General features: G+C 42.1%; 2 protein-coding genes across 6 annotated transcripts; one reads left to right on the top strand and one right to left on the bottom strand.

Moving 5' to 3' along the window:
• Positions 1-31,915: 31,915 nt before the first annotated feature.
• Positions 31,916-33,258, bottom strand: LOC120434294. The gene is made up of 3 exons (XM_039602107.1): positions 33,185-33,258; positions 32,085-32,631; positions 31,916-31,959 (listed from the first exon to the last, which is right to left on the bottom strand). The coding sequence occupies exons 1-3, from the start codon at positions 33,256-33,258 to the stop codon at positions 31,936-31,938; spliced, it is 645 nt and encodes a 214-aa protein (XP_039458041.1). The 3' UTR covers positions 31,916-31,935.
• Positions 33,259-37,746: 4,488 nt separating this feature from the next.
• On the top strand, positions 37,747-45,452 carry LOC120437593 (V-set and immunoglobulin domain-containing protein 1-like). Of its 5 annotated transcripts, none has more exons than XR_005611269.1 (4): positions 40,581-40,863; positions 42,227-42,565; positions 43,362-43,473; positions 44,190-45,452. XR_005611269.1 is itself a non-coding variant. In XM_039608140.1 (4 exons), exons 1-3 carry the CDS (start codon positions 40,800-40,802, stop codon positions 44,393-44,395), a joined length of 609 nt encoding a protein of 202 aa, XP_039464074.1. In that variant the 5' UTR covers positions 40,581-40,799; the 3' UTR covers positions 44,396-44,442; positions 45,136-45,452. The 5 variants fall into 5 exon arrangements, 3 of the variants coding, with proteins under 3 accessions (XP_039464075.1, XP_039464074.1, XP_039464073.1); XR_005611270.1 differs by having other exon boundaries at positions 43,306-43,473; XM_039608140.1 differs by lacking the exon at positions 43,362-43,473 and having other exon boundaries at positions 44,190-44,442; positions 45,136-45,452.
• Positions 45,453-72,089: the final 26,637 nt, after the last annotated feature.

Raw genomic sequence — 72,089 nt, 5'->3', positions numbered from 1 at the left:
GTGTGTATTAGTTAATGAAATTAAAGCACATAAATGTATTAATGGTCAAAGAAACACTCAGTGATTGTTTAAATGTGACAGACTGGAAGAGGGATTGGGAGGGTGAAGTTATTTTGAGTCATTTAAGTAGAGCCTGTGGTGGAGTGGGGCTACTTTTTTCGAAAGACTTTCTACCAGAGTCTTATGATTTTCAGGAGGTGGTAAAGGGCAGGCTATTGGTGGTGAAGGCTAAGTATGAATGTTTCACGATTATGTATGCTCCAAATTTGGGGCCAGAGAGAGTTCTTTTTTTCCGCAAGCTTGAGGATGTCTTGTGCATGTGTGATCCAGAACAGTTTCTTTTTTTGGCTGGGGATTTTAACTGTACAGAAAATGATCGGTTAAACAGAAATCATTTAGAACCCCATGTGTCCTCACAGACAGTTCTAAAGCGTTTGATAGAAGCACAGTCTGTAGTTGATGTTTGGAGGGAAATGCACAGTTAAAAAAGGCAATTTACATGGGCTAGGTGTAGAGGAAACATTTTAACTGCAGCTAGATTGGACAGGATATACTGTTTTAGACATCATTTTGGAATTTTTAAAGAGTGTAACATACATCCTGTTTCTTTCTCTGGTCACGCTTTTGTTTCTTGTAATGCTTTTATTGCATATCTTAAGCATAACTCTGCTTACTGGCATTTTATCACTGCTTTGTTACTAGATGCAAATTTCAAGACAGCATCTAGCTTTTCCTGGAGATTGTTTAAATCCAGGAAAGATGATTTTCTTTGTTTAAGGCAGTGGTGGGACTGGGGCAAAACTGAAATCAAAGAATTTTGTCAAATCTATGAGAGAACTGGAGACTGAAATAGTGGAGCTGCAGGTGTCTGTAAATTCCACAGGAAACCGAGGTTGTTTTGAGAATCTCAATTCTAAAAAAGTTTGTTGGCTGACTTGCTCTAGAGCACAGGGGGCACTGGTTCGTTGCAGGTTTCAAAACCTTTCTTTGATGGACGCTTCTATGATGTTTTCCTTTTTGCTGGAAAAAAAAGAAAGGACAGAGCAAGTTCATACATGGTTTGAAATCATCTGCTGGGGATCTTTTGACAGCGGATGGTGACATCAGGTGGAGAGCAGCAGATTTTTACTCTGAGCTTTATTGTTCTGAGTATTTGGAGGATGAAGAGACTTTTAATGCCTTCTGCAGCAGGCTCCCCAGAATTTATGAGGATTTTGCCAAGGAGCTGGGGGAGCCTCTAACATTGACTGAGATTAATAGTACCTTACAAAGTATGGAAGGAGGGAAGGCTCCTGGCATAGATGGACTTCCAGCCGAATTTTAAAAAGCTTTTTGGTTTGACCTGGGTATTGATGTCGTGGAGGTTTTTGAAGAGAGCTTTGCTACAGGATCTTTACCTCAGAGCTGCAGAAGAGCGTTTCTAACATTCTAACACTGCTGCCTAAAAACGTTGATCTTCAAGATATTAAGAACTGGAGGCCTGTCGCGGTCTGTGTGGCAGACCGTGGGGATGTGAGGAATGAGGACCCAAAATGCAGGACTTGATGATGAAGGCAGTGCGTTTATTTACAGTGGTGAAAATCCAACCAACAATAACTCCCCCGTGCGATCCCAACTCCCGTTTCGTGTCTTCTCCCTTATCCCGTGCTCCGTGCTCTGTCTCCGTTCCCTGTGTACTGTCCGTGTGCTGCCTCCTGGTCGCCACAATTCCTCCTGGGGAAACACGCACACAAAAGGCAGCCGTGAGTACGAAACCTAACGGCAGACTAGCACTAATGTTGCACATAAACTTAAGACTGACGGGAAGTCACTCAACGATCCAGCGTCGGGGAGCTCTCAGCCACACTGTTTTGAAGCTCCTCTGACGAGGCTTGATCGGCACCAGGTGTGTGTGGATTCCTGGGTGTGACCGGTCAGTTGGCAGGGCCACACCCACCAGGCCTAAAAGTGCCTGCCACGACCGCACCCTCACACACATGCACACACCTAGAACCACCTGATAGTACACAAACACGGAACACAGGACAGCAGACACAACCATAATAACAATAACCACAATAATAATAATAATAATAATTACAATAGTAGTCCACACTGCTCACGGACCCCGAAACCCCTGGAGCTGGGTCCGTGACAAGGCCTGTCTCTTTATTATGCACTGATTATAAAATACTGTCGAAAGTGCTGGCAAACAGACTGAAAAAGGTGATGGATCAAGTTGTCCATCAAACACAAACCTACTGTGTGCAGGCAGGTCTATTGTCGATAATGTATCTCTAGTCAGAGATATTTTGAAGGTCTCTAGTTCATTGGGATGTGATATTGGTCTGATTTCTCTGGACCAAGAAAAGGCTTTTGACAGAGTTGAGCACCGTTACCTCTGGAGTGTGTTGGAGAGGTTTGGTCTTGGCACTGACTTAATTGCCAAGATAATGGTGTTGTGCAAAGACAGAGAAAGTGTACTGAAAATAAACAGCTGTTTGTGTAAACCTTTTAAAGTCACCAGCACTGGACTCCCGCAATTTCCAGGTGGTTTGAAGTATTTGGGTGTGTACTTGGGGGATGAGGATACGGTAAACAAGAACTGGGAAGGGGTGTTGGGGACAGTTGAGGGGAAATTAGGGAAGTGGAGATGGTTATTACCCCAGATGTCATATAGAGGGAGGGTTTAGATTATAAACAACTTAGTTGCTTCTGTATTGTGGCATCGATTAGCTTGTCTGGAGCCACCCCCTGGCTTATTATGTAAACGTCAATCTTTGTTGACCAATTTTTTGGGGGGATAACCGACACTGGATACCCCAGGCTGTGCTTTTTTGCCCAAAGAGGAAGGTGGACAAGGGCTGGTTCACCTGGAGAGCAGAACTGCTGCTTTCAGATTGCTGTTTACTCAGAAGTACTTGATGGGAAGGGAAGAAGATGTTTTCTGGAAACCAGTAACTAGTGTTATTTTAAGACGAATAGGAGAGTTGGGCTTGGATGCTTCAATGTTTTTATGAAATTGTAATTTGATATGTTCTTTTGACATGCCACTGTTTTATAAAGGACTTTTCAAAGCTTGGACCATTTTCACATGGAAAAGACTGGAACCTACTTCTTCATTGTTTTTGCTTCTAGAGGAACCGTTGTTGTTTGGCAAAAAAAATTCACTTATGTAAAAACCGGCCCTGACCTGACCTAATTTTTTTACTTCTAATAATAATGGATTGCATTTATATAGCACTTTTCGAGACCCTCAAAGCACTTTATAATTCCACTATTCATTCGATCTCACATTCACACACTGGTGGATGCAAGCTACAGTTTTAGCCACAGCTGTCCTGGGGCAGACTGATAGAAGTGAGGCTGCCATATTGTGTAGACAGAAAACATGATGGTGTCACTTCAACAGCCCCTCTTTGTACGCTAATGTGCCCATTATACAGGAAAATCTGTGCTTATTATATCAAATGACCTTTTCCCATTGGTCCACAGTCCAATATTCAATTTCCTTAACAAAGTAAAGCTTTCTTTTTTGATCAGCATCTCCAACAAATGGTTTTCACAGCTGTTTAGTCCCAATCATTGAGTTCTCTTTGCACTGTGCATGTGGAAAAGATTTCTCATTCAATATTAAAAATAACTCAGTCGTACTGTTAATTTTTTATGATCTGATTTTTTTCAGTGAGTCAGCATAACATTTCTTTTCCAGTTGTTGTATCTGCAGTAATTTAAATGTTTTATTCTGCAGAGATTGATCCAGTTGCAGTGAGAACTGAAGATACGTTGAGCAAGGAGGTCCAGGTACACCTGCTCTTTATCTTTATATTTGGACAAAGCCAAGCTAGCTGCTCATTCAGTTTCCAGCCATCACAAGATAAGCTGACCAAACCACATCATGACATGACCTCAGATCTTTGAATAATATTAGACTTTCCATCTCTCTGTCAGAAAAAAAGGTTTCATGGAAAGTTGACCGGTTTCTTTAAAAGAGAGATGGACAGGAGAATGTAAGGTTGGTTACACACTCACCTATCACTTCATTAGGTACACTGATTCAACTGCTCATTAACACAGATATCAAATGACCAAATCACTCATTTGATTAACTTATTTACTCTCCACGTCATAGGCCCAACAGCCTACCTGACTATTGTTGTTGACCAAGTCCATCCCTTTATGACCACAGTGGACCCGTCTTCTAATGGCTCCTGTGCACCACTGCTCACTGAAGCCAGAGCACAGTTTCTGTGTCTGCAGACTCACCACTGATCAGTACGACTACACGGAAATGTTTTGTCAGGCTTTTCTTTTAAATGTCATTAAGTTGATAGCAATGAGGTGATGTAAAACATGGGTGTACATGGTATTCACTTAAAAGTGAGAGGAGACTGAGCGTTCTCTATTGTGGCTCCTAAGCTTTGGAATAATCTTCCTCTTTACATTAGGCAATCGACATAAGTGATGGTTTTTAAATCCAGATTGAAAATGCATTTTTATTCACTGGCTTTTGACTCAGTGGTTGACTGACTTGTATTTACTTATACTTTATTGTTTTCTCGCTATGTTTATTATTTTATCGTATTTATTATTCTTATGGTATCTATTATGTTTCTATTCTTCAGCACTTTGGTCAGCCTTGTGTGTTTTTAAAGTGCTATATAAATAAACGATGATGATGGTGAAAAGTCATTTCTTTTTATAGTTGTTTTCGTCATGTGGTTGTGGGTTTCACTAAGAGTCAGATGGAAAAGATGATTTGTTTGAGTTTGACTGTGGCTAACGATACACACCTCTACTCCGCAACCACACACTAAAATCAGCAGGAACATCATTCAGTGGTGACAAACTACAAAGAAAAGCTGCAGTGCATAATTTATTTGTGTTTGAGACTGAAGAGATATTATTTATTTTTCTTAGTCCCTCAGAAACCCATCAATAATATCAATGCCATCATTCCAGCTTTTGATCAGCAGCATCATTTCTTTACATTGCATACTAAACATAACTTAAAATGTTGCTGCTGCTACTAACAAATTGTCTTTACATGTTTGCAATGTGCCACAAATGACGTAGGCAAAGGTAGGAAGTACAAGTAATATATTTCCTTGTAAGCTAGGCCTTTATTTTATTGTTTGATGAACTATAAATGAACATGTGACTTATCCCAGAAATCTTTCAGGAACACATCACTTAAACCAGCACAGAGTTCTTCCTGTTAAACCTCCCAGTGACACTAGAAATGCACACGAATCACACTTAAAGTCTGCTCCCATCTACTGGTATAACCCGGTGTTACAGCAGAGCAGCTTTAATAACGGCAACAATTTAACCTCTTTATGTCGACTAAGTCATCACTTACAGGCAGGGTTAGGGCTTCGTTCATTTTCTTGACATGTTAAATGTCCCATTTCAAATCAGCAATAAAAATTCAATTTCAACCTGATTTTTATGTTAAATAGACAAAATCCCACATCCAGGGTATATTTTGTATTTCATCTGATCTCATAATCGTCCAAGAAAGCATGAAATAGTTGCGAGGGAAAAGAACAAGATGAACTGCATTGGTCCCAGTACAGAACCCTCCGGAACTCCAAAACTACACATAAAGAAAATAAATGTGTTTTTCCCCAGTATAATTTTTGGTGAATGCACTTTCAGCTAAAACAAACTAAAATGTACACTGTGCTGTAAAATGAAATGTAGGAATCATTTCCATAACCTGCCTACTTCCAGATCCAAATGAGCTTTTGTGGTTTATGAACATGTGAAGATTCCTCTTTCTTTTGTTGCATTCTATTTTTCCACTTCCATACATTTCCACTTCCACTGCCGGCAGGGAGGAGACGGATCATCTGGCTGACTGGTGGGACACCAACAACCTGCATCTCAACACAGAGAAGCCGAAGGAGCGACAGGAGGAATGCTTACCCACATCCATCCATCTATGTCAAAGGTACGGCTGTGGATCGTGTGAGCAGCTTCAAGTTCCTGGGCGTCCACATCTCCAAGGATCTCACCTGGATGACCAACTGCTCCAAGCTGGTCAAGAAGGTCCACCAGCGCCTCTTCTTTTCTGAGGACTCTGTCTGTCCTCAGACATCCTCGTGAACTTCAAACACTGATCTATCGAGAGCATCCTGACTAGGGATGGGTATCCTTTAGGTTTTATCCGATACCGGTGCCAAACTGGTAGTTTTGAAACGGTGCCACTGCTTAAATGGTGCTCGAACCGGTGCTTAAAGAATGGAGAACAAAAACTTTGTCCAAAAACCTCTCATGTTTAGCTGTTTCCCACTTTTTCTTTGGTCATTTTAGCCTTTTTGGCCAGGGTGAAGGGAGTATCTGCCCTCAAACAAGAAGACAGCCACATGTAACTACGACGGTGTTTGCTAGTTCACCTTACACGCATTAGGTTAAAAATGTGGTAAGCTATTTATTGCCACATTTAATTCATTATTTAATGGTGTATTTAATTAATTCATTATGACAGTCCTGGCGTTCCATAGTTAGCCTACTCAACGAAAATTACACATGAACAACATTCAGCTATTCGCCCAGAGAAGAACGGCGGCTGCTGCCGTCATCATTTCTGCTACACTGGGAGGGCTAGGGGCCAGGACTCTCCTCTTCGGGTTCTTGGGGGAGCTCATTGAGGCGATTGTCAACAGCAGGCCAATTACCAGAATGCCTAATGACTCCAACGATTGAGACGCACTTACACTCAATCATCTTCTTCTTCTTAAAGAGAAGCCAGTAGTGCCATCTGGATTATTCCAAAGACAGGCCAGGTGGGTCCCCTGTGCAATACCTGGCAGGCATATTTGGAAGCGTTTGACTAAAGAGTATTTGCCCCTTCTACAAGAAAGACAGAAGTGGTTAGAGACTAAGAGAAATTCCAGTTGACGACAGTGCTCCAAGAAGTTCCAAGAAGAGAACAGGTGCTGATTCACATTGACCTTTCAGACGTGTGTTTGTCAAAACCAAAACTAGCGTTTTGGAGGGGCCTATCGACAAGTTATGTTTATTGCTTGAAATGGAGGCAACAGTTTGAATCTTAGCCTCATGTGTAACAGATTTATGTTCAAGACATATTATTTGTGTTTCATATAGTGTTTGGTGAAGCCAGTTAAATTCTGATTGTTGATATTAAAGCACACTTTATTGTGTTAATGTGTAATTGTCATGCCTCATCAGTATCAATTAGGGGCTGGAATGTTAGCGCCATTTATAGTTATTTAATGCTTTTGTTTTTGAAAAGATTCAAAAGGATATAGTGCTTTTATTGTGAAATGTTTTGTAAACAAAACAAAACAAAAAACAAGCAAATAGCGGAGCTAGTTTTACAGTTGTTGTTGTTGCACAAACCAACACGTAAAACGTCTCTTGTCCATCTAGAGCAGGGCGTAGATTTGGTTTTGGCATTGGTGGGGATGGATGATTCAACCACCGAATCCTGTCCTGTTTCTTTTTTTTAAAATTATTTTTGTCTTTGCTTCTTGATAAAAAAAAGGAGAAATATACTTGCCTAAATATGCTATTCTAGATGCTTTAAATATTACATTTAAAATTACAATTCATAGTTTTATATGTGAATTAAATAAAACGCAAAGGTGCTGCAACAAAGTATTAGTTTAAGGGTGTGCATATTTGTGCAAGCAGGTTATTTTAATATTTTTTGTTTTATTTTCCCCCTCTTTAAAGGTTTGTTTGTTATTCAGGTGGATTGTACATTAGAGGTCACATAAAGGTGAAAGATGTTTTGGAACTATTTGACTTGCTGTAATTTTTTTACATGACAAAAACCTGGCATTTGAACATGGGTGTGTAGATTTTTTTTATACCCACTATACATGTGTTTTATCCTCAGATTAAAATTATTACGTGCTTGATGTACCTCACCTTTGGCCCTGGCTCTTCCCCTCTGACTGCACTAGGACATATTGCTACCTGATAAAATAACACATTGATTCACATGGCAGAGCTGCCTCTGTCACCTGATAAATAACAGTCAGACATTCCAAATACATGCAGTCACACATGTGCTTCAAATACAGTCATGAACCATCAAGTCATCATCACATTTCACCTGTGATCTTGTGTCACCATTACTCTCTGAGCTTTGTGTTGGTTTTTGACTCAACCATAATGTTTGTAGGGTGAGTGCATTATTAAAACAATTTGTTCAAACTGCACTACAAGGTGGAATATTTGCAAAATCATGACTACCTCATGATATTGGAATGTGGTCTGTGGTCTGACGACAATTTGTCCACAACTGACATCTACAGTTCTCTCTGTTAGGTAGATTATGCCTGGATCACTCTTGTGTATCTCTTGTAAATGTAATTTAAAACAAGTTTTAACTTACATTTTAAAACAACTGCAATATTATACTACAGCAATGGTTAAATAAGAGAGTAAGTGATAACTTTATTTTAAAGCTTCTTCACCTCTGATGAGAAACAGGCTGCCAATTTAGAATTGTGTGAAAAGGAAACACCCAAACCCATAAAGCTTCCGTCTTCTTTCAGTGTATGCTGGCACGCCATGACAAAGCAAACACGTTCTCACAATAAGAAGACTACTCTTAGCCAAACCAGAAAAAATGGTGACAGGTCTCAGCAGTTTCAGGGGTTAGTTAACTAGAATCAGCAAAAGCACTGTGGTTTTAGCTTCAGAATTGTAAAGAAGTCAAAAATACTCACTGTATTAAAATAATATTTGGTAAGTTTTTCTCTTTATATTCCTCACTGTTAATTTGGATTAAACTCAGGACTGTATAGGCGTTGGCTGAATAGCAGTGGTGTTCGCCTTAGGGTGTCGGTCAGAACACACAGGACGCACAGTTAAAGGTTATACCATCTTTACTGTGATTCCTCAGCTTAACAGCACAGTATCGCAACACAGTAATCCAACCGCAGGCTTAAAAGTGCTGAGGGGTGTGGGTGTGGTCTGTGAACAGAACATATACAGATACTGAATGTAATAAACATCTAAGTCAACGAATTATGATTCATTAGCTTTCTTCAAATTTAACCAGAACTACAAATGGGAATTCCTATATGAACATTTACATGCACAAGTTTCATACACTACTCCCAAACCCTTACAGCACATGACATTGATTGCCAATACACCCAACAACAATATATCACAAAACACCAAATGGGTTTAGCTTACAGCTATCAAGCATGTAGCATAACAAGTAGCATTAGTAGCATGAACTAGCCACATAGCGAACAGGTCAAAACACATTGCACTTCTACATCCACTAAATGTCTAACTGGCATAAAAGACTAAAACTGTCCTTTCCAGGCAGGGCTCCACATCTACTCACAGTTCTTTAGCGACGCATACGACTCACACCGTGTTTAGACTTCCCCTGCTGAGTCAGTCTGCCAGGTGGCTCTTGCTATGTGTTAGCTCCAACTCTGATCACTGGAACATGTGCTCAGTAGTGCAACTGTGCTCTCTCACCACAAGGGGGCTCCCCTCCCACAGCTGACAGCCTTTCCAACACTCACAGTGATATTAATTGCTCAGTTAATGACCAAAATGGAGGACTTGAAAACAAGGGGGTCAATTTACAATTTCACAGTACATGTAAAATGAAAATAACTGGCTGCATAGACTGGAGCTAACTGGCCCTTAAGGCCATACCATACCATACCATAGCAAGCCATACTATATTCGGTTACACATCAATAAAGTATGAAAGCAATATTTTCACCAGAAAAATTTCCATACTAATTGAAATGTCTTTTCCAAGGCAGAAATTAATCCATACCAGCTGGAAGACCGCACACAAGGACCAAACCTACAGCCAAATAACCAATAAAAACAAACTCTTTGAATGACTCGCATGCCTTTTTTAAAAAACATTAATGTTAACATCAGTCAAGTATGTTTATGAGGCTAAATAATAAAGAGGACCTTTGTCCATGTACATGTACATAATTATACCATGACCTAGTTAGACAAGCACACCAGACCATCACAGCACAGCTTCTTGTCTGAAGCACGGTTTCTATCAGCTGCTACATTACATAAGTTGAAAGAATCAACTAACCAACCTCTACAAATTTTTATGTATATCATTCACACAAACCTGAGTTACACTCAACACGTGATTATTGGGGGACTAGTTTGCTGTTTCCTTTTTTCGCCACTAGATGTCGCAAAAACAAAGCTTTAATTAGTAAAGCTTAGAAAGCGGCTCAACACTGGTTGACTAGTGCTAACTAAAGTACAAAATAATACATGTCAAAGGGACAAATTAGTGATTAATCAAACAATAAAGAAGCATCACTAATAGTTTGTTTTTCAGACACTATGAGTGAAACCTCACATTGATGCGTGTATCACTTTAAGAGAAATCATGTGACCGGCACAGCTGCTGTGTCTTGCTGTGGAGAGGCGCCAAATTCTGAAGCCTATCTTTTTGGACATGAGGCTGTTTGAGCTTTTTGACTTTATGTTTTTGGCTCATTTCTCAAACACTACCACAGAACCACAGAGAAATAGGACATTTTATCCAGACTGAGATCGTTTTGATATCATATTAAGGTAAATATATATGTTTTCTCTAGGTAAATGTGTATTTTCCCCTATATTACAAGCAGTTAAGCACACGCCACTGTCACAAGCACTTTACTTTATAAACAAAACTTTCACCTTTTATGTAACATTTTTCACCTATACTAAAGTGAAACAAAGTTTAAAAGTCTACATTTGAGATACTGTATTAGTGATTAGTTAGATTATTATTAGTCAGCCATAATATTTTGTTATAATCAAATGACCTGAAATACATACACTACCCTTCATTCAGTTATAACTTTATCATAGGCTGGTTATGTAGCTGGTTATGTTCAGTCTTTATCCAGGTTATCTGCAGTGATTTTTTTTTAATCCAACAGATGTCGCTCTTGAGTGTCACACCAACACAGTGTGGGCACAGAAAAGTGAATGTCCCACACACTCTAAGACATCATCTACTCATCACTATCTTATCTAGGTTAGTGTCACATGAAGGTTAACTATAATCTTCATGGGACACAGCCGTGAGGGAGAACACAACAAAGAGCAAGAGAAGACTGAGACAACATGTACACACAGGAAAACATGTGGGAGCACAGCTGGGCCAATCACAGACAATGAGACACAGGAAGTAGAACTAGAACCAAGAGACAAGGAATAACAGAACAAAATAAAACAGAAAAAGCACAAAAGATCAGATCAATAACTGAAGATGATAAAGTTAGAACATAAAATATTGCATCCATTTGCTTCTGCTTACACTTTTTAGAGTTGCTGGGGGACACTGGAGCCTAGGCCGAAAGGCGGGGTACACTGTAGGAAGGTCGCAAGTCTAACACACAGAAAAAGACAACCATTCACACTCACATTCACACCTATGGGGCATTTAGATTAAGGGCTTAAGAGGTTAAAACAAAAATTAAACATGAACTAACAAACAACTCAATATCCCTTTCAAAGATCCAAAAAACAGCTAGTGTAAAGCATTAGATTTACTAATGTGAAAACAACTCATATGAAATGAATTTAAGAAAAGCTGTCACACACAGAGTGGACAGTTGTCTCTATATGTACCTGTTTTCTTTTAAATAAATTCATTTCCTGTTACTGTAATATCAGTGTCACATTGCGTATGTATTCAGATGATCAGAATAATGTTTGGGGGATTTAACGAATCTCTTAAGAACAACAGTAAGTGTTTCCTGTCTTTTTCTAAAATCATTTTAGGTCTCTTAGGAAAAAAGTTTTAATTGTCATGGTAACAGTTTGGTTAACATCCACCCACAAAAATGTGTGAACAGAGAAACAGTTTCAGAAACAAATGAGACTTCATTTAAAACAGGGGTAGGCAACTCCAGGCCTCGAGAGCCGGTGTCCTGCAGGTTTTAGATCTGACCCTGTGGCTACACACCTGAATCGAATGATTAGTTCATTACCAGGCCTCTGGAGAACTTCAAGACATGTTGAGGAGGTAATTTAGCTATTTAAATCAGCTGTGATGGATCAATGACACATCTAAAACCTGCAGGACACTGGCCCTCGAGACCTCGAGAGTTTGAAACCCCTGATTTAAAATGTCATTTCCTTTGTAGTGGATGTTAACCCTGTAAAGCCTGAAATCATTGGTTGACAATCCAACATATCAAACGTCACTCCAACACAACTTCTATGCAAGCCATTGAATCGGAAGTGTTCAGACCGACCGACCGAACCGACTGAACGACAAAACTTTCAGCTTCATTTAAACCTTAAATGTAATCTGATATGTTCAGGTTTAAACTCAGGTTTAGAACAAACTAAGAGTCAGATCAGCAGAAACAGAGAACACAGAAATGTCTAATACCCCCGTGATGTTGGATACTTGGTACAGTCCACTCAGCACTTCCTGTTTTCTGTTTACAGGTTTTCTGTTTTCTAAAGGCAGTGTTTTGGTCAATAGATGCTCAGTAGCAGTACGTTATAGTATACTTTTGTCCAGTATGTTTTTAATATACTGTACTTTTATAAATGCTAACATTAAATGCTGTGTGTGTGTTTCTAATTGGCTGCTGTAGAAGTGAACAGCTGTACTTTGACCTTTAACCTCTCTGCTCTGTGTTGTTTCCTCTTTTAGACCAGAAAACACAGCTGAGTCTGAACAGGACGTCACTCTGAACAAATCAAACGATACCCAGTTTGAAGTTCATAAACAGCACCAAGCTAGTGCAAGTAGAGTTGAGTGTGTGTGTGATCAGAGGTGAAGCTGCTTCCTGGTTGTTGATGTTTGTTTCTAAAGATGTTGTTGATGAGACTTTGTAGAAAGCAGCTGGTCTGAGTGATGTGATCAGAGTGCAGTAGATAATGTCTGACAGCAGTTTGAAGAGGAAATGGATTCTGTTCTGTTCTTCACTCATCACCTACCTGACAGCTGACACCTCACACCTGTTTCTCACCTGCAGGTCAGACAGGAGGAGACACAGAGGATGGATCTGTTAGACTGAAAATTAGTCTGTCAGTTTGTGCTGTGCTTCTTGTTGTTGCTGTTGTTAAATTTTTGATCTACAGAAAATGTAAACAACAACAGAGTGAGGATTCATACCAGCCTCCGGTTGAACTGCAGCCTGTTTGAAATATCTGTTTGAAGAAAAGAATTTTTGAATTTGAAGAAAATATCTGTTTCCAGATTAACTCTGAGTCTCCTGCTGCTGTTCAGTATCTCAGTGTTGTCAGTGAACATTCAGGTACAGACAGATGATCTGATCATCCAGCAGAAAGACATCAAACACGTCATATCTGGTGGCCAAATGTATGAAGAGCAGCTTGAATCTACACATTACACTGCACTGCTTCATTATGACGGCCCACTCTGCAGAGTGGAATTCACAACTCTGATTTTGGGCCTCCGTTGTGTTGCCTTGAACACTTTCTTTTAAGAAGAGGATTTGTTCCTCTGTGCGATGGCTGAGTCGGTTTCTTTTCTTGGAGATTATTTCTCCTGCTTTAGAGAAAATCCTCACATTGAACAGAAGAGGCTGGAGTGCACAAAAACTGATAGAGATGCAGGTATACGGTCTTCCTTGGTCCCACAGACCATCAGCTAAAAAGAATAAACAAATTAAATTGCCGTATATTTTGTAGAACAACATTTAAAAAATATTTTAAAAATAAAATCAGTCTTATATTAGACTTCAATTTGACTCTTTAAATTTTTCTAAAGTTATTTAATATTTATATTATGAAAAACAGATATGTTTTGTTGAGACATTTTAAGTTTTTCATGTTTTCAAATAAAATAGAAACAAAACAAAGAATCAACTCAAAATACTCCCACATGACAGAACCTCCTCTCTTTCTCGTTGGCTCCACATCTCTCAATAGAATGATCCGTAGTTTGCTATCTGTCACCATTAGACTCTCCACAAATGCCATGAATGATTCACGCCATTATAAACCACTGAATCAGGTATGTTATTATGCAGGTGGTGGGTGACGAAAGGACTCTGGCCAAAATAACATCTCTGATGGACAGAGTCTCCCACCCCATGCATGTAAATGTTGCTGAACTGCAGAGCTGCTTCAGTGACAGACTGCTGCATCCTCGATGCATGAAGGAGCGTTTCTGCAGGTCCTTCCTCCCTGCAGCTTTCAGACTGTACAATCAGAACTGCTCCCAGCAATCATAGATGTTTACATCTGCGCTGTAACTGCAATAAGTTAATTAACCGATTCGCACTTGTTACGGGTTCAGAATTGGTGGAGAGTACAAAGGCAAGACAGTCCAGAAGATTTGGGTTAAAGCGATCTTTATTGAAGTATTCGCGCGGGAAGACAGTCACTGCACATGTCAGCAAGGGTCTTCGCCAAAATTATACTTCAGACTGCTTTTATAGCATCAGGGTATTATAACGCCCCTTCTAGCGTTTACAAGCACATAATTTGCATGTACAGAACATTCATGTATTTTAAGCATAAAGTGCAACATCGAGGTTCCTCTTTTTGGCATCTTCTTTCCAAAAAAGGCAATGGACTCTGGCCTCTGCAGTCTCCAGGGGCTGGTCCTCTCCACGCGTCATCTGTTGTCAAGAAAGCTCAAGTGCAACATGTTTGCTCAGTACATTCAGGCCTATGGTTAAATCTAGTTCTAGGTTATGTGTGATATATGTGTGTTTTGTAAGCATGTGTGCGATCTTTCTTAAGCTCCAGGCTTTTAACCAATGTGTCACCCAGACAGTCACGCTGAATGAAGCTTGAGACCTTTAATTACCTGGGAAAGCTTCAACTCCTTATAAGCACGGGACTGCAATGTGTGTATAAAGACATAATAATACTAAAAGTGGTTATGCTGCACCTGTAATAAGGATTAATGTGGTGTCAGCGTGTTAAATGATTACTCTGGTGTTCGTGTATTAACTGTCATCTGACCAGTTTAAAGCTATACGAGATTATATTAATGCTGATTAATATGCTATCTAATATATTGTAGCAGTAAAAGCAATTTCCCCTTTCACAATCCTCCTTTTGACCTCTTGACCACAAGAGGTCACATACACTGTGTGCTGTGTCACTCCTCGGCCCACTCAGTCGTTTCTATCTCCATCAATGGCATCATGGACACCGGGGTCACTCCCCGGGATCCACTGCCCTCGTAATTACCTTTTCCAACAATCCTCTGACACAAGGAATGAGACAGCATCCACAGGTGACCAAAATCCCTAAAAAGCAGATATAGAAAGCATTGCAGACATCACTAACCCTTTCCACTGCCCGAACACGGATGTCAGCCAACCCTCAAAGGGATTCTCAATCCCTGAGTCTTCATGCATGGTCCTGGACAGAGTTTTAAGGCCCTCCAGCGCTCGAGTAACTGAGCCATCTGGGGCAGTATTGTTTGGGATGAAAGTACAGCACATGTCGCCAAACATAGCACAAACTCCGCCCCTTTCTGCGAGAACCATGTCGAGAGCTAGTCTGTTCTGGACCCCCATTAGTGAGGTCGGACCCAACTGTTCTACTACTCCCACGAAGGCATCCCGGGTTAGGTTTGAGAGTCTCAGCACATTGTAATGAACGTAGTTTATCCTGTCCACATTCTTGTTTGGGGTCACTGGAAAAAGAGCAGAGACTATTGGTAAGTTTTCAAAACCGGCTGCTATTGGGTCTACCAGTTTATACTCGTTTGGGACTCCCCTGGGCACTCCTATGCAGTCAATCCATGTGGGTGAATCCATTCTGGGATCGTATACATGTGTTCCCTGAGTGCTTCTTTTACTCAATATGTGTCTCTTCGTCTGGCTGCCAATGTGCGTGTGTTTCTTTCGGGCATGACTTTCACTTTGTTGCCGATTAATGTCAGTGGAGCTCCCAACCTTACCATTGCACACGTCCCAACACTTCCCAGAGGAACACGGACCAAGAGAGTTCTCTGCCCACAATAATAATATAGCCCACTTCTTGCCCAATTGCCTATTAATGTATTTGAATGGTTTTCATATTGGTGGTTCTCCTGTGAGTGTCACAGAGCACCAACTAGGGTCGATATCTCCCAGCGTGTATCTCACTTTGTCTGTAGAAAACTTAAAAGCACGTGTAGTTATCCTTTCTGGGTCTGAATGGTCCTACCTGTGTCTGCTTGTCAATTGGTGGGAAGAGGCTGGACAGTATTGAACAGTTGCCAGTACTCACTGCTTCTCTCGTAAGTCGCAGCATACACTCGTACCCCATTTGTCCTCTGGATGCAGTGGAGCGGGCTCTGTAAACAAACGCGGCCTAGCTGAGGCACAAGCAACACAGTTAGACACTTGTTGTTCTTTAGCATTTTGGGCCACCCAGTCCAGCCAGAGGTTACTGTCACTGAACCCGGTGGCACGCTCGATTAAATCCTGGGGCTTCAGCCTAGTGTAATCGACGTCAACACTCGTCTACCTTTTGGTTCATGTTCCTCTGGTGTAGCGGTTGGCAACCCGTCCCCTCCTTTTCCTGTAATGTTCATAACAGAATTTGTGACATTATTAGACGTGGGATTCACTAAGTTTATCCTAATTAATCCGATCGGATCTGTCCCGAGACATCTGCACCGATCACCAAGTAGAACACGTTTCCTGGGCTCTGTGACCGGGGCAGGGTGTCCCAGGGACCCAGAGAAAGTGTGATAGGGTTTTGGGCAGTAGAAAAATCCTCTGAATGGCTATTCCTTCAACCCCTCCGGCACCTGTGGCTGCCACCCTACTCCTGTCCAACTTACCACGTTCCCCAGCCAGGGCGCACCACTGTGCCGCTGTGTATGGCGCCAGCACAGGGCGGATTCCCGGCTGGAATGAGGATTCCCTCCTGGTGCAAACGTAAGGGTGGCTGCACATCCACACATCATATCCTCCAGCTGCTGTTTGCTCCTTCACAGTTAATCACTTCGCATAGATCGAGCGTGTATGAGCTTGTGGACCCTTTAACGTAGTCCAGTTCCATGCCATTATATGCGCTGAGACAATCATCCCTTTTACCTGACACCTCACGTTTGGGTCTTTTCAGCGGCCACCTTTCGGTATTTGGTTTTCAGTCAGTATTGGGCTGGGCTGACCTCCGTGCTCAGGTGGGCTGCGCCAGGCTGTCTGCCAAAAATACAGAAAAAGACAAATACCCAAAACTAATACTATCTTATATAACAGCCAAGTGATTGTGAGAAGCATTTTTACCAATTTCCTCTCCTCCCGCTTCTTGCTACGTGCCTGTAAGTCAAATGTGTGCATGGTGTCATATGAAATGCGTACTGCTGACATACAAATTCCCTTTTTTTTTTTTTTTTTTAATTTGTTACCACTCCTTTGCGTTGGCGTGGGGATCTCCTCCTTTGCTGCTCTTCTTGCTTCGGCCTCCCAGGTAGACTACTGTTCGGCCCGTTGCACGGGTGAGAGGATTTATTCTGCCTCTGGCTGTCGTCAGCACCCGTGTTCGGTGGAGCTGGGTTGTCGTCTACCAAGCTCTCGTCCGCTGCAGCACACTGCGTCCAATGGAACCAGGTGTCGCCTTTCCCTCTCAGTCGGACCGCTGTGTTCGTCCTGGCGGTTACCTCATACGGACCTGTCCAGCGAGGCTCTTTCCACTTCCGCTTGATGACTTTCAGCCACACTGCTTTTGCGTCTGGGACCTCCCCTCCTGCTGTGGGTCTTCCAGAGGTAACCTGTTTTGTGAAACTGGACACAAGAGCTTTCAACTCATTAAAATATTCAGCATGGGACCTGTTACTTTTTCTGGGCTGCTCCACCGGGACCGCTGTCCAGGGCGCCGGAAACGGTCGTCCTGTCAGCAGCTCGTACGGCGTGAAACCTGTGGATTGGTTAACAGAGCATCTTATGGTCATCAAAGCAATGGGCAGGGCTGCCAGCCAATTCAGCCCTGTCTGTGCACATATTTTAGCTAGTTTGTTCTTCAAGTTTAGGTTCATTCTTTCTACTTTCCCTTGCGATTGGGGGTGGTACACTGTCCCGAATTTATGCTGAACCCCCAACATTCTCTCCACCTCGGCTAAATCCTGATTTCTAAAGTGGGTACCGTTATCTGATCTAATTCTCTTAGGAAACCCATGCCTTGGAATGTAGTGGTTAATCAAACATTTAATCACACTCTTTGCATCCTCTCTTTTAGTCGCCCATGCCTCTGGCCAGCCGGTCAGAGCATCCACACATACCAACAAATATCTGACTCCCCCTGGACCTGGATCTACCATATCGGTGAAATCAATCACAATTTCTTCTCCTGGTCTCTCTGGCATGAGAAACTTACCTGTTTCTGGCTTTACCGCTGGCTTTGGATTGTGTGCCCCACAAATTAAACAGGTTCGGGCTCTCTCTTTTATCATGTTTCTCAAATCTGGGTGCCACCAGTGACCCAAGTTTCTCTCCATCTGTGTCACTCCTACGTGGGCAAGTCCATGCGCCTCGCATACTTTCTTTTCAGCCAGCTTAGCTGTCAGAACCGGTCGCCCGTGGGGTCCTCGCCACAGACCTTTTTCTTTTCGGCTCCTCGGCTCTCCCACACCTCCTTTTCCTCCTGGGTGGCTTCTTCTTGAGCCTGTCTGGCTTCCTCTAAGACATCAATGTTTGGTTCCTCGTCTGCAGTAACCTCCACCATTTGCCTTCTTCCTCGGTAGCCTGCAGCTTCTTTTGCGGCTTCATCTGCTTTCTGGTTCCCTTTGGCCACCATTGTGTTTTCTTGAGAGTGTCCTTTGCATTTTATGATACTTACCTCGCCTGGGTCGTTCAGAGCTTCTTCTAGTTCTTCCATTTCCCTCTTATGGCATATTGGGGCATTAGTTGCTGTTCTGAAACCTGCTCTCTTCCATTGAGCAAGTTCCACGTGAGCTGCTCCAAACGCATAAGCTGAATCAGTATAAATGTTCACCTTCATGTCCTTGGCCAGTCTGAGGGCTCGAGTCAGAGCTATTACTTCAGCTCTCTGTGCTGACTGTTGGCCCTCAATTCTTCCAGCTTCTTTCACTTCATAGTCTTGTCCTCTTCTGCAAACCACAGCGTAGCCTGCTTTCAGTCCTTCTTCATCACGGTGACAGCAGCCATCTGTAAACCAGTCTTCAGCTCCGGGGATGGGCTCCGCTTTCAGATCTTCTCTAACTTTCTCTTCAGCTTCAGCTCTTTTGGCGCAGTCGTGTGGTTCCCCTGACCCCATCAAGTCCGCCATGTTTATTCCCTCATGTGTAAATGTCAGATTTGGAGCGTCTAGGACTTTGCTCAACCTCTGTTGTGTCAGTGGTGTCATAGTGAAGGCTTGTGAGTTCACGTATGCTACTACACTATGTGTGGTGAGCACTTTGAGTGGATGTTCTCTCACTACATGTGCTGTTTTCTGGATGATTTTTGCTACCCCAGCTGCGTGTTGTGTGCACGTGGGATGCCTGGCTTCTGTTGGGTTTAATCTTATGCTAACATACATAAGCACATCTCTACCTCCTCCTTTTTTCTGAAACAACACCCCATTCACCACCCCACTTGTTTCAGAAACATCAAGATAAAACGGTTCGTCGTAGTTGGGCGTGGCCAGGTCTGTGGCCCTTGACAGGTCTTGTTTCAGCGAAATGAACGCTGTTTCTGTGGCTGGCGTCCAGGGCAATTCAGCCTTAAGGTTTCGAACACCCACCTTTTTTATCAGGTCCCTTAAAGGGGCCGTTTTGCCTGCATAGTTAGGAATGAACTGTCTGCTGTAACCTGTCAGGCCCAGAAAGGAGAGGAGCTCCTTTACAGTTCGTGGTTTTGGGTGTGTCAGAATCTGGTCTCTGTGTGTGTTCATCAAACCCACTGACCTGTGCGCGATGACTCGGCCCAGAAACGTTACTTCCGGTCGGACCAACTGCAGCTTTTCTTTACTTACTTTGAACCCACATTCTGCCAATCGGTTCAGAACCACAAGCGAGGCTGCTGTACAGGCCGATGCTGACGGGGCTGCAATGAGAAGGTCATCAACATACTGAATTAATGTACAACCTTCAGGCAGGTGGCATGGTGACAATGCATCTTTCAGCACCTGATTGAAAATGCCTGGGGACAGTGCAAAGCCTTGTGGCAGGCGTGTGTATCTGTATTTCTGGCCTCTGTATGTGAATGAAAAAACATCCTCAGTGACTCATGCAAAGGGAGACAAAAAAAGCATTAGCCAGATCGATGCATGTAAACCACTTTTGGTCCCATGAGATGGCGGTTAAAGCCGTGTATGGGTTTGGCACCGGCACAGTGTCAGTGCGCAGTATGGCATTAATGGCCCTCAGATCATGCGCCATCCTGTATTTCCCTGTCCCTTGCTTCTCCACCGGCAAGATAGGTGTGTTCCAAAATGACTGTGAAGGCTCAAGCACACCTACTTCCAACAGCCCTTCAATAGTTTCTGCAATTCCTTCTTCCGCTTCTGGTCTGTGTCTGTACTGTGGTCTGTTGATTGGCGCCTCCGACTTCAGCCGAAACAGGACGGGCGAACAATTAGCCAGGCCAACATCCGTGGGCCCTGTTGACCACAAACTGTCAGGGAGCTGTGAAAGCGCTGCAACTGCGTCAGGGTGGTCTGTTTTTTCCCTGCCATGTGTTCTTGAAATTTCTTTGTGTTCTACAACCACCGCGTCATTAGACAAGCAGGTGATGCGATAGGTTTTGCACTTGGGTGCATACCAAACGTTTGGAATTTGAGTACTTTGCCACGAGCCGTTCTCCAGGGCCCGCTTGACCATCGGTCCCATTTCTCTAGCCTGATGACCTATGTGGACCGCCAATGTGACATGGGGAGCTGAATCGGAACCCATCTCGTACCAAGGCAGTTGTTCTTCCGTTAATTTCACCGCAGCTGCTACTCCTTCCGCCCAACATAAATGTTGTGGCAACGCCGCGTTCAAATTTGACCTTCGAGGTCAGATTCAAATTGTTCTCGGTATGTGTCATCGTCGTCCCTATCATAAAACAGAGTGACGTGGTAAGGGTCACGCGGCGGGGTGTAGACGGCCAGGCTCATTATCCAGGGTCTCCACAGCTCATATTGTCTGAGAATGCCGTCTTCCACCAGCCTTCCCCAGTAAATGTCAGCGGTAGCTTGTTCAGAGTCTTGGATCAGATATTGAGTCTTTGAATGTGTCCCCAGGCACGGGAACTGTCTACCTCCCGGAAGAGTAACTGTGAGTCCATCTGTAGAACACATTATGGTTGCTCCCAGTTTCACGAGCAGGTCCCTGCCCATGAGATTTACAGGTACTTGTGGTGACACTACATATCTGTGCCTCAAAGTCTGTTTCCCCAGCTTCGTCAGTGCTGGATCAGTTAGTGGCAGAGTCATGGGAACCCCAGAGAAACCAACCACGCTCACAGTGTGGTCTGAGAGTGTTGCACTGTTCGGTGTGGATGTAAGCGTTGAGTAGGTCGCTCCAGTGTCCACCAGGAAGGTCAGTGGTGTTCCTTCCACAGTCATCGACAGCATGGGATCTGCCGTTCCCACACCGTCCGGTTTCTCAGGGCCCCGTCAGTATTGCTCTCCCTCCCAGCCCCAGTCCGCCACTGGATACTGGGCGACTGGCGCTGCACCTGGGTTAGGAGCTTGATGTCCACCTCTGTATGCACCTCTTCCTCTAGGAGCTCCACGTGCCTGGGTGTGATAGCCGCGCTGCTGAGTGTTGTGGCTTGGTCCGGGGCAGTCTCGCGCCCAGTGTCCTTCAACTCCACATCTGTAACAGGCATTCCAAGACGTGTAGCTGGGATTCCCCGTACCACGAGCCCTTTGTCCTCGCCCAGCGTAACCACCACGCCCTCTGTATGGTCTAGCCGCCCCCCAATTTCCCACGGGTTGTCTCTGCCTTGGTGCATTGACGGGCCAACGGTCATCAGGATACAGGTTGGGGTCCAGATCTGGCCACTCAGGCACAGGATCAGGCTGTGGCTTTGCCACCATCATTTTCTTTGTGGCTTCCTTACTTTCCTTCTTTTTCTCACTTGCTTTGTCTTTTGCTTCCGCCAGCTGCAGCTTCACCAGCCACGCCTGCGCCTCTTCCAACTCCTTTTTCTGTTTGTTCACCTCATCCCGTTCCAGCGTCAGCCGGTGTGTTAAATGCCGCTCCCACTGGGTGGAGTCAGCGACAGCAAAGTCTGGATTCTTCTCTAAATCAGTTCTCACCTGCTTAGGCAGCCCTGCCAGCACCGCAGCTCTAAACCAAGCTCGTGATTCTCCTTCTCGGCCAGGGTGTATCCCTGTCTCTGACAGCCACTGCTCTTTTGCTCTCGCTAGAAACTCTAGAGGTGTGTGTTGCGGATCCCAAACTATTTTAGGAATGGCTCCAGTATTTGGGGTCGGGTACTTCTCACGCACTGCGTTCGCTAGGGCATTTCGCACTTCGCGGTATGGCCTGTTGTTGGCGTAGCTGGTGGTTCCTGCCATTTCCTCCACGTCCGCCAGCCCACATGCAACCATTGCCCTCCCCGCTAGGGCGCGGAAGTCCCCAATGGCGATCTCTTCTCCTTCCGTTAACGCATCCAGCTTCCTCAGCCATCTTGCTCCTCCCTCTGTGACAGGTGGCAGTTGTCTGGCCAGTGCTTCCAGATCCCTTACCTTGTATGCCCGGTAGATCGGTTCATGTTTGGGGCCCACTATTAGCGGCATGCTCCAGCCTGCTCTCTCAACTGCATCCTCAGCGTCCGCTTCCCTGCTCTTCCTGGACTTCCCCCCGGTCGTTGGGGCGTCAAACACTGACTTGCGTTCCGCTCTGGCGTCGGACTTCAATTTTTTAGTTTGATGTCTGTGCACCGTTCTACTGCGCAAGTTCAAGTTTTTGTCCGGGTCACAGGCATCTCTTCGTTCAATTTCCTCCTCTTCTTCGTCCAAGTCCTCTTCTGATGAAGTCCTGCACTCTGTCATGTCCTCCTCCACAACTTTCGTCAAGGACTTATGCTTTGTGCGTGAGGTCTTCTGGTCCTTCAGTTCCTCTTCCATAAGTTCCTTCAAGGCTTTCTGCTTCACCTCGGTCAGTGTTTCCACCACGGCCAGTAGAGCGTCTCGGTCCTCGTGCATTCGCCCATGAACTTGCCCGTCCCACCTATCCTGCTTCTTCGTGCTCTGCTTGCTTGCTTGGTAGTGTCTCTGTCTTTCCTGGTGCGGCGGCTCGACCAATTCTGACCTTCCGTCTTCCTCATCCACCTCTTCAGTCGCAACCGCTGGTGAGGCTTCGGTGTGAGACACCCCCGGCCCTGCTGCTTCTCCTAGTGAATCTCTCCTCGTCCAGGCCCGGCTACACGATGTCACACCGGGACCTGTGGCACAGGCCGTCTGCGTCCCTGCGTTCTCCCTGTTGTGTGGTTCCACCACCGTCATTTCTCCAGGTTGGGTTGGCCCGGTCGTGCCTGGGTACTCGACATTTACGAGTCCTCCTATCACAATGCCCGTCTGTCCATCAGGGCCCTGCACCTGTCCTCCGTCTAAGGACATCACTGGCATCACATAAGGGGGAGGAGTCCCCGCTCCACCCAGCTGTGGCGGGGCGCTGGGAAGTTGTGGGATCCACGGGTATATTGCTGGTGTGTGAGGATTATTTACTTCTTCTCCCTTCAACGTGAGTTTTGCCATTTTGTCCTCCAGCTTTTCATTGTCTTCCTGTAATTTCTGCAGTAATTTCATCATACTCACCGTGTCCTCTTCCTTTACTGGCTCAGGCTGTTCCACTTTGTCTTTCATCCAGGATGATACTGCATTGCACATCATCATCCACTTGCAGCAGTTGCCATGCATTGCCTTCAAAGCAGTCATTTCCTTTTTTATTTTCCGGTTAACTGAGCGGCCTCCTGATTCCTCCTGTAAGTTTTTTAGTTTCTTCTCACATCTCTCTCCCTCTGTTCTAAGCACAACCTCCAGAGCTGTCCTTTCATCTGTCCCTTTGTGTTGTAAGTCAAAAATTTTGCTTACCTCTGCTTCCATGGCTCGGCACTCTTTTTCGGCTGCTTTAGACGTACCTGTACAGGCCATCCTTATGGCCTTTTTCAGCTCCACTACCTGATCCTTCAATGTCTTGTAACGTCTCTGTCCGTTGGCCGAGGTGTCCGCCATTTTGTGATTTCCTGCAAGACAGCACGTACCTCTTCAAAATGGCTGCTGTCGGCTCCTCCCTGCCAGTCACCCTCCGGCACTTCCCTTTTCCGCCTCAGAGCTCGTCTCTCCGCTCTAGGAGTCACTTCCCTTTTTAATTCTGCTTGGTGACACAGAGAACAGTGAACTCAGGCCTCACCACACAATATTGTCTGCTCAGTCAACCCCTGAGCAACAACCCAGTTCCCGTCGATGACATGAACCTGAAAATGATCCCCACCAATAAACTTAATAACTTTTATTCTAGTGTCTTGCCTCTAGTTCCATGTTTAACAATATTCACAAACCTTTACAGCCCTCAAGGGACCCTGGTGTGCCTGTCAGAAAACAGAGCTGCTGGCTTTCACGCTTTAGTGAACAAACAGGAACCACACCCTAGCTCTCCAGGGACCAAGCATTTCTCCAGGAAATGTCATCTAATATCCACCACTGTCTAACAGAAGCATGTATAGAGTAACTCCAAATGCATAGCTATTGTAACCCAACATGAACATTCCTACATGTCTTCTCCACTCCCTCGTGCGGAGGCCCAGTGTACAGTATCGACCTCCTCGCACAGGTCTACCATTGTACTAAACAATGCAAAGCTCGTGATCAACCACCATGCTATTTGTGATTCTGTGATAGTGGTCGCGACTTCAATTTCAATCGGGTCATCTGGTGCGTCCGCCCGTTCTCCACGAAACACACGACTGGCTCTGAACTGGCCCTCTCCCAGGGGAGTAATTGTTATTCTGCAGTGCCCAAAAGTCAACATGTCACTGCATTCATGTGTGCGCTGTAAGCAATAAGATTGTATCAGATGAAACACAAGAGCAAATTTAGGTATGCCCACGACAGCTATGTGGCACACCCAGAGCAAATACAATAAAATACAAAACAGGCAATGTTGCATAACGTATAAGAGAAAATGTTTATCAGTTTATAGTTCTGCGGCCTCCTCACTATTCTCTTCCACAATCTCACGTAGTGTTGTTACCAAGCGCAAACACTCATGTAATAACAGGGGGAATTCTGTTTCAGTCAAGTTCACAATTAAAGTGTAGTCACGCTCCGTGAGCCCTACTTCACAGCAAACACGCACTTCTGTCTCCACCCACCATGTTTGTCCGTCCGTTACTGGAGTCAACACAAGACTGAAAGTGAAGCCGCTGACATCCCTGCGCCCTTCCCCCAAAACCGTGTGGTATCTTTCAGCCATTAACTCTACACGGCAGTGCACATTAGTGTATTTGCAAAACAAAGTTGTCTCGAGCAAAATCAAGCCGAAATACAAAGCAATCTATCTGGTCCACTGAAAATCAATATCAAAACCCCGAAAGGCGGAAGCACAAAAGGCGGGAAAGTCCCGTTCGGCGTCAGTAGGAGTGGGACCTCTGTCGGGATGACAGTATAAATCCAGCACCCGAAATATAATAACACTACGAGCGGTAAAGTCTAATAACACTTGTGGCGAAGGCCTTACTGCCGCAGTTACTGTGAAGCCATACTCAATGTTAGAAAACTCAGCGTGACAGCGACAAGCGACGTTAACAACGTCTCCTGTCCTGGTACACTCAACCACACAAGAACCGTTATCGAACATGCGAGCAAAAGGAAACAAGCAATTATCCTTGCCACTCAAACATAATGTCAAAATCCCTGAAAGCAATTCCACAAAAAGCCAAAAAGTCCTGCTCGGCGTCCGTGGGGTTTAAATTTCTCTGCTGTCTACAGTATAATGCCAACGCCCGAAAGATAACAAGACTACTACATGCAAAATCAACCAGAGTTTCCTCTAACGACCCTGTTACTGCAGTAACTGAAAAGGCATACGGAATCCCTAAAGTCACAACGCGACATCGAGTGGTTACGACATAAAAATCCCCTGTCCGTGTGTATTCAAGTAAACAATATCCCGAATCTGACATGTGTATGTGCAGAAGCTTTAACGCAATATTAAAAGAGTGTCAGTATAAACAATCAAAACGCATAAGTCATATGAGTTTCAGCAAGTATTATAGCATTCAGGGATGTATAAAACTAAACACACCTCATAGGTCATTTATCATATTTAACAATCATAATGCCAACAAAAATATAAATAAAGGCAAATCTTCCTTAAAACACCACTACAAGTCTTCCTTAAGCCAGACTCTGCAGTCAGTCATTAGACACTCATTAGTAAACAGGAAATATCAGTCTAAATCAGTCACAGGCACCTCATTTACATAGACACAGACACTTCCTCAAAATAACCAGGGTGCTGCAGTGCCTGTCACAGACAGGGCCTTCACACAAACAAAGAAATTATAACACACAGACGTCTGATATCTTAAAATATTTACAAGGCCTGAAATTGAAGAACCTACCGAATTTAGACAAAATTTTAACTTAACCCTCCAAGGGACAAACTCCCTGAGTTTTTATGATCAATTTAACCAGTCTCGGCCCCGGGCGTGGTCACATATCTAATGCCCTAACACAATTTAAAAGCGTCAACCAACTCAACCCCTGCCAAGAAGCCCTGTTTTGGGGACACTTCACATCCCAGGCTTCCCGGTTGTAAGTCAAAGGTAGACGCCCGAAACCCGGTTTCTACTAACCAAAAAGTGCATAAACCGTTCCGAGCGGCAAAGTGGGCGAACCACTAGTTATTCTGGAGTGCCCCAAGCTCCACAGTGACCAACTGACTATCCTCATAGAGGACGGAGTCTAAGCGTCCCCGACTCCGCAAGCGTTACCTCTGAGCAATGCACTTGTTAGACTCCCAGAGTCCCGTATTATTTTAATTATTTTGAAGACACCCCGAAAATCACAACCCCACCATATCGGTGTCCAAGCCCGGCTTTATATTCAATTGAGACTTTAATGTCACAAAGTTCACCAATTACCTATTATTCTAAATTGTGTTTAACACTGTAACCTCATTAACTTGTCTTAATTCACTTTTCCTTTACAGTTATTTCTTCTTCACAACCATTTATAACTTCTCTTAATCCTTTTACTCTTATATTCAGTACTTCTCCATATACATATAATACCCAGAATGGTAACTTCTTAAATGATCGCAACACAAACATTCACCAGTAATCTAATGAGTAGACATTAATTTAAACATCCAATTCGGCACACTTCGGAGTAATTCAACAGGTAGTGCCTACCTTTTGAGATGGGCTGCCCGTTTGTCCACTCACTTCGATAACTGGATCCCGTCTATGGACCCTCTTGACGTCCACAATGCCAACAGCGTCTCTCCCTTCCAACCATGGCCAATGCACCAATTGTTACGGGTTCAGAATTGGTGGAGAGTACAAAGGCAAGACAGTCCAGAAGATTTGGGTTAAAGCGATCTTTATTGAAGTATTCGCGCGGGAAGACAGTCACTGCACATGTCAGCAAGGGTCTTCGCCAAAATTATACTTCAGACTGCTTTTATAGCATCAGGGTATTATAACGCCCTTCTAGCGTTTACAAGCACATAATTTGCATGTACAGAACATTCATGTATTTTAAGCATAAAGTGCAACATCGAGGTTCCTCTTTTGGCATCTTCTTTCCAAAAAAGGCAATGGACTCTGGCCTCTGCAGTCTCCAGGGGCTGGTCCTCTCCACACGTCATCTGTTGTCAAGAAAGCTCAAGTGCAACATGTTTGCTCAGTACATTCAGGCCTATGGTTAAATCTAGTTCTAGGTTATATGTGATATATGTGTGTTTTGTAAGCATGTGTGCGATCTTTCTTAAGCTCCAGGCTTTTAACCAATGTGTCACCCAGACAGTCACGCTGAATGAAGCTTGAGACCTTTAATTACCTGGGAAAGCTTCAACTCCTTATAAGCACGGGACTGCAATGTGTGTATAAAGACATAATAATACTAAAAGTGGTTATGCTGCACCTGTAATAAGGATTAATGTGGTGTCAGCGTGTTAAATGATTACTCTGGTGTTCGTGTATTAACTGTCATCTGACCAGTTTAAAGCTATACGAGATTATATTAATGCTGATTAATATGCTATCTAATATATTGTAGCAGTAAAGCAATTTCCCCTTTTCCACACACTACAACCTGGGTTTGCCTCTTATCTCTAGTTATTTTAAAATTTAAAAACTGTACAGTACTCTGTATATAGTAACCATTGTCCTTAATGTAAATATGTAAGAAAAATTGTGTATGTTTCTGTTCTGTGTCCTGTGTACTGTTTGTTTGTTTGTTTGTTTGTATATGTGTTTTCTTGGCTGCTGTTACAACCAAATTTCCCCTTGTGGGACAATTAAAGGATTATTCTATTCTATTCTATTCTATTCTATTCTATTCTATTCTATTCTATGTTCTAAATGAAGCTTTGGATGTCACTGTTCACGCAACTCTGGCCAAACGAATCAAGCCTCAACAAAGTAGCTCTGTCCCAAAACCTAGACTGCATTTTTCACAGGTAGACCGTGAAAAGTCAAATACATATTCTTCGGACCATAAGGTGCACGGGATTATAAGGCACATTAAGCAAAACAAAGCAGTCAGATAAATCAAAATTTATTTAACTCATTCTTCTTGCTTTCTCCACTTCTGTACCATTGATTCATTAATGTTGTATTCTATCACAGCTGCTCTATTCTCATGTTGTTGCAGTATATTAATGACTAAGATAAGATAACCTTTGTTAGTCGCATGCATGGGAAATTTGTTTTGTTACTGCAGTGGACAGTGCAAAGTTGCATAGACAAATAATAGAAACACTGGACTATGATATCAATAAGATACTGTACACAATAGAATAGAATACAATACTATATACAAATAACTAAAATAGAATAAATGAGAATCCAAATACTATATACAATATGAGTATAATACAATGATGCCAGAAAGAGTATTGCACTTAGTGTTATTACTATTGCTCTTAATGTGGATGTGTGTGTTTGATCACCTGATGTCCAACCTCATATTGTGGATGGATTATCTCACTAGTTGTTCTCATGATTGAAGTTTGGTCCGTTTACAGCATCCTGCCATGCAATTGCATTTTTCTCTAACCATCAGGAACCCTCACGTTAACTTTTATAGAGTGGAAAAGTGTTAGCGTTCATCCTCCAGCTTCACTGTTTATGTTATGGTAACATAACTGTGTAGCTAGCGATCACATAGCACATTATTTATCACCTCAATCAATTTTCCTGTTGACTCCTAAGGCAGCATAGGCGCTGTGGAGAGCATCCTCACACAGAACATCACATCGTGGTTTGGGAACAGCTGTGTGAAGGACCAAAAAGCTCTCCAGAGAGTGATCCGTACAGCAGAACGCTGCTACAGGATTGCTAAGTGTTCTCTGATTGTTCGGTGACCGTAAGCAACTCATCTTTTTGTGCTCACTTACTGTCAGCACACAGGGAAGATTTAATGGTTCCTCTTGGTGCTCCTCCTCTCCTCTCTTCTCTTCATCACATTTGTCCTACTGACATATTTCTGTCTTTGTTGTCGCCTCACAGGATGAAACATTATCAGGAGAAGAAGCTAATCTTCACATTCTGAAATACATGAAATCTGGTTTTGTCTTTAGCAAACTATCAGAGTAGTTAATGATGAATTTTGTTCATCAGTAAATCGTTTTTTAGTTTGTTTAGAAGAAAACATGATATTTATAATCTTCTCTCATGTTTAGTTTGTAGATGTTAGACTTGAGGAAATGAACTTAGTCACCCTTCCTCCTCTGTGTTATCATGTTAGTGTAGTGATTTCTCAGATTTCTCAGGGATTTCTCAGTTCCCCAGGATATTAATCAGTACTGGGAATAATGGTGTTGTTCTTCCTCTGCATTAATGGTAACTGAAAAATAGACTGAGTACAGCGTCACTGATTGCAGACTCTTCTTCTCTGATTGCTTCCGTTGCCCTCCATAGATAAAGTTTAGCTAAGTCACTGTCAGCATTTAGGCTCTTTCAGGCTTTTTCTGACTGTGTCATGAACTTAAACATTTCAACTGCTCGCTGAGGCCTGTGGAGTCTCAGATGTAGATCTTGCTCTTTTGCTTTTTGGAGTTTCTCAGACTCGTGATGTTTTCCTGTATTCTGACCGTACACATGTTGTACAGGAGGTCATGACCTTTAATTCACTGGGACAAGCTGATCCATAGTCAGAGACAGACAGAGCAGGGCGTTGTCTCTGCACATCTACCAGTTTTATCAAAAAAACTTCATTTCCTGTTGCTTTGAATATGCAGGATTTGTTTGTCAAATATGTGAGTTTACAGCAGGAGGAAACAGGGATGTAGCTGGTAATGTGATGGGCACTGATGTTACACAGATATAAGACGGGACTGTATGAGCATAATGTCAAAGGGAGATAAGAGGCAGTTTGGTCTGTGGGTACTTGGAGGAGAGTTCAGCTCACCCACAAATTTGAACTTGTTACTTCTTCAAAAACATTTTTGAACTATTTACTTTTTGAAAAGTTTTTGCTTGTGTGGAATAAAACTTCAGTAAGTTACTTTTTAACGTAGATGGGATGTACAGATCACTTTTTTATCTTTGAGTGGATTTTTGTTCCATCTTGATGATCAGAAGAGTGTTTGAAGGTTTCAGAGATGCTTCAGAACAACAGTGAGTGTTTAAAATGAGCTTCTGGCCTTTTAGGTAATTGCAGTCACTTAATTTTCAGGAAGTGCTGCAGCGCTGCATGCTTTCTCTCTCTCTGCAGACTATTTGCTGCTGCTTGTCTCTACATGTTTTCTCTGTGTGTGTTTCTGCTGCTTCTTTGTCCCTCACTGTAAACAGATGTACTGAGAGACTCCTGCACTGATGTTTCACAGGAAAGTGCAAACAGCCTCACTGGTTGTTAAGGGAAAATCCCAAACAGAAGTCTGCCAAGGTAAACAGAAACACAGTGAGACAATATAATCAATTACATGTACATGGGTGAACGTGTCGAGAGACAGTCACACAGTACTCTTCTTTATTGCAGGTTATATAGGCATGCGGTTATCACAACAGAGCGGAGGCAGTCTCCGCTTATTCTCAGAATATAGATTGCTTAACAGACAAATGCATATCTTGCTAAAACATTCTGTCCATACTATACTAAACGTCTGCTTAAGAGGAGCTTTCCGTTCTTCTTTACACAGGAACTTGTCTTCACAGGCATTTGATAAGCATAGGCAAGGCTTCATGTTTATCAGGGTGAATCGTCATTCAGAGTTTACACAATCACAAGCAAAGCATATTTGAATAATAAACAAAATCTTTTCACATTTCCCTCCTGTTGTTTAACTTTCACACTAGTTAAAACACCATTGGTTTATTATCTGTGCATGATTTCTTGCAGTGCATTTTTAATCAGCACGTCATACATTGGTGTATCACAGCATTTCAGTGTCAGGTGGATTATCATCATCTTCGTCCATGGGCAGTGTCAGGTATGCCTGCACATGAACTGCAACAACTTTATTAATTATTGATTGTACACATGGCAAGATGCAAGAAGTAAAACAACAGAGTAGGAGTAGAAGAACTCCTACAAAAACCAGTCCTTTTATTAAAAGAGATTTCCAGGAACCACTCAACAGCCAGGTAAGCCAATCTTCAGTGTTCGTGACATAGTCCTGTTGCTGAGCGTCCCTGAGTTGTTTCAGCGTGCGTAAGGCGTCGGTCATGTTGGAAGAGTGAACATTATCTGGAATGTACGTACAGCATGTGTTGTTAAAGAGTATACAGAGTCCTCCTTTTCAGCCAGAATCATGTCCAGTGCGACTCGGTGTTGCATCACAGTTATCGCAGGGCATCAATCTCTTCATTTTGTTGATTGTTGATTTTGCATGAGGCATTCAGGAACAGTCCAAAGCGGTAGTCCAAAGTTTCAATTCTTAACATGTTCTTTCCGGTGCCCACCCATGGAAACAGTGAGTGGAGGACCTTTTGTCCGGTGGTCCAAAGCTTAAATTCCTCTGGCACATCACTGCCATAGATGGGGTCATGTGGTTGTAGTGTGGAGACGTCTCGTCGTTGTCTTGTAGTCTGAGAGCTATTTACAGCTGACATCCTGAAGGTGTGGTCTGAAATGAAGATTGGGGCACAGGTGCCCGTCCATCCGGGTGGCAGTATGAAGTAGGCACGTTGTCCACACAGCCAGGCCATTCCTTGCACCCAATAGGTGCCGTTGCTGGGCGCGGACGTGTTTACAGGTGCGCCCTCTCCGTTGGCAGCGGTTTGGTTACAGTTGGTGGTGTTGCCTAGGGGTCTGTTACCGTTGTCTTGTCGGTAGCACATGGAGTGGTTCTTCCCTGGGGTTTGGTCCAAGAACACTGGGAAGTGAATGGACGTGTTCCGATTTGTCACGTTGAAGTTGATCCAGAAGAGCTGGTCACACGTTCCGTTGTCAAGTCCAGTGTTTTCAACGGTGATTACCTCGTATTGGGGTGGTCCCTGGAAGATACTAAAAAGGTTAAGCGAATAGATGATAGAGCTTGTCTCATTAATGATGATTTCCTTATGTTGATAGCCAACGCCCGAAAAGCTGGCGGCACGTTTGGCTTGTGTTTTGTTCTTTATTGTCCTCGAAAAGTGCGAAGAGTCCTGCTAGGAGCAGGAGGACAGCTGCTAGGACGGCGAGTGTCTTCATGACAGCCAAACACACCTAGATCCTCGGGTGAGTAGACTACTGGCGAGAAGTAGAGGGCGGGATATACCCAATCAGCCCTCTCTTCACCAGGTAGATCACCAGAAGGTAGGGGTGCTGGAGTCTGAGTCTAGGCCGTCACTTACTTTCTTGCAGTGGCTTTGGTGAATCCAAGATGGTCTCTCTGCTATCTTACAGGCAGTTGGTGTGGTGATAAGCACTTGGTATGGGCCTTCCCAACGGGGCGAGCTCCAATTCTTTCTATGGAGAACTCGAATCAGGACCCAATCACCTGGCTTCAACCTGCAAGATACTGGAGAAGATTCAGAAGGCAATTCATTGTTTAAAACAATATCTTTGTTTTCCAGCAGTTTTGACATCCATTCTGCTAGTGTAGTTTCTCTGATTGATTTATCTAAAGGTTCACTTGTGATTGGCAGTGGAAATGGTCTGCCATGAATGATTTCAAAAGGCGTAAGTTTTTGTGAACCTTGTGTTAATCTCATCCACATTTTTACTAGGCCTATGCACTCTGGCCACGGCCTTCCTGTTTCTTCCATACATTTTTCTAAGCCTCTGTTTTATTGTGCTGTTTGTCCTTTCTACTAGGCCGGCACTTTGAGGATGATAAGCACAGTGATATTTGATGTTAAACCCTAGTGCTTAGGGTTTCGAAATTTAGAGTGTAAAAGTGTTTTGGAGATTATATCTCCTATCCCTCCTGTTGACGCATGGAGAGTAACTCCATGTGTCACTAAGGCTGCTGTTTTGTGTAAAGATTTTGGAAGTATTGGTTTTCCTTCACAAATCATCAAGTCATCTCTTAGTTGCGCTCCGCATTTCAGCCATTTCTTTTGCTCAGCTGTGGGAGCTGCTTTTTGTTCATCCTTTGTAATTTCATAGTCATTCTTCTGATGTGCTGCACACTTGCAAACTGCTAAATGTCGCATCACATGAGGAGTTTCCTCCCATGTAAACAGATGTGTGCCATGATAAAACCTTCTCCACACACTAGAAACAAAAAACTAATTTCAACCGTTGTTACATCTTATTCACTTATTTTATAATACAGTTATTTTTTCAAATCTAATATCAATCAGCTAATTTGCATATCAGCTTATAATGCACTAAATTGACAGGTCAACAGAAATGCACGTTCAAAAGATTATCACAAAAGAGAATTTCCTCCATACAGTAAATTACTTGTGTTGCATCAATCAAGGAGAAAGCATCTCACAATTTATTGTATTACCAACTAAATTTATTGTCTGGTCACTGCTTGGTCATACCAGACTCTCTCTGTGTCTTTATTTTTCCTTCTCTGTTTTCACAAACGTTTCACTTATTGTCCTGCAAGCTGGAGAGTTAAATGTCAGTAGTGGGTAAATTCAGCAGTTGATAACAAAACTATTAAGTTTTTCCTGTTTTAACACCAATGTGAGATATAGAGCGCACATATAGTGTGTGCTCTAGTGTAAGCTGCTCTTCATTGCATGTATGTGTGTTAGCACGCTTGCATGTAAGGCCTCTGGGCCTGTCTCACCCAAAGGGCATTTTCTTAACAGTTGCCTTTCACTCGCGTGTGTTAAGAAAGGCAAATGTGCTTGTAGCAGTTGTGAGATTATTATGCTGTCATATATTACATTATACCTGTAATCAAAATGAGTGAATCATGATACTGCTGTAGGCCACATCATACTTCTTGTGTAATCAGTATGTAGTTTTAGTTTGCATCACACTTCTTAGTTAAAAGAATTTGAAAATCATTAGATTTATTAGATAGGTTTGTATTATCCTATACTGCTGATTTACTGTGAGTGAGTTACACTGTTTCATGACATTTCATACTGCCGAGTTATGAAGAGAATATTGTATTCAGAGAGTAGGGCCTCTCTTTTTTTTTTTTTTTTTTTCAAAACAAGAAACTAAGTTTTAATTTCTCAGCCTTGTCACATAAAACAAAACAGATAACCCAGCTCTCAGCTGGCTCTGGACTTATCATCATCAAGGACACATGGTGAGAGCTACTTCAGAAGTTACAGTACTCATCACTCAAGCAACATTTCAAAAAAAAACAAAAAACAAAAGAAACAAAAAACAAAACTCAGCACACTGCACAGAGAACAACAACAAGACATAACTGAAGATGTTGTTCTTGTTTGTTCTCCTTGAATTTTAGAATAAAGTTATTACATCTGCATTAGTAAATCATATGCCTAATCATTATGTGTAACTTGCTCATCAGCTTGGTAGTGTCCACATATTTAATTCATTTTATTCAGCTTCTCAATTGTGTAGCTTTAGCTGTTGCATACAGGGTTTGGCTTATTAGTTGTTAGTATAGGTTTGCTCTTCATCTTAACAAAGTCTCATCTAAGATGACAGGTTTACAAGCAGGTCAAGTGTCTCTATGCACCTGATTAGTGTAGTTATTTCCTTATTTTCTTCATCTCCTATATCATTGTACTGAGTTTGAGCAAACCTTAAGCTTGAATCAGACTACTTTTAACAATCTTCCACCTCACATCATAACTGACTGAGGTGCCTCTTCCTATTAATAGTATGTCATTATTAATGTTATCATTGTATTGTTTTTCCTTTTTATAACAGCAATAGTATATCACAATACACTACTTTACTACTAATATACAATAGTATATTAGTTTATATTTTATTATGTATCCATCAAAGGCCGATGTGACCTGCAGTTTCACATCTTCCCAAGCTGGAGACATTTTCCTTGGCTGAACAATGACACAGCCTTAATATGCCTTATGCATCTCTCTTTTTTTGATATATTTTGTGTGAATTATCTGGTTTCACGCATTCTATTCATTCAGCTTGGTTGTCTTCCCAATTTTGTTTCATTGCTTTAATTTAAGTTAACCTTAATTTAACCTTTTGTTTATTCCACTTCATTCCTCTTTCCATGCTTTAAAATATTACAACTCTTGTGTATGCTTTGATTTCTTTTTAGCTTCCTTTTCAGTATTTATTTCTGCTTGGAGGGTTTCTTATAATTTAGTTAATGCATTTTCCTTCCCATGTCGGGCATTTAGTTTTCTTTGGATTTCTCCATCTATATGCACTAATTTGTCCGGCGCCTGGACATTTCTTTTCTAGCCACTGCTCGTCAGCAGTGAGTTTTGTTGCTCTATTTCCCATTTTCTTATTTGTTTTATATGTTTATTTCTACTTATTTTATTTCTTTCTTTATGTATTTAGCGCTTAGTAATACACACACACACCTGCGGCGCTTTCACTGGCACGAGAACAGAGAGAGGTGGCTGACACGCCCTTCTACTTTTGAGCTATTCTTGAAAGCGGTGTCACCTTTATGTGATAAAACACGACCTTCCTCTCAGTTCACCAGTACTTCAGCGACCAACAGTAAACAAATCAGTGGAATAGTTCAGCCTCCTTATTGTGCTGTAAAATCAACTTATTCCACCAAAAAATAGACAATAAAAGACAGACAGTTTTAACGCTGCTCACGCTACCAGCCTCTTAAGGCGGCGTGCTGCTTCCAGCCACTGTGGGCGAGCTAGGCCTATTTTACCCTTTCGGGGAGCTACCAATCACTTATGACGAGCTCAATCTTTATTTTAGTGCATCCAACCCTCTGCGGGCGAGCTGACTACCAGTCCTCAAGACGAGCTTAATGCTTCCAGTCTCTCTTGGACGAGTCTATTTCTTTTAAGTTTCGTTTTCGTTTTTGCGCAAACCTTTATTATCTCAAAGTGGTCTGTCTTACCTTGGTGCTGGTTTCTTCAGATGCACCTGATCAGCCCCCGACGGTGCGGACCACTTGTAAAACGTTGACCAAGACCCGAATTCACGCTCTTGGGTTTTATCACACACCTAGTGCGTGAGCTGCCGGCAGACTTCAACGTGGGCTTCTCGCACCGACGGGACCTGGTGAGGTGCTTTCTGTGAGAGCTGCTTTAAATAGGCTGTCTCATCCGGCTCGAAGGACCAAGAAATGTTAAGGGAAAATTTCCCAAATAGAAAGCTGCCAAGGTAAACAGAAACACAGTGAGACAATATAATCAATTACATGTACATGGGTGAACGTGTCGAGAGACAGTCACACAGTACTCTTCTTTATTGCAGGTTATATAGGCATGCGGTTATCACAACAGAGCGGAGGCAGTCTCCGCTTATTCTCAGAATATAGATTGCTTAACAGACAAATGCATATCTTGCTAAAACATTCTGTCCATACTATACTAAACGTCTGCTTAAGAGGAGCTTTCCGTTCTTCTTTACACAGGAACTTGTCTTCACAGGCATTTGATAAGCATAGGCAAGGCTTCATGTTTATCAGGGTGAATCGTCATTCAGAGTTTACACAATCACAAGCAAAGCATATTTGAATAATAAACAAAATCTTTTCACACTGGTTCTCCATAAAGAACAAAGATTTGCTCATTTGCTCATTTGTTCATTTCCTGTTACTGTAAAACCCCTTGTCACATTGCATATGTGGTCAAATGTAGGTGTGTTGGTTTTGCTAAGCAGAAACATCTGAGACGTGTCTGTAAAACAGGATGTCAAAGCAAAACAAGAGACAGTTGGTTCAGCTTTGTGGTAGAGTTGAGCTCACCTACAAAGTCTTTTTGTTCACAATTGATTGTGTTGAACAAACCTTGATCAGGTCCCTTTGGACCTACAGAGAAAGCAGATGGATTATACCTTATATTATTATTATATCTTATATATTATAGATTATATCTTCCACCATTTTCATATTGTTCCAACCTGATGATCAGAAGAATGTTTGAGGATTTAAGACTTTCTTAAGAGCAACAGTAAAAGTAAGTATTTGCTGTCTCTTTTAAAATAATTTTCAGCCTTTTACCTAAAAAATGCCACATCCTTTATAGTGGATGTTAACCCTGTAAAGCCTGAACCATGAAATTATTTCTAGAAAATTCTAATATTATTGGTCCAACATATCAAATGTCAGTTTAACACAACTTCCGTAAGTTTCTAGTTTGAACAAGTGGCTAAACGACAAAACTTCCATCTTGTTAATCTGATGTATTCAGGTTTAAACGCAGGTTCAGTTATTGAGTGAAAACACCAACAGACTCAGACATTTAGGACAAACTAAGAGTCAGATCAGCAGAAACAGAGAACACGGACATGTCTGCTGTAACTGCGTCACTCTGCTCCACACTGATGGTTGTCCTGTTCGTCTCTGCAGGTGAAAGTTAACTTTGACATGAAACAGGAAGTAATAGTATTGGCTGCATAGTAAAACTATTTCCCTGAGACTTATTTTCATATTGATTCCGTTTTTCTGTTTGTGATGATGAAACGAGAATCAAACTGCCGTCAGAAACAAAACGTTCTTCTGCTTCAGCGACTGAAACAAAATCTGTTCATACATGACGACACATGAGAGGTTCTGATTTTGTTCTGTGGAGATCGTTCAAGAACTGAACACTAAAACTTTTCCACTTCGCCTCGTTTCTTATGACGCACTTATTTCTGCGCATCCTCAGTCCAACCTACCAAATGAGAAAACCCAGGAAGGATCCATCTAAACTAGATAACTACAGACCAATCGCTCTTACATCAAATGTGTGCAAGTTAATGGAACGTATGATAATGGCAAGACTGTCCTTTGAACTGGAAAGAAAAGGGGCTTTAGCCAATTACCAAAGTGGTTTCAGGACAGCTCGAAACACAACTGATGCTATTGTTAGACTTGAGAATGTTGTTAGGAAAGCACAGGCCAATAAAGAATCTGTTTTGGCAGTGTTTTTTGACATAGAAAAGGCATATGATATGTTGTGGAGGGATGGGCTTTTAATCAAGTTGCATAAGTTGGGTATTGGTGGCAGGACATTCAATTGGATCCAAGACTTTTTATCTGGTAGGAAGATCCAAGTGCGAATTGGGTCTACAATTTCTAGTCAGTGCACGGTTGAGAATGGGACGCCACAGGGCAGTGCGATTAGTCCCCTGCTTTTTGTTATAATGATCAATGATGTTTTTTCTGATGTTCCTGAGGGTATTGGGAGGTCTTTGTTTGCTGATGATGGTGTGTTATGGAAAAAAGGAAGAAATATTGAGCACCTAGTGGGCAAGGTTCAGGAGGCTGTAAATATGGTGGTTGAGTGGGGATTTGACTGGGGATTCAGGTTTTCGGTGGAAAAAACAAAAAAGATGTTCTTTACCAAAAGAACAGTGAGTGAGACTTTGACATTGAAACTGTATGACGAGGAAATTGGGAAAGTGAGCTCTTTTAAATACTTAGGTGTTGTGTTTGATTCAAGACTGACATGGAGGGAGCATATTGACCGGATTGAAACCAAATGTAAAAAACGTTATTAATGTTATGAGGTGTGTAGCTGGGAGGGGTTGGGGAGCAAGCTCTTCTGCTTTGAAAAGACTTTACCAGGCATTGATTAGATCTGTCTTCGATTATGGGTGTGTGGCATATGGTTCAGCAGCTCGTTCTGTGTTGAGACGTTTGGATGTTCTACAATCGGAAACTCTTAGAGTGTGCTGTGGAGCTTTTAAAACATCTCCAGTCAGTGCCCTACAGGTGGAGATGGGATAAATGCCCCTACATCTTAGGAGGAAGCAAGTATCAGTGAATTACTGGGTTCATCTTGGTGGTCATGGTGATGCACATCCTACAAAGGAGGTACTTTTGGAGTGCTGGGAGTATGGAAGAAGTCAGGCGGATCATTTTGGAAAGGTGGGGAATCAGTGGGCTAAGGAGTGTCATGTGTATGAACTTAAAATGTGTCCTGCAGTTGTGTTCCCTGTGGTTCCTCCATGGTTATTGGAGACCCCTCCTGTGGACTGGATCTGAAGAGAAAATTGAAAGGAAGAGTCGATCTTGTTTCAGCATTTCATTTTCACAGCTTGAATGAATACCCTGGGTGTATTCATGTGTTCACGGATGGTGCTAAAAGTCCAGATACTGGAATTACAGGGTTTGGAATAGCAGTTCCATAAAAAAAACTATTGAAATAAAAAGATGCAATTCAAAGGACTGGCAGTGTACACGGTTGAAATGGTAGCAATTTTGGTAGCATTGCAATGGGTAGAGTGTTCCAAAATCAAGCAGGTGGTAGTATGTTCTGACTCGGCAGCTGTTCTTTCAAGTCTACAATCGTTTTGTTCAAAGACGAGGCAGGGTATGCTGTTTACTATTCTGGAGACTATAAGCAGAATAAGGTGTTGTGGTGGCAATGTTCACTTTCTTTGGTTGCCAGCTCATGTAGGGATCAGTGGAAATGAAAAAGTGGATGGGTTGAAAAAAAGAGCGTTGACTAAACATAGGACTGAGATGGAAATTAAAAGCAGCGGATCTGAAGCAAAAGGTATTGTTTGGAGGCGGGTTGTTCAGGAGTGGCAGAAGTGGTGGGATTCAGGGAGTAAGGAGAGGCAATTGTATCATCTTAAGAAGGAGGTGGCAGGGTGTAGGTTGTATAGGGGTAATTGGAGAGAAGAGGTGGTCATTACCAGGCTTAGACTGGGACATTGTGCATTAAATAAAACACTACAGATGATAGGAGAACATGAGACGGGGCTTTGTGGAGGAGGAGGAGACGGTAGAGCATGTAATACTGCGGTGCAAGGGTTACGATGTGGAGAGGAAAGTTCTGCAGAATAGATTGAAGGAGCGGGGAATTTAATCTGAAGAGTGTGTTGAAGGGTAGTAGGGCACAGGTGAGGGAACTGGTGGGGTTTCTGAAGGATATAGGTGTTTATGTAAGAGTGTAGGTTTTTATTTATTTATTTTTTTATACAAACGTAAACTCACTCTCTGACCCATACTCCGGAACAGTAGGAGGCGGTAATGCTCCTTTACGCTGGTTGCCAAACGCCGTTAAACACAAAGAAGAAGAAGAAGAAGAAGAAGAAGAACCTACCAAACGTCACTCTAACGCGACGTCCTTAAGAGACACTGAAGAGTTTGAACCAGCAGTTTTAACTTTCTTTAAACCTTAAATTTAACATCGTGCAGTCAAGTGTTAATCTTAAGGTCTATTATGAACTGAAAATACCAACAGACACAGACATTTAGAATAAATTAAGTCAGAAACTGAGTCAGATCAGCAGAAACAGAGAACCAGCACATGTCTGCTGTAACTCTGCAGTCACTCTGCTCCACGCTGGTGTTTGTCCTGTTCGTCTCTGCAGGTGAGATTTATTCCGTATTAAAGCAAGCAGGGTGTCTTTGAGATAAAACATGAAACATCAGCTGCATAGTAAATATATTTCCCGAAGACTACCACCATTCAAACTTTAAAACGAAGACAAGACATTCAACTATTCAACTTGTATTTATTGTTTCAATATCTATTATACTTTTTCTTCAATTCCAGTTTAAGTTTCATGATGTTTTTTCAGCCGTTTCAGAGTTTATAATGGGTGTGTATGGGACGGAATGTTGCCGCTAGAGTGAGACAGCTCAACTGCTAGAGTGGAAGCAGGTCGAAAATTAATCTTAAAATATTTTTTAAAACTACTGCTGTGTCCGCGGCGTTTGCTCTACAGCCATCATTTTACCCTCAAAACGTAGCCATCGCTGTCCTCTTTCCAACACCGTGTCTTTCAAAGCTCAGAGATATCAATTTTTAAACTGTGTGGATCCAAGTGGATCACATTCTAGTCATTCAGTGATTCAAAGAATATGAACTTTTAATATTCTTTCAGATGTTTTCTGACTCTAAATTGTGTTTTCTCATTTCTTATGTTTTTCTAATTTACATTTAAAACATTTTCAGCTATTTTCCAACTTCGTCTTCTGTGTGAACATCAGCTTTTAGCAGTTCAGCATTTTTGTTTTCAGGATAAAAATCCAGTTGTTTTTTTTTTTGTTTTTTTTTATCTCATTCAAAATGTTTAACTTAAAATTCAGCAATTAATTCATTTCAGTGCATACATTCAGATTTCAGCATTCACACTGCAGTTTCTTCAGAAAATGCATTTTCTAGTTTTCATATTGATTTAGTTCCGTGTATGTGAAGCTGAGTGGAGTGCACTGCTGGGTTGCTCACAAGGTCTGGTGGTGTCTGTGGATTTACCCGCTTGCTCAGCAGTGCAGTTTCCAGCACAGAGACAAAGAAGTGTAATGTGTGTGTCAGTGTGATGTGTTGTAGTGTCAGGAGTCAGTATACAGCTACAAAGCTTTTTGTTCAGTGTATACAAACAGCTGTAGCTCCATAAAGGCAGCATGCAGAGACTCACAGTGTCTTATAATGAGAGGCTGCTTTCTCTCACACATTATGTTCACTTATTATCAGCACATGTTGTTGTTTGTGGAAGCTGCAGGAACTGTGGAGTCTTTCCAAAATGATCTTGTACTGATATTAAAGGGTTTCTGGGAACTGCAGTGCACCAATCACTTTATTACAGCAGGTATTGTTCTTCCTTTAGATTCTTATTTTAAAGCAGTCAGTAAAAAATGGGATTTAACACAAGTGACCTTCACTTTAATTGTCTGCTGTACAGTTGTTTGTGGGCCTTTAACCTCTCTGCTCTGTGTTGTTTCCTTTTTTAGACCCGAAAAACATCACAGCTGAGTCTGGACAGGATGTGACTCTGACATGTCGAGCTACAAATAACAACAAAAACATCATAGTTGTAGAGTGGAGCAGAGCTGACCTGGAGTCACAGCATGTTCTTTTGTACAGGCATGTGCAGTTTGATCCAGAAGAGCAGCATCCATCTTTTAAGAACCGGGTGGATCTGCAGGACAGACAGATGAAGGATGGAGACGTGTCTTTGATTCTGAAGAATGTGACGATTAATGACACTGGAACATACGAGTGTCGTGTTCAGAGACAGAGAGAAAGTTTAAGTCTAATCACCAGTGTCTACCTGAGTGTTGTTCCTCCAGGTGAGTAATCAGTGGTGAAGCTGCGTCCTTGCTTGTTTTTTACCGATTATAATTTGGAGGTGATTGAGTGCTGAGCTAACACTAGAATCAGGGGATGTAGAAAATTATACTTATTGCTACCTCTAGCTTGAGAGTTAGAAGGGCCTGCACTGACCTCTTAAATCTCTAAGCCTGGTGAACAGTGACTGTCAATAATTCTATTGTTGTGGCACCTATCCTTAAGCACATACAAGCACACATTGTTAATAGTCAGTATTTCCCTGTATAAATCGTTGGTTGTTACAATAAAAAATGTCAGTTAAATATATCATACAGGAGACACACACAAAGTGATATTTGAGAAGTGAAATGAAGTTGATTGGATTTACAGAAAGTGTGCAATAATTGTTTAAACAAAATCAGGCAGGTGCATAAATTTGGGCACCACAAAAAAAAGAAATGAAATCAATATTTAGTAGATCCGGCTTTGTAGAAATTACAGCCTCTAAACGCTTCCTGTAGGTTCCAATGAGAGTCTGGATTGTGGTTGAAGGTATTTTGGACCATTCCTCTTTACAAAACATCTCTAGTTCATTCAGGTTTGATGGCTTCTGAGCATGGACAGCTCTCTTTAACTCACACCACAGATTTTCAATAATATTCAGGTCTGGGGACTGAGATGGCCGTTCCAGAACGTTGTTCTTGTTCCTCTGCATGAATGCCTGAGTGGGTTTTGAGCAGTGTCGTTGTCTTGTTGAAAGATCCAGCCCCGGCGCAGCTTCAGCTTTGTCACTGATTCCTGAACATTGGTCTCCAGAATCTGCTGATACTGAGTGGAATCCATGTGTCCCTCAACTTTGACCAGATTTCCAGTCCCTGCACTGGCCCCACAGCCCCACTGCATGATGGGACCACCACCATATTTTACTGTAGGTAGCAGGTGTTTTTCTTGGAATGCTGTGTTCTTTTTTCCTCCGTGCATAACGCTCCTTGTTATGCCCAAATAACTCAATTTTAGTTTCATCAGTCACAGCACCTTATTCCAGAATGAAGCTGGCTTGTCCAAATGTGCTTTAGCAGCTCTGTTTGTGCTGTGGGCGGAGAAAAGGCTTCCTTTGCATCACTCTCGCATGCAGCATCTCCTTGTGTAAAGTGTGCTGAATGCTTGAACGATGCACAGTGACTCCATCTGCTGCAAGATGATGTTGTTGGTCTTTGGTGCTGGTCTGTGGGTTGACTCTGACTGTTCTCACCATTCGTCGCTTCTGTCTATCCGAGATTTTTCTTGGTCTGCCACTTCGAGCCTTAACTTGAACTGAGCCTGTGGTCTTCCATTTTCTCAATATGTTCCTAACTGTGAAAACAGACAGCTTACATCTCTGAGACAGCTTTCTGTATCCTTCGCCCAAACCATGATGGTGAAAAATCTTTGGCTTCAGGTCATTTGAGAGTTGTGCCTTTCTCTTATTGTTATAGATATTTCTCCTGTTTACTATTTTTTCCTACTCTCTGCTATTTATATTCACACAATTGGTGTGTAGCAGCCACAATTTTGTTGTACTTGTACAACAACAATAACCGGCTATTCTATTCCTGTTTTTATGCTTGTTTTTCATAACACCTCTCACCTGTTTCTTACCTGCAGGTCAATCAGGAGGACACAAAGAAGATAGAAGTAACAAAGATGGAAGGAGGGAGGATGGCTCTGTTATACTGATTGTTGGTCTGTCGGTTTCTGCTGTGCTGCTTGTTGCTGCTGTTTTTGGATTTTTTATCTACAGAAAACATAAACAACAGCAGAGTCAGGAGACATACCAGCCTCCTGTTGAACTACAGCCTGTCTCCTGCTGAGTCTCCTGCTGCTGTTCAGACTCTCGGTGTTGTCAGTGAATATTCAGGTACAGACAGATGATCTGATCATCCAGCAGACAGACATCCAATTTTGTATTGAAACAAACACACTTCACAGGGAACTCAGAAATTAATCAACCATAACATTAAACTATTGACACTTTTTTTGCTAAGGAATACAAGAAAATCACTATAATTTAGCATCTTAATCAACCAACAGATAATAATATGATTTAGTTAGTGTTTTTTAAAAGAAATTCTGATTTCATTGTAAAATAGCAAATTTGAAATGTCATGGATAACAATAATTATAGTTTATCATTAAAAGGTTTAAAAAGTAATTTACCGCTATGTTGAGGTTAGTTTTTGGTTATGCCATGTTTAACAGTAATCATGAATCGGGAACAAATGTTGTTTGCAGTTTAAATTAAGTTGTGTGTCTGTTCATTTAGTTTGGGAAATCATTTGTATTTTTAAAATAATGTTTAATCCAACTTCATTATTTTAGTTTGGGCAATTTTTTGATTTATTCAATTTGTATTATGTTTGTGTAAATCAATACTTTATTAATCCCTGAGGACACTATGACTGAGATTATTGAGTGAATGGATTCATTGCTAAGTGCTAGAAAAATTATTAGTTATGCAACTCTGAAATTAGAGCTATACAGCACCTTTTACAGTATGATGAAGGAATCTCTGTCCCTGTTTCTCTTTCCCTCTAATCTGTCTTTCTCTCAGGCCTTGTTGTGGTTCCTCTGGCATCTGTCATCCAAAGCACAGTTAGTCAGATTCTCTCTGTTAACCCACACTTTCACAGAACTGGCTCTTGAGCCTGTGTGCTGCTTGCTGCCTTTAACATTATCATGACAGCTGTTCAGACTGTTAGTGTGACTCTGGGAGCTGCTGTGTCTGTTCATCTGTGTAACTGTTTTCTATGAGAGTGTCACACATCTGTTCCCAGGATAACTTTGTAAGAAGTGCATAAATAAAACTCAGCTGTCGTTCACTGTGAATGATTTTGCTTCCTTGCAAGTAAATAAATGCGATGAAGCTCATTACTCTGAGTGTCTCACTTTATAAGAGAATTCTTCTAACAGTAACTTAATAACTTTGGTCTCACTGTTAATCCACACTTGAGCCTGTGTGCTGCTTGCTGTCTTTAACATCATGACACCTGTTCAGACTGTGTTAGTGTGACTCTGGGAGCTGCTGTGTCTGTTCATCTTCAGGATTTTCATGAAATTAGTTTAAAGGAAGAACAAAACTGTTGTTCATGAAGTTCAGTGTTCTCCCTCACTGATTCATGATATCATCACTTCCAGGCTGGACTACTGTAATTCACTATTATCAGTATGTCCTAAAACTTCACTGAAAAGTCTTCAGTTAATCCAAAATGCTGCAGCAAGAGTACTGACAGGGACTAGAAAGAGAGAGCATATTTCTCCTGTATTGGCTTCTCTTCATTCTTCCTGTTACTCAGAAACACCACTGTGTTTGAGCAGGAACAGGAAGTGATACTCTACCACAAAGCGAGCGAAACACCAAGTGACAGCCAGAGTTACTGTTCTGTAACTCTCTGTCTGCAAAATACAGTAAATAATGACCAATGCTGGGCAATTAATTATATAGTTACTTCTTCAAAAAAGTAACTCAGTTTGGCAAACAAAGTTTTTGCAGCTATTTTGTTAAATGCAGCCAAAGCATTTTTAAATAAACATTTCAAACTATTTACAGAACAATCAGCTGTTCTGCATCAAATCTGATGCCACACAAATTATTTGTGCCACTCCAAAAATAATTTCTGTCCACTATGAGATAAAGGAGAACAACAGCCTGATACCTGCAGGCCTGACAACAGATGTATCACTGCTGTAACACCTGTAACATTCAGCAGTTGCCTCATTGTTTTGACACACACAACAAAACTATTGACTACACTACACACTAACTACACACTAACTACACAAGATTTGCGCTAAACGTCTCAAATCTCTCACATCTCAAAACACCGCCGTCACTCCTAAAACTTCCCCCCGTTTCTTAACAACTAGATTTCACGTTGCCATATCATGTTTTGATTGGTCGACATGGTACTTTTTTGGACGAATAGCAAAGAGATTTTTTTTTATCTATCAGTTTGTCCATTACTTAATAATACTTAAGATTTGCATATATTGGCACTGAATGTTTGTAGTCAATATTCATTTGTTTTATGTGGCTGTAAAAAAATTTCAAACATGTTCAACCAGCTGATCCAGATGCTTTGTGATCTAGAATCTAGAATAAACAATTTACAGTAAAGTATTACAACCTTTCTGAACCTCAGAAAGTGGACTGAACTCCACAGTCAAAGAGTCCATTGTTCATATATTTGAAATTAAGTAAACAGCCATTTTATTAGGAACAGTACATCGATCTCAGTATTTATAATCCAATATCTCCCTCTAGTGGCCATTTATAAACCATGTGAGAGGATGGCGTTAATGTAAAATGTGAATATTTATTATTTTGTTGTTTTTTGTTGTTTTGTTTTTTTAATCTATAACGTTTTACACGTTTTATTCTCCAATGTTTGTCTTGTGGCTGTAAACGTTTCCTGACCTCCTGTGTGAGTGTGTGCAGATTTGATCTCACCTTAAATGTAACAGTGTGAACATTTATATATTAAACTGAAAATTGGCAGTTCATGAGATGTGAGCATGAGTGTGTTATTGAGCACAACACTGTATACAATTTGTGTATTAACATATCAGTGCCTACTATATGGAACAAGCATGTTAAACAAGCCAATAATCACATTAAATTATTGGAATATTACTTACAGGTTGATTGTTTTTTTTGTTTTGTTTTTTTTACTTTTGTGCTCTTACACTGATAAAACATATTTCGTGATACAGTACCAGGCTAGCTAGCTTCTGTGCTACTTAAACATGCTTTAAAACCTTTATTTATGATTTTCTACACACCACAGAGTTGAGGCGTTAACCAAGCATAGTTAGCCACCATACTTCATGCATTCATTACTTCCAGGCTGGACTACTGTAATTCATTATTATCAGGATGTCCTAAAAACTCGCTGAAAAGTCTTCAGCTAATCCAAAATGCTGCAGCAACAGTACTGACAGGGACTAGAAAGAGAGAGCATATTTCTCCTGTTTTGGCTTCCCTTCATTGGCTTCCTGTTAAATCCAGAATTGAATTCAAAATCCTGCTCCTCACTTACAAGGTCTTAAATAATCAGGCCCCATCTTATCTTAATGACCTTGTAGTACCATATCACCCTATTAGAGCACTTCGCTCTCGCTCTGCAGGCTTACTTGCTGTTCCTAGAGTATTTAAAAGTAGAATGGGAGGGAGAGCCTTCAGTTTTCCCAGCTTCCAGTTTGGATTCGGGAGACAGACACTATCTCTACTTTCAAGATTAGGCTTAAAACTTTCCTTTTTGCTAAAGCATATAGTTAGGGCTGGACCAGGTGACCCTGAATCCTCCCTTAGTTATGCTGCGATAGACGTAGGCTGCCGGGGATTCCCATGATGCATTGAGTTTTTCCTTTCCAGTCACCTTTCTCACTCACTATGTGCTAATAGACCTCTCTGCATCGAATCATATCTGTTATTAATCTCTGTCTCTCTTCCACAGCATGTCTTTCATCCTGTTTTCCTTCTTTCACCCCAACCGGTCGCAGCAGATGGCCGCCCCTCCCTGAGCCTGGTTCTGCCGGAGGTTTCTTCCTGTTAAAAGGGAGTTTTTGCTTCCCACTGTCGCCAAAGTGCTTACTCATAGGGGGTCATATGATTGTTGGGCTTTTCTCTGTATGTATTATTGTGCGATCTACTGTACAATATAAAGCACCTTGAGGCGACATTTGTTGTGATTTGGCGCTATATAAATAAAATTGAATTGAATTGAATTGAATTACATCACTAAGCAGATCTGTGATCTGAGACAGCTTCCAGTGTGGGGAAAGGAACCAGGAAAACACTTAGATTCAACGTGAAGAACACAAAGTTTGATCATCTTAAATAACTCATAAATAAGATTAGTTCTTCCAACATCGCTGTTTAAATATCTGAGGCCTTTCACTTGAAATCTAGAAAGGAAGATCATGAAGAAACCACGATGACACAAACCAAAAAAAACCCTGACTTTAAAATCGGAGAGTAACTAGTACTACCAACTGTCAAAGTGGCATATTAAAAAAGCACATATTTTTTTTAATTGCCGTCCTTCACTGTACTATGCATAATTGATTCAGATGTGGTTTAACATGGTCAGGAAGTCCACTAACAGTTAATCTATTTCATGAACATTCCTATATCCACTTGAATAAATTAAGTTAATATTTACTGACAGTTAAATACATACTCGTGTTCAACATACATTTGATATAAAATAGATAATTATCATCCAAGCATCATGTTATGAACGGCCTGTCTCCATGTTAATGTTTAGGTCCAACATCTTCCTCTAGTGGCCATATATAAGCATGTGTAAGGATGGTGTTAATGTAAAATGTGAATCATAGTGTTCCAGTCAGTCATCAGTGTGTCTCTGCACAGCTGTAATTAAAATGTGTTCAGAGGGCCTCAGTGTCTGAATGGTTCCAGTTCAGCTCCATAACAGCAGCGTCCCTGGTTTGATTCCTGTGTTTCAGCTCATATCTGCCTCTCTCACTGAGGGGGACGTCCACTACATGGAAATGGATTTGTTCATCAACCAAACTACAGATCACTGAGAGCAGAGGAGATTAGATTTATTCAATGAAGTTGAAGTTGATGTTTTGGGGCATCATAGACATGAATTGTAATCTCACTGGTCAAATGTAGATTATGTTACAACAGTGCACAACTTAAACTTTTTTGCATGTCCATGCTTAACTCCTTAAGTTTAAAAGAACAGAATTGTGATTCATTCTTTTTTGTTTCTGAAATAAAACTGGTGTGTTACAATGTACCCTTAGATATATGTTTACATTATTTTACAACTTATATTTTTTAAAAAGGAAAAAAGTCCCTCCCTTTTCCCGCTCCACCACAATCACCCACACATGCAGGGCCTTGGGGTAGGGGTGTGTCACCAGGGTGCAGAGGCTGCCTCTGCCTCAATTTTATCCCACAACTTAGACATTCACATTACTCACACTCTCATTACACATACATATAGGATCTTGGGGGTGGGCACGCTACACGGACTCAAAAAGACCATCAGGGTGTACACCTCACCCCTGGCGTCGTTGCCCACCTCTCAGTTTTAAATACATGTAGACATTGAGGGCTATCAGGTGGGCTATGCGCTTACCTGCTGCTCTCCATGCCCTCCTGGGTTTTAAATGCACCTTAGAACACACATACATCAACACTACATATGAGCGGGTGGAGGGAGGTTTGGAGTCTTCTCACACCCCCATTCTCTGCGGCCTGCTGGAGCCGGGGGGCTAGGAGGAGGAGTTGGCCGTCTGACTGGGGTCTGGTATGTGGGGCCTCCCTGCTGCTGCGGAGTCGGGGCGGTCTGCTTCTCCCCACCGCAGGGAAAAGGGTAACACCACCTGGGTCTGGGTGCAGTTTCTCCCTCCAGGGGCGAGGGTACCTAGACCCGGTTCTTAGAGTACTCTTGGGGAGTGTGATTGTGTGTACAGCGTCTCTTTATGTCTGTCTCCACGTTGGTTGAGTGTGGAGTAATTGCTTATGAGAACATGAGGGTGGGAATGGATGTTTGTATCTGTGTATGTCTGTGTCTATATGTCAGGTTGGGTATCAGACGCCACCTCTCTGGGGACATCTCAGGCCCTCCAAGGTTTGGAGGCCTATCTCCCCCCACCACTTCCCCTGCCGGTGGCAGACGTCCTCAGACATCGGTGCGTTGGTGGTTCTTTGTGATGGGCGCCCAGGTACACACCGGCTCACTCCTTGGCGGCTGCTTATCCGGGCCTGGAGCCTGGGGCTCGTTCGGGCCACTTCGGAGGTGGGGTGCCCTCGGCCTCTCGGCATGGGGCTCGGTCACTCAGGCACAGCTGGGTGCCGGCGGAGCTCATGGGCACGTCACTGCAACCCCCCGCGGCTGCTGAGCAACCCCTCATCTGGGACTCTCCTCAGCTCTTTCTGGGATAGTGGCGCGGCTGCCCCTCTGTTGGTCTTCCCTGGTCTCTTGTGTTCTGGGGGCCTCTGGATGTCTGGAGTTTTGATCTCCTCCATACCTGCTTCATGCCCTGGAGGACAGGGCCGTGGCCCCCCACACCCTCTAGCAGATCATTACATGGGGCGACCATGGCTCAGGGGGTTGGGAAGGGCACCTGTAACCGGAAGGTCGCCGGTTTGATCCCTGGCCTCTCTGTCCTGGTCGTTGTGTCCTTGGGCAAGACACTTTATCGTACCGCCTGCTGGGTTGGTAACCCCCAGAGGGGCCGATGGCGCGATATGGCAGCCTCGCTTCTGTCAGTCTGCGCCAGGGCAGCTGTGGCTACAACTGTAGCTTGCCTCCACCTGTGTGAGCGTGAATGAATAATGGCATTGTAAAGCGCTTTGGGTGCCTTGAAAAGCGCTATATAAATCCAATGCATTATTATTACATGAAGGAACCTTTTAAAAACAAGCGCGCTCATGCTCACAGGTGTACACACGGCTGTTTAATATTTAGTATTTACTGTCATATTCCCATATATCATTGTGATGTTGTTTATTACTCTCGTTTTCTTCTGTTTGTTTTCTTTTTTCTTGCTCAGCAGGTGATCAATATATGTATTTTTTGTCTGCTTATTCTGTTAGTTTTTGTTTTTTGCTCTTTTTCCCCGTCCCTCTTCTCAGCTGTTTTTCTTTCTCCCCTTTCTTTCCCCCAATCAAGTCTGTCCCATATTCAGCAAGTGAAAATAAAATAAACAATAAAAGGTGAATCAAATAGACCATTACGGCAAGGCTGGGATGGTCCTTTAGACAATAATTCTGATGGCAAAAGAACCAAACGGGACAGGTTGAAAAAAAGAAAAAAAGGAAAAAGTCATTTTCCCACCACTCGTACTTGAACCAATAGAAAGCTGGTGCTCAGAGGAAGAGGGCGGGCTTTACTTGGTGTCAGTGAGAGAAATGAAAAAAAGCTCAAATGAGTGAGAAGGACGATGAAGGAAACATCTGTGCTGTGTCTGCTCTGTAAGTAGAATCTCTGTGTTTGTTTGAATTCTTGTACTTTGACTGTCTGCTCTCCTGATAACTGATGATGGAGGAGAAGACATGAAAAACAAATCAGGCTGAATTCAAGTTCAAAACACCACGAGGACCAACTGCAGGTCTGAACTGACTCTTTATCTTTGCTCAGGAGTTGAGGAAACACAGCAGGCAGTCAATAAATGGCTAAAAACTTCATTAAAAAATTACTTTTACTTTTCTACCAGCTGTTTGTTTTTTCAACTAGAAAATGAGCAGATATATCAGAGAGAGATGAGTTTGTGTGTTTGTCAGCTGTTTGTGTGGAGTTGTTCTTTATGTTCACCTCAAATCAACCTGAGTATCATTTCTCTTTAGTTCTGATCTCACTGCTGAGCTGCACAACAAACCAAGGTCAGTAACCTTCTTCTGTCACAGTTTAAACCTGAGAAATGCTCACTGATATGACCTGATTGGGTTCATGTTTCACAATAGATCTCAATAAAACTTTAAAAAGATACAAATATTTATGAAGCACTGACAATGTTGACCAAAACTGTGCATATCAGCATCCCCTTTGGTGTCACTGGGTCATGCTCTTGGTGCTTGCATGCCTAATGGTACCACTCATTTGGCCAAATGCAGTGTGAGTGTGGGAATGTTGCTGACATGGGCACCCTGTGCCTGGAAAAGCAGAGCCACTGACATTGTGTTAAACTTTCAGGATTTCGGGAGTTTATGTTCAGTTGCATAACCAGGCATGCACAGGCATGCATAAATATAAACCACACACCTGTACAGATGCATCTGTATATTCTTGTGCGCCATCTTTGGTAAACCCACTACAGTAGTGTACATTGTCTTGAGCATTTCTGATCAAATGCACCATAGTAGTTTCTGCAATTTCTCGACAGAGGATTCAGCAGCAGTTCAGACCAAATTGGTGCCAAAATTCTGAATTTAGAGAAGTTGCTCTCGCCAAAAGCAATCTTGCATAACCAGTTCAACTTTTCTGCAAATGATCTACTTGAAGAGAAGGAAATCAGATGCTTATTCTGTCACCCATCTGGATTATGAACAGCATCCTCCATCAACAAATATAGAGTTATAAATAGATTAAATAGAAGACACAAAGCATTAAAACATGTTAAAAACACATCAGCCTTATTAAACGCAGAGTAGTTTGAAACGGGAGCAGGATGTGTCAGGTCATCACTTAAAGACCAGATTGCCCTAAAGACTACTGGGTAACAGTCCTACGACAAGCCCAGCGGGACAGGTTTGCTGAAGACTACACTCATTTAGCCCTATACCTTGGTCACTGCCAGTTGTTTGTTTGCTTTTGTCTCTGAGTATTACTAGGCCACAAGATTGAACAGAGAAGGATGATGGCACAGTTGCAGCAAGCAGTTTAATGCAGCTGTTGTTCATTCACACAAGATCATGAAACTCCTCATCCATGAGGTGGTTCTGTGGCACCAAGTTCTGAATGCCTTTTTACAAGGTCTGGAGGTGGTTTTGGATCCTACAGTACTTGGACATGATGCTATTAATGGTGTCAACACTCCATTCCTGACTGCAAAATGTAGAGGGCTTCTCTATCAAGGCCCAAGATGACAGACCTGTATCCAGGACAGCTATGCATATTTACGTCTTCCTTTTACCTTCTGTTCTACAGGGGTTGATTCTTTAGGGCTGCCCACTATCAAAATTAACCATCACGCTGAGAAAACATGGTGGAAATTGTAAGTGTATGATAACTCAAGGCAGAAGGACACTGCAACTCAGTTACATTGTTATTATATTGCAGGGCTTATGGCTGGACAGTCGTGCTAGACTGTCCAGCCATAAGCCCTGCAATATTTTTATGAAGGCTGATTATTCATCCCAAAACTGTGCAACAACACAACACACACACATGTATACTTGTGCACATGTATACATGACCTTGGACCTTTTTAATTAAATGCATTACAGTGGCATCTACATATGACCAAGTGGTTGGCGGGCTAGATTAAATAAAACTAATAAAAACGACAATGCCACCTAGGGGAATTTCACCCATAGGAAATATATATTTAAGAAAAATAAATTAAAGCGAATAAAAGAGGCTGCACAGATTCAAAGATGCACGTAGAGGCAGGTTGGCTCAAATATTAACAGTTTTATTTACACACACACACACACATGGAAATAAAAGATGACACCAGACAAGACAGCAGCTCCACTGATGAGGAGCCCTCAAACATCGACTAGGCAGGCATCTCAATTCTCCAATTAAGGTCGGGCGATTTGACACAAATAGGTGAAGGCAGCAATCAAATCCTAAAACAAAGGATAAATATAACCGTAGCCTCCTCTAATTGTGAATGCTAATAAAAATAGTTTTAACAGCTTACCCCAGGACCAGAGGAGCTATACTGCACTTGTGGAGATAACTTGAGCACCTCTCTCCGCAACGCTGGAGTAAAACAGAAACGGCCGCACTACAACAGGGCCGCAAAACTATATTATTACAAATTCTGGTACTCGGGGGTTAAGCGAGATCCTACCTGTAGTTGTCATGCGACCTACTCGCTTGCTGATAAATCTGTTGCGGTGTGCCAGCATTTAGTGCTGCTTTGCGCCAAACGCACGGGAGGAATCGAACCAGGAGAACTGTCTATGGTGGCAGACAGCGGGGTTGGGGAAGTTGGACACCTAAGCAAGACTCTCTGGATAAAGACACACACACAAACACACACACACACTCACTGGTAAAAAGGAACACAGGGAAAAGTAGCTAAAATCAAAAACATGGCAGGTCACTCTGCAAGGACCGCCAGCCCAAGACAGACCAGCAAATATAGCCCATGAGCCATAAATCCATAAACAATCCATAAACACAAACACACAAATTTTAAACCAACATTGTTTTCACTGTTGTTTCATAATAAGAAAATATAAAAGATTCTGAGTTTTTTTCATTTTAACCCTCACAGCTCGTCTGACTGTGAGTCCCAGCAGCTCTCAGTTCTTTAGAAGACACTTTGTGTCTTTGAGCTGTGAGGAGGTCGACAGCTCTGCTGGATGGACTCTGAGGAGAAACACAAGCAAACCAAACATCACTCAGTGTGGAGATGGGTGGGGAGAAAGTGCTGGTTCTTCTTGTAACATCACTGTTTTCCAATCAGACAGTGGAGTTTACTGGTGTGAGTCCAGAGAGGGTCCCATCAGTAACATGGTTAACCTGACAGTCACTGGTAAGCTGAGTGTGTGGAGTTAGTGTTGATGAAGCTGTGTGTAAATGGATGAAATGCTGTAGTTTGTCTCTGTGTTGAGGTGGATCAGTGATCCTGCAGAGTCCTGTCCTCCCTGTGATGGAGGGAGATGACGTCACTCTGCTCTGTAAAACAAAGACCACTCCCTCCAACCTCCCAGCTGCTTTCTATAAAGATGGCTCCCTCATCAGGAAGCAGCCTACAGGTCACATGACCATCCAGCATGTTTCCAGGTCTGATGAAGGCCTCTACAAGTGTGACATCAGCGGTCATGGAGAGTCTCCATCCAGCTGGATCACTGTCACAGGTGACACACTCACCTGTCTGTGTTTCTGCAGCTTTCAACATTCACAATGTGACGACAACTTAATGAATGTGTTTGCTTTATTTTAGGGGAACTCACCACCGCACCTCCAACTACATCCACACGTCCAACTACACCTATCTCTGTGTCACTCTCTCCTGTCATTCTCTCTGTGTTGTCATCTGTTGGATTAGTCTGTGTTGTGGTTCTACTGGTGTTACTGGTTCTGCTGGTGAGACGATGTGTTCACAGGAAACCTGAAGGTGAGACGCAGACTTCCTGATTTTTCATGTCTGAATTTGTTTAGAAGAATAAAGTTCACATTCATTATGATTACACCCAGACAGCACAACAATATACTGTAGGGACCTCGTGATCTTACACCCATGGTTTTGTTTTGCTGAATAAGCTACACAATGATTATTGTTACACATTATAAAATAGAAATGTCCTTCTAAACAATCTCCTTAGATTTTTTTGAATTTGAACATTCAAATTGTGTACAGGGGAGAGGCCAGTCACCCTTCGGAGGAAGCTCATTTCCGCCGCTTGTATCCACGATCTTGTTCTTTCGGTCACTAACCACAGCTTATGACCATAGGTGAGGGTAGGGACGTAGATTGACCGGTAAATTGAGAGCTTCGCTTTTATGCTTAGCTCTCTCTCCATCACGACTCTCCAAATCCACAAAACACATGTACACTGGTTGGGCAAACTCCCATGCACCCTTAAGTATCCTCAAGAGGATAAAGAGCTGGTTCAGTGTTCTGCGACCAGGATGAAAACCGGATTGGATGAAATCCTCCTGTATCCAAGGTTCGACTAATATAGGGACTCTCCTTTCCAGCACCCAGGCATAGACTTTCCCAGGGAGGCTGAGGAGTGTGATCCCACTGTAGTTTGAACACACCCTCCGGTCCCCTTTCTTACAAAATGGGGACCACCACCCCAGTGTGCCAGTCCAGGGGTACCGCCCCTGATCTCCACGCAACATTGCAGAGGCATGGCAGCCAGGACAGCCCTACAACATCCACAGCCTTCAGGAACTCAGGGCAGACCTCATCCACCTCAGGGGCTCTGCCACCAAGAAGTTGTTTCCTCCTAATCCCACTAAAACGCATTAGTGGGATTAAGGAGGTCTTCAAAGTATTCCTTCCACCGCCCAACAATTTTCTTAGTCGAAGTCAGTAGCGCTCCACCAGCACTATACACAGTACAGGTAGAGCACCGCTTTCCCCTCCTGAGTTGCCAGACGGTTTGCCAGAATCTCTTCGAGGCGGTCTAAAAGTCTTTTTCCATGGCTTCCCTGAACTCCCTCCACACCCAAGTTTTTGCCTCAGCCACTGCCCCAAACCCTTATGCTCTAAAGACCCACAGGCTAACCAAGCCTGATAAGACTCCTTCTTCAGCCTGGTGACTCCCTTCACCTCTGGTGTCCACCATTTTGTTCGGGGATTACCACCACAATAGGCACCAACCACTCGTTGCTGCAGCTCAGTGCAGAACCTTCGGCAGTGGATCATCGACCTGCAGCATAGAGCATGCCACGTGCACTTATGGACACTCTTATGTTTGAACATGGTGTTTGTTATGGCCAAACTGTGGTTTGAACAGACGTCCAATAACTAAACATCACTCGGGGTCAGATTAGGGAGGCCGTTCCTCTCAATCACTCCCTCCAGGTCTCACTGTCTACTGTCCCAGTAGGACAACAGAGTCTCCAGGTGGAGCACCTTCTAGCAACCCAACCAGGGATTTTAAAAAGGTTGGGTACTCTGAGCTGCCACTTGGCACATAAGTGCAGATGACAGTAAGGACCCGTTCCCGAACTCGAAGGTGCAAGGAACAAACCCTCTCATCCACCGGGAAAACCCCCAATGTACTGGCTGCAAGCCCTCGGGCATATTAGAATACCCACCCCAGCTCGCTACCTCTCACCTTGGGCAACTCCAGACTGAGACAGAATCAAGCCCATCTCCAGGAGACTGGTTCCAGAGCCCAAGCCATGCGTTGAGGCGAGCCCGATTATATCTAGCCCTCACAACCTCATGCACTAACTCATGCTCCTTCCCCACCAGAGAGTGGGGAACTGACATTCCATGTCCCAATTGTCAGTTTTGGTAGCCAGGGATCAGTCTGACTGGGCCTTAGCTCCTGACCACTGCCCAGCACACACTGCACTCGACAGCTACGGCACCTCCTGCAGGTGGTGGGCCTCCAGTATGATGATGTCTCCTTTTCGGTCTGTGCCCGGCCAGTTCCCGTGGACTAAGGTCCAGACGCTCGCCATCGGGGACCCTCCCCTGGGCCTGGCTCCAGGGCAGGGCCCCGGTAACCCTCTCCTGGGCAGGGTAAACTGTTCCTTCGGTGACTTTAGCATAAGGGTCTTCTGTATCGTGTAGCCGCTAAGACTGGTGGACCTAAATCTTCACCTCCAAGTCCGTTCACATACAAGAGGAAGGGGAGTGAGTGGGTCAGCGCTCAGGGCACAGAAACTAAGCTGGCTTTGAACACACACCATTTATTTCCATTAAATTCATGGAGAGTTGGGATATGGGTTCAATCACAGCAGAAAGGGCTTATATCTCCACTGCCGAACCTTCACTTTTGTACTAGCACAACAACCATGAAAACACATCTTTAGGTCAGCTGGAATAGGGTGGTGATGTCCAGAAAAAACTCTTCTCAAGTGTATTCTTCTCCCCACAGAATTATCCATATATACTTTACCCCCAAAAAGCCTATTTAGATAGAAATAGAGACATAGGTGTCTCCTGAATCAAAACTGAAAACTGGTTCCACAGAAGAGGGGCCTGAAAACTGAAGGCTCTCCCTCCCATTCTACTTTTAAATACTCTAGGAACAGCAAGTAGGCCTGCAGAGTTAGAGCGAAGTGCTCTAATAGGGTGATATGATACTACAAGGTCATTAAGATAAGATGGGACCTGATTATTTAAGACCTTGTATGTGAGGAGCAGGATTTTGAATTCAATTCTGGATTTAACAGGAAGCCAATGAAGGGAAGCCAAAACAGGAGAAATATGCTCTCTCTTTCTAGTCCCTGTCAGGACTCTTGCTGCAGCATTTTGGATTAGCTGAAGGCTTTTCAGCGAGTTTTTAGGACATCCTGATAATAACGAATTACAGTAGTCCAGCCTGGAAGTGATGAAGGCATGAACTAGTTTTTCAGCGTTACTCTGAGACAGGATATTTCTAATTTTAGAGATATTGCGCAAATGGAAGAAAGCAGTCTTACATATTTGTTTAATATGTGCGTTGAAGGACATGTCCTGGTCAAAAATGACTCCAAGGTTCCTCACAGCATTACTGGAGGCCAAGGTAATGCCATCGAGAGTAAGAATCTAGTTAGATACCATATTTCTAAGATTTTCAGGGCCGAATACAATAACCTCAGTTTTATCTGAATTAAGAAGCAGAAAGTTAGCGGCCATCCAGGTCTTTATGCCATTAAGATGTTCCTGTAGTTTAACTAAATCATGTGTGTTATCTGGCTTCATGGATAGATAGAGCTGTGTGTAAAATGCTCCTAAAACCTCCAACAGCACAAACACAGTTCCAGGGGATATTGAGCTGAGGTGAAGACTAACAGAAAGCTAGCAGCTACAGATGGCTCCACCTGCCACTCAAAAGGGCCACGCCCCTAATAATGCAAACCTTAAGCCTTAATGCAATTTTACCAGGCAAGACTTGTAATCTTTCTGGGATTTCCTTACCTGGCTGACTGAGCATGTGTCAAGACACAGTAAAGGTGGATGTAGCTCACGAGGTAATAGATTTAACAATACAACTTTTGACCCCATCCTGGAACAGCAATGCTACTTTTCTACTCTAGTACAGTAGAAAACCACTTTATAAGAGCCAGTAAACCTGGGCATCATCAAAGGCAATGGCGCTCACATTTGAAGTCTCAAGTGACCATTTAACATTTATTCAATTCAGTTCAAAGCCTTTATTGTCATTGCATTTGGGATTGCAATGGAACATGGCTGATGTGGCATAATAGATACATATTTTTGTAAGGTAAAACTTGTCTTTAAACTTTTTTTTTGAACAAAGTCATCTATTTATTAAGAGGTTAGCGGTAATTCTACTCATACAGCTTTCATCTTCCATTCCAAGTTGTGCCTTGTATGCATGTATAGAGATTGACAGATCACGTGACTTTCGCGCATTGCATGCCGGTAACTCGTGGCAAAACAATCCAAATACCGCATCAAATGCAAGCATTTGCAGCACCGCAAAACGTTCATTCTCCGGTTCCAATACCTTCTTGGTTTTTCTTTGCCCCCCAAAAAAGGAATGTACAAAACGAAGGAGAACAATGCCGGACCGTACAAATGGTAAAATGGTAAATGGCCTGTATTTATATAGCGCTTTACTGGTCCCTAAGGACCCCAAAGCGCTTTACATATCCAGTCATCCACCCATTCACACACTGGTGGTGGTAAGCTACATTGTAACCACAGCCGCCCTGGGGCGCACTGACAGAGGCGAGGCTGCCGAACACTGGCGCCACCGGGCCCTCTGACCGCCACCAGTAGGCAACGGGTGAAGTGTCTTGCCCAAGGACACAACGACCGAGACTGTCCGAGCCAGGGCTCGAACCGGCAACCTTCCGATTACAAGGCGAACGCCCAACTCTTGAGCCACGATCGCCCCAAAGACAGACTTGATGAAAAGTCAAAGAAAAGGTACAAGGAAAAAATCAAAGGAGTGAAAGGGTCAGACCCTTACGAGCACACAGAGTGGACAAAAGAGGTCAGCCTGCTGCCCAACTTTCACCACACTCATATTTATAATTATATAGTTCTTGGAGTGAGTGCATACACTCATGAAGTTTAGTAACTTCAGGTCATTGCAACAAGCCCAGGTACAGTTTACCGACGGATGGGTACAGGACCTTGAAATGCACCGTGTAGAACGAAAGACCATCGTACAAACAAAGGTAAGTTTACCAGTCATACAAATCGTCTTCATAAATACACATTCGTTAACCGTTTATTAATATTACCTTTGAGCTCAACGGTAATTAATTAGTAGTGGAAATCATTTCTGGTACGCATTACAGAAATGTAGCAGTGACAATAATATTGTATGTTGTAATCATACTGGGCAATTAGTGATACAAAACAACTGTTTTATCCTGTGAATAAAAGTATATGTTTTTGTCAATGTACCGTGGTAATAACAGAAGCAAAACGCAGTATTCTGTCAGGACAATTCACTATTTATGCACAATAAATAAAGGAGCATAGCGCCACAATTTCTGTTCAGCGCCAGACTTGCTTGTAACCTATATCACCAATTATGTTATGAAAAATGACGTATTAACTACTGCAAAACACTGACGTTTGTGGAAATGCTTGGAGCAGACTAACATGTGAGCTGGAGTGTTCTGAGACGTTATATTTGGTCTTTGAATGGCTGCAATCCAGGCCATCCGTCGCCTCTTTGTTACTTCGGAAACATGGCTCGAACAATTTCTCTTCAACGATGTAATCCGATAACAACCGATCTCTTTACCCGTCGGCTTCCCGTGGCTGTCATGCGACCGGCTTTTGCAGTTAATAATACAAGAGCTTCTTGCCATTTTTTGTGTTTCTTTTTATCGCTGTGTGACTGATTTCAATTGAAAGCCTGCGTGCGCTAGTACCTCTTGCCACGAGTTCCCAGAATCCTTTGCGGTTTTACCCCTGAATGACGTCACATTTTCAATCTCTATAACTGCTGAGTATTTGTTGTTCTGGCTATTTTTGGAATCTGGCTACTCTCCATCACTATGAGGACATGTTCTCTGCTATTTACCTCTCCAAGAGGCGTACTTGGATTTAATCGCTATAAGTTTGGTTTTAGTTTGGTTCTGTCTATGATTATGATTGATTTATCTGAAAACATCATGGAACATGTGAGAGATGATCAGAAGTGTACAATTGAGTGTAAACAGACTGTTTTTTTTGTTTGTTTTTTTGCTTCAGTTAACAGAAACAAACAGCTTTGCAGTCATATTCTGAATATGAATCTTATGAAAGGTAATTATTTGTACTTGAACTACTGCACTACTGCCAGACATCCTGGCATGTTGACCAGATGTAGTCATCCTTATGAAGATTCATAGTGTCAGTATGAATATGATTTGTTTAAAATGATCTCGTACAGCGGTCACCACAGTGCATCATCTGACTTCATCTCACCACATTCCTATCCTCCTCTATCATACCAACACTTTGCAATACATCTGTTAACCTTTTCTATTGTCTTTTTTCTTTCCTTCTGCCTGGCAGCTCCATCTTCAACAACCTTTGTCCAATATTACCACTACTCCTCCTCTGCACAAGTCCAAATTATCCCAGCCTTGCCTCTTTAACTTTGCCTCCAATGCCATTCTGCTGCTCCCTGATCATCACCTTACTACTTTATACTTGGTTGTCTATTGGGAGCAACAACACCATGAAGTCCAAAGAACACACCAGACAGGTCAGGGATAAAGTTATTGAGAAATTTAAAGCAGTCTTAGGCTATAAAAAGATTTCCAAGCCTTGAACATCCCACAGAGCACTGTTCAAGCGATCATTCAGAAATGGAAGGAGTATGGCACAAATGTAAACCTACCAAGACAAGGCCGTGCATCAGAAATGATCAGAAATGCAGTCAAGAGGCCCATGGTGACTCTGGACGAGCTGCAGAGATCTACAGCTCAGGTGGGGGAATCTGTCCATAGGACAACTATTAGTCGTGCACTGCACAAAGTTGGCCTTTATGGAAGAGTGGCAAGAAGAAAGCCATTGTTAACAGAAAACCATAAGAAGTCCTGTTTGCAGTTTGCCACAAGCCATGTGGGGGACACAGCAAACGTGGAAGAAGGTGCTCTGGTCAGATGAGACCAAAATGGAACTTTTTGGCCAAAATGCAAAACGCTATGTGTGGCAGAAAACTAACACTGCACATCACTCTGAACACACCATCCCCACTGTCAAATATGGTGGTGGCAGCATCATGCTCTGGGGGTGCTTCTCTTCAGCAGGGACAGGGAAGCTGGTCAGAGTTGATGGGAAGATGGATGGAGCCAAATACAGGGCAATCTTGGAAGAAAACCTCTTGGAGTCTGCAAAAGACTTGAGACTAGGCGGTGGTTCACCTTCCAGCAGGACAACGACCCTAAAAATAAAGCCAGGGCAACAGTGGAATGGTTTAAAACAAAACATATCCATGTGTTAGAATGGCCCAGTCAAAGTCCAGATCTAAATCCAATCGAGAATCTGTGGCAAGATCTGAAAACTGCTGTTCACAAACGCTGTCCATCTCATCTGACTGAGCTGGAGCTGTTTTGCAAAGAAGAATGGGCAAGGATTTCAGTCTCTAGATGTGCAAAGCTGGTAGAGACATACCCTAAAAGACTGGCAGCTGTAATTGCAGCAAAAGGTGGTTGTACAAAGTATTGACTCAGGGGGCTGAATAATAACGCACACCCCACTTTTCCATGTTTGGAATCATGTATGATTTTCATTCCACTTCTCACGTGTACACCACTTTGTATTCGTCTTTCACGTGGAATTGCAATAAAATTGATTCATGTGTGTTGACAAAAATGTGGAAAAGTTCAAGGGGGCCGAATACTTTTGCAAGCCACTGTATATCATCTGGGTGAAATCCCTTTCCATTCTTTGTCATCTTGATAGCTGCCTACCCTTCCACCATTCTAATCCTCTGGACTTCCAGATTCTTCTTTCTTCATTCATGTTCTATACTGTTAAAATACTATGAATAGTAGGGTACTTTTTTAAAGGCCCCAGATCTGAATGTTTTTTGTGTTTGAATTTATGGAAGAGCAGCAGTTTCTAAATGAGCAGCTCTGCTATTACTCACAGTGATGTCCTTGTGTGTGTGTGTTTCACAGAGAGTGATCCAGCTGCAGTCTACTCAGTGAAAACAGGAGATGTCAGTTATGGTGAAATTATCATCAAAGACAAGAAAAAACAATCATGGATTAGAGGTACAGCTGCTCTTCTTTGTTTCCATCATGGTTCATGGTTTGACTTTGCTTAACAGTAACTTTTGATTTTCTGACTTTTGATAGGTCTCGTATGTTCACCATGTTAGCAGCATAATATTTTCCAATTAGCATGAGGCTGATTGGAATATTGTGAGTTTTATTTGTTGTTTAAGAAGGTAACAAAAATTCCGTAAACAAAAACAAACAATTACAATTGTGTGTACACAAGGCAAATCGTAAATGCAACCATTTATTTGCATCCATTGATTTTATCCTGTTTATCTTAGTTTGGGCTGCAAAGATGCCCAGACCTCTCTCTCCTGAGATATCTTATTTAACTCTTGTAAGGGAACTCCAATGACTTGCCAAGCCAGCTGAGAGACATAATCTCTCCCAGAGAAATTATCTTTCCACCTTGCCTTGAGTTATTCCAAATCTATAATAATTACAAATAGTTGGCATAACCTTTGACAAAAATTCAGTTGCTTCAAGGGTCAGTGTTTCCCCACTGGAAATGTGTTGCTTAAATATGATGATATTAAAAAGGTCCATGGTTTAGCAGCTGATGGGATTCATCAGTGTACAAATTAAACCCTCCAATTATAATAACTTCATCCATTTTAATATTAGGAGTCAAACAGTTAGAAAACTCAGTTAAAAGGGATTCTGTTGAATTAGAACTGAAACACAATGAAACAGCTTTAGTTAACTAACCTTTTAAATTGTATTTTAGAAGAATTAAAAGATTTGGTGCCAGAAAATAGTGAAAAATAAGTATTCCTGATACTTAAAAGACCTAAAACATGGCCTGACACGTAAAGGATTCCATTTTACATTCAGCAGCTACTTATGTGCACCTTACAGTATGTTGTTGGACTCAAGTTTTTATTTATTCTAAATCAAGTTTTTAGAATGTATCACTGTTACAGGTAACAGGTAGCACCCACTGACAACTATACATGTGTTCTGTGAGCAGGAAAAGAATGATTAGACAAGATGCGGCTTGTCATTGCTGGATAAGCCACCATGTTGATTCTACTTAACTACAGTTAGAAGCCATGTTTTTTGGTTTGGCTAAGAATAGTCGTATTGTTGTGAGAAAATGTTTGCTTAGTCCCCTGTGGTGAAATGTGTTACCTTGTACTGAGAGAACATGGCAGCTTTGTGGTTGTTCACCTTCAGTTTTCACACAAACATCACGCAGGTCTTTGTCATCCGTTAGCGTTTGTCTGCAGAGGTGTTAAGAAGTGGGAAAAAAACTGTGAAAAGCTAACTGCTGTTAGTAAAGTTAAACTGCTGTTTGTAAAAGTTAAGACTTAACTGCTTCATAAACAAGAATTAAAAACATTTTTCCATAGACGCTGTGTAATATTATTACATTACCATTACCATTACTATTGTATCTGCAGTGATTAAAGTGTTTTGTTTAACTACTTTTAAATCCCTGTAGAACTGGAACCACATAAGCTAGCACAATAATTCTTTTTGCATATGAAACTGGAGGAGTTGTACTTCTTGTAGGCCAGTTGTGTAAAGCCTTATGAGTGCTCAGATAGAGTAGAAAAGTGCCGTATGAGAACCAGTCCATTTACCATTTTCAATTTCTTCTTCTGTTCATGTTACACCTGTTTAAGGTAACCCTGACTGAAGTCTCTTTATATTATGAAGCGGGCCTCTGGATGTTTAATCTATATGCTAGCAGCAGTTTAATTGAGGACTTCATGTGGAACTTCAGCTGTTCCCTTGGAGGAAATGTACATAAGTATGACATAACTGAATTCTCTTGGTATAAAATGTGGTTGCATACTAGCTGCTGATAATTCAATGTCAGGATCATACATCTTCTCCTTAATAGTTATAGTTGCAGGATTAAACCATCTTTGGTTCACATATAAAGTCAGACCCCCACTTTTTTTCTTGCCACCAGCTATTGCATCTCTGTCAGACTGTATGAGAGTGAAACCAGGTACATCCACATTGGAGTCTAAGATGTTTTGATCCAACCATGTTTCAGTAAAAAACATGAGACTGCTATAGAGTCGTCACTAATATCTCCAGCTCATCACTTTTGTTGGGGAGAGCGTTGACATTTCCTATGATGACTGTTGGCAGAAAGCCTGAAAACAGTTGATACTGTTCATCTGGACGTAGCGTTTTCAGTGGTGGAAACATTTCATCACTTATCCAAGTGACTTCTTCAGTCTAAGATGACTGCAGGTTTCTCCAACTTTATAAAGAGTATGTTGCATAATTACTGAAACTAGCACCACAGTCTAAAAATGGGCCATGAGGTCAGTTTCGTGATCATTAATATGCAAATTGTCATGACAATTGATCAATGGCCATGACTACCATTCATGGAGAGTTGGGATATGGGTTCAATCACAGCAGAAAGGGCTTATTCTCCACTGCCGAACCTTCACTTTTGTACCAGCACAACAACCATGAAAACACATCTTTAGGTCAGCTGGAATAGGGTGGTATTGTCCAGAAAAAACTCTTCTCAAGTGTATTCTTCTCCCCACAGAATTATCCATATATTCTTTACCCCAAATAAAGCCTATTTAGATAGAGATAGAGACAGGGATGTCTCCTGAATCAAAACTGAAAACTGGTTCCATAAAAGAGGGGCCTGAAAACTGAAGGCTCTGCCTCCCATTCTAGTTTTAAATACTCTAGGGACAACAAGTAGGCCTGTGGTGTGAGAGTGAAGTGCTCTAATAGGGTGATATGGTACTACAAGGTCATTAAGATAAGATGGTGCCTGATTATTCAAGACCTTGAGGAACAGGATTTCAAATTAGATTCTGGATTGAACTGAAATGGATATGCCAGTGGAGGGGCAAAAGGCTCCCCACCCGTGAACATGCCCAGTCCTTTTTGACAACCCAACAGATGGTCTTTTATGAGGGTCTTGGCTGTATTCAGGCTCACTGGCCAGTGCAAATGCATCTACTCCATCATTCTAATTAGTAGCCACTCTACTACCTGCTCCAGGGCCAGCAGTTCCCTGCTTTCAGACAAGAGCTGCAAAAGTGGTGTCAGATGCTGAATGTAGGCTGAATGCTGCTTTCCAGAAACCCCAATAGACACTTTGTTTGGGCCTCCACAGACAGCAAGGGAAGTAGCCGCACCACCCATTGTGCTTCAAGCCAATTGCGTGCCACTGCCATGGCCTCAAACATGTACATAAATCGCATCAAGGGTAGTGGGGTTGGTTGAACCATGGGACCCCAGACTGGATCACAAGTTTTCCAAAAACCTGAGTGTACCATGGTTTTGACTTTATGAACTTGTGAATTTTTGATTATTATTAAGTCGTCTCTATTTGGATCTTTGTTTACATTTATATCTTCGTTATTGATTGTTAGCTTATTATTCCTTTCAGCATTTTCTGTTGTTTTCCTGTTGTTTGAATTGTGTGTGTTTGTGTTCAGACTTTAAACCAGAGCCAGACATCTTCTACTCCTCACTAAAGTACAACTGACAACCACTGACATCCAGCTGCTGGTCTCTAACTGGTCCCCCCCAGCACCACAGACCAGACGATATGCACATGTTAAAGAGATTTGTATGTATTTTGCATCATCTTTTATTTTTTAACTTGAGTTTTCAAAGTGTATTTTTACTGTACAATCAGCAGTGCGATAAAAACAATGTTCATTTTTTATGTCCTCAGTAAGCTCACTGTTATTTATATTGTATTCCTGTTTGGCAACAAGACCAGAGTATAGCAAAGTAGCAATTTAGTTCCTCTGCAAGATTAATAAATGTTTGTTCTCACTTGTTTTCCACGTGTGGTTGTGTGGGTTTCACTGAGGTGTCAGATGGAAAATTTGACTTGTTTGAGTTTGGTTGTGGCTAACCGACACACCTCTCTTCAATGCAGAAAAGTGACAGACTAAAGACAGCAGAAGTGTCACTCAGTGGTTTCAAACAACACTGAAAAGCAGTGCACAATGTGTGTGTTTGAAACTGATATCTGACATTTTACAGCTTTACTATGTGAAAATATGTTGGTTTAGAGAGTACATATGGTTCAGTCAGAAGACAGAATTTATTTATTTATTTTTACAAAGCATTACTGTTTCTCCCCAAGGAAGACATTTCTAGTATCTCACTCAGTAGTTTAATGCAAAATACTCAACTGAAGCATTTTAGTGTGTTAAACTACAAACTGATGAACATGTGACTCAGAGTGGACTTCCTACTTGATCACATCTCCTGAACAAGCTCAGAGGTCAAACACTCAGTGTAGCTTGGAACAGACGCATTTAAAGTTTGCTGCAATCTACTGGTAATGTGTTCATGCTCAAAACAAACAACTGAAAGAGAAGTTGCGTCATTTCGCAAAATGTGCCTGAACAGAAGCAATGAAGCCACAAATTTACTCGACTTGATGTAAACAAGCAAACTGCACATTTTCTAAAAACTGACATCTCACAGATTCCAAAACTGAGAATTTCATCACGCTCTGGTTCAATGAACCAGCCAGAAAAGGATACCACAAATATTTTTCATGCTTGATAAACAATACCATGGAAACAGAATTACGTGCTCTGTTTCTCTCGCCAAGAGCTCATATCGCTTGTTGTCCTGAATACGGCAGTGGAAACACAAATCTTCAGCGCCATTTTTGTCAACAACCACCATTTTCAGCCTGGCTACAGACATGATTGGATGAGAAAGTGTGCAGTAAATTTAGCGTCACGTGGATTTCTCGCCTTGCAACTTCTGACTGGTGGAATTCAAATAAACACAGTCATGTTACTGTGATTCTATTGGCTCAAACAAGGTGTCAATCATGGAAATCGACCAAGAGCAGCCGAAGTTATAGAGTTAAAAAGAAAAGGCTTTTTAAAGTGACTACGGCACAAGGTACAAAAGGTCCAATGTACACAAGTGTGTGGGAATTTTTTTTAAATATCCAAAAAACAAATATTTAAAGGCATTTAAATAAAGTAAAATCATTTCTGCTGTTCAATACCTAAAAACAATTCAACTCACAGATGTTGCCTAAATGAGTTTAAACTGCTGTAACACTCCTGTGTTTCGCTTCAGCAGCATCAGTCTTTGCACATTGATTACTGCTGATTTACTGGTTTTCTGGAGTTTGTGTTCATATGAAATAAAATTCAAAAATGGTGTTCCAGCCTCAGCAACTTTGATATAGTAACGTCTGCTGTAATATTTATACCTCTGATTAAATCTCACAAGTGTTTGCTTTATTTCGATAAGAAGCTTGTTCACACAGAGTTTGTAATCGCAGAGAAATTCATTTTGGGCACGTCATTTTCCAGCAGGAACCCCTGAAGACTCTTGGGGTTCAGACCTGTGCATGTGTCTCTGAATGGTTCGAGTTCAGCTCCATAACAGCAGCGTCCCTGGTTTGATTGAACAATTGAACAAGTGAATTACCCACCATTGCCTGTGAGCCAATAGAAAGCTGGTGCTCAGAGGAAGAGGGCGGGCTTTACTTGGTGTCAGTGAGAGAAATGAAAAAAAGCTCAAATGAGTGAGAAGGACGATGAAGGAAACATCTGTGCTGTGTCTGCTCTGTAAGTAGAATCTCTGTGTTTGTTTGAATTCTTGTACTTTGACTGTCTGCTCTCCTGATAACTGATGATGGAGGAGAAGACATGAAAAACAAATCAGGCTGAATTCAAGTTCAAAACACCACGAGGACCAACTGCAGGTCTGAACTGACTCTTTATCTTTGCTCAGGAGTCGAGGAAACACAGCAGGCAGTGAAAAGCTCAAATCATTCACTCATTATATCAACACAGCTGCACAGTGAACACATGACTTTACTGGGTTATCTAAAAGTAGTGGAGAGTTTGCATAGACTCACAGTGTAGTCAGTATACATAAACATAATGAGTGCTTTAACATCTGCTTTTTAGATTAAAAAAAATCAAATTGGAGGAGATGAGAATGAACAGTTCTGTCAGTACTATACTTCAGTAACAATCATAAAGGAAAAGTAAAGATCCAGAGAATGTGGTGTAAAATGTTTTTTTGACATAAGACACATGATGTTAAATGGTGATACTAAGCAGGCAGGATGTGAAATGGCTGGTAGTCTCTTTACCACCTTTTTCAGCTTTTTGTTTTCTAAATGTCGACATGTTTAGAAACATAAATATAAAATGAGCGAAAGACGAGTTTGTGTGTTTGTCAGCTGTTTGTGTGGAGTTCTTCTTTATGTTCACCTCAAATCAACCTGAGTGTCGTTTCTCTTTAGTTCTGATCTCACTGCTGAGCTGCACAACAAACCAAGGTCAGTAACCTTCTTCTGTCACAGTTTAAACCTGAGAAATGCTCACTGATATGACCTGATTGGGTTCATGTGTCAAAATATATACATACTATTTATTTTAACCCTCACAGCTCGTCTGACTGTGAGTCCCAGCAGCTCTCAGTTCTTTAAAAGAGACTTTGTGTCTCTGAGCTGTGAGGAGGACGACAGCTCTGCTGGATGGACTCTGAGGAGAAACACAAGCACAGGACAGAGGACTCAGTGTGGAGATGGGTGGGGAGAAGTAAATGGTTCCTCCTGTAACATCACTGTTTACCAGTCATACAGTGGAGTTTACTGGTGTGAGTCCAGAGAGGGTCCCATCAATAACATGGTTAACCTGACAGTCACTGGTAAGCTGAGTGTGTGGAGTTAGTGTTGATGAAGCTGTGTGTAAATGGATGAAATGCTGTAGTTTGTCTCTGTGTTGAGGTGGATCAGTGATCCTGCAGAGTCCTGTCCTCCCTGTGATGGAGGGAGATGACGTCACTCTGCTCTGTAAAACAAAGACCACTCCCTCCAACCTCCCAGCTGCTTTCTATAAAGATGGCTCCCTCATCAGGAAGCAGCCTACAGGTCACATGACCATCCAGCATGTTTCCAGGTCTGATGAAGGCCTCTACAAGTGTGACATCAGCGGTCATGGAGAGTCTCCATCCAGCTGGATCACTGTCACAGGTGACACACTCACCTGTCTGTGTTTCTGCAGCTTTCAACATTCACAATGTGACGACAACTTAATGACTGTGTTTGCTTTATTTTAGACAAACACACCACCACACCTCCACCTACATCCACACCTCCACCTACATCCACCTCTAACCCTGGTTCCATCTCCATCACTCTTCCTCCATCACTCTCTCCTTCTGTTCTCTCTGTGTTGTCATCTGTTGGATCAGCCTGTGTTGTGGTAATACTGGTGTTACTGGTTCTGCTGGTGAGACGATGTGTTCACAGGAAACCTGAAGGTGAGACTCAGACTTCATATCTGAGTTTTTAGTAGAATAAAGTTCACATTCATTATGATCACACCCAGACAGCAGTATTCCTTTATTTCACCATTTACATCCATGGCAATAACTATTAAACTTTAAATGAAGAAATAAAGATGTATAACTGACATATTCTCATTCCAAGACATAACATACCAAATCTACAAATTGTCTGTATGCTTCGCGTTTGGAGGTATGAGGTCTGTTTGGAATGAATCTAAACATTTAGGGCTGGAATAGATGGCTGGAGCTTGTGTCATTGGTATGTTATGTGTTGGGAATGAGAATGTTCTGGGATAACACCTAAATACTTTTATGGTAAAATTCAGTGTGTAGGCTACTACAAACATTCGGTCAATAATGAAAAATGATCCATCCATAGTTCCCACATGCACTGCATTTAACCCCTTTCCACGTAGGCCATATAAATCCAGGTGACATCTAATTCAGTCATGCTTAATGCTGGATGGAGCTCACTTTACTGATTATTTACCTCTCTGTAAATGCCGACATTGCAGCGAACATCTGTTTAGGTATTTAATTGAACTATTTTACATATTGGATCATTTCATCAGATCAAGAAGAAACTGGAGAAGATGACATCATCACTCATGTCATGTACAACATCCAAACATCCAATCATCAACAACAACCAGTCACACAAAGAGGAGGTAATTTTGTGTTTTCTTCATGGGGGGGGAATGTTGGTTCGTAGTAAAGATGTTGGTCAGTGTTCTTGTTGTATTGGGTATGTGGTTGTCTGAGGGGAAGGATTCACTTTTGAAACACTGGAGGAATTGCAGTTTTTGTCAGTTCATTTTTCAGCTCTGGAAGATTCTGTATGGTTTGTTTGATATTTTTATTAATTTTTTTAATTTAACCTTTATTTAACCAGGAAGGTCCCTTTGAGATTAAAAACCTCTTTTTCAAGGAAGACCTGGCCAAGACAGGCAGCAGCGGTTGTCTCACAGTGACAGAAATTACTTAATTAAACACAGACAGCAACAACACACATGCAAAAATAAATGAGAAAAATAAAATAAAATCAAGAAAAATAAAGTAAGTAAATTTCAATAAAGTTCAACAACACTCAATAAAATTAAATAACAAAAATCAGTTAAAATGAGAATCAATCTAATTGAAACAACTGCATGTTATGAAATTATCCTCAAGGATTCTTAGTTTTGATTTAAAAGCACTTAATGAAATGAATTCAGTCATTTTCCATTCGCTCTGCAGTTTGTTCCAAGCCGAGGGTGCTTGATGGACAAAAGCTCTTTTACTAAATTCAGTTCAGGGAAATGGAACAGAAAAAAAACCACAGTTTCTCCTGGTTGGGCCGGAAAAGTGTTTGTGCTGTGAGAACATGTTTGCTTTGTTGTCTGTGGTGAAGTGCTTCAATCTGCAATGGAGGAAGATGGCAGCTTTGTGGTCCTCACCCTTTTTCACAGTCACTCCTCCCAGTTCTTTGAGGTCACCCTGTGTTTGACTGCAGAGGCACTTAAAAAAAGAAAAGTTTCTGTGGTTTATAAAAGACATCACTTACTGTATTCATAATGGTGTGGAAACAACAACAACAACAGATAACAACATTGTTTTGTAGTGCAGCCCACGATGTTAGACACACAGACATCAACATGAAAACACACAGCATGGGCAAAAATGCCACGCTCACTTTGATAACCTAAATGAC

Source organism: Oreochromis aureus, linkage group 3 (assembly GCF_013358895.1).
Source record: "Oreochromis aureus strain Israel breed Guangdong linkage group 3, ZZ_aureus, whole genome shotgun sequence".
In the NCBI taxonomy this organism is placed as follows: Eukaryota; Metazoa; Chordata; class Actinopteri; order Cichliformes; family Cichlidae; genus Oreochromis; species Oreochromis aureus.
This window is presented reverse-complemented; position numbering and strand designations above follow the sequence as displayed.

Coding starts and splice junctions, on each gene's coding strand:
- LOC120434294 (XM_039602107.1), bottom strand. CDS start 33,258: ATGTATGGAAGAAACAGGAAGGCCGTGGCCAGAGTGCATAGGCCTAGT. Junction 32,632..33,184: donor GTGGATGAGATTAACACAAG/GTTCACAAAAAC, acceptor GCACTTTTCGAG/GACAATAAAGAACAAAACAC. Junction 31,960..32,084: donor ATAGCTCTCAGACTACAAGA/CAACGACGAGAC, acceptor ATGGGTGGGCAC/CGGAAAGAACATGTTAAGAA.
- LOC120437593 (XM_039608140.1), top strand. CDS start 40,800: ATGTCTGCTGTAACTCTGCAGTCACTCTGCTCCACGCTGGTGTTTGTC. Junction 40,864..42,226: donor TGTCCTGTTCGTCTCTGCAG/GTGAGATTTATT, acceptor TTCCTTTTTTAG/ACCCGAAAAACATCACAGCT. Junction 42,566..44,189: donor CCTGAGTGTTGTTCCTCCAG/GTGAGTAATCAG, acceptor TCTTACCTGCAG/GTCAATCAGGAGGACACAAA.